This window comes from Triticum aestivum, chromosome 2D, assembly GCF_018294505.1.
Source record: "Triticum aestivum cultivar Chinese Spring chromosome 2D, IWGSC CS RefSeq v2.1, whole genome shotgun sequence".
Classification (NCBI taxonomy): Eukaryota; Viridiplantae; Streptophyta; class Magnoliopsida; order Poales; family Poaceae; genus Triticum; species Triticum aestivum.
This window is the reverse complement of record NC_057799.1, coordinates 71,042,489-71,114,577: the sequence shown is the minus strand read 5'-3', so window position 1 is coordinate 71,114,577 and position 72,089 is coordinate 71,042,489. Positions and strand designations below refer to the sequence as shown.

Below are 72,089 nucleotides of genomic sequence, written 5' to 3'. Positions count from 1 at the left end.
CACGTCGTGAATATTCAGCTCTTTTCAGTTCTTCTACATGTCCCTGTTTTGTTAGGATGCTATTGATTTGATGCGAGAGCTCAGATGAATCGACGAGGCACATAATCAAAGTGTTGTTCAAATCATTTATGATGTTTTGAGAGATATTGTTGTCCTTGAGATATTTATGTCTTTTTTTAGCAAAAGAGAGGCTTGCCCTCTCCAATTTCATTTAAAGAAACCCAGTTCTAGTAGTCGCATTATCCAAACATGACAAGAAAGCGAAACTAAGGTAGCTAGACAAAAATACAGACGGGAACTTGGTGCTCTCGGGTTCTGGCGCACCCTATCTGCACCAAAAAAATTAGAAATTCAAAAAAGTTCAAAGAATTATAAATCTTTTTTGGAATCAAACATGATTAGGTATTCTACTCGTATAAAAAGTTTGGACAAGAAATGATTCATTTTGACTTCAGGGCAAAAAAGAGAAGTTTATGATGACAATATAGCGTGTATAGTACTTATATATAGCGTTTTTTGCCGAATCTTCGACCCAGGATACAAGAAAAGTCTTTCTCTGACGAATCTTTTTATACGACTACAATATTTGATCATGTTTGATACCAAATAAGTTTCTGGATTTTTTGATCTTTTTTTGAATTACTATTTTTTTTTGCATATATGGTGCGCTGGTACCCAGGTTCTCCTTTGTATTTTCCGACTGAAATAAAGATTTTTATGTCTGGACAGTTTATTTAGATTAAGCTATCATGTTGTCTGGTGCATTTGGATCATTTTCTTTCGGAGACGTGTGCAAATTTTGCAAAAAGAATAATGTCCATTCACTGTCAAAGCTATGCCCTGTAAATTATCTTTGATCAAGAAATCTTATGAAGTGCTTGAACTTTCTCCATGTTCCTTGATGGGCAATATTAATGTCATGCTGCTTGGATATTCTTTTGCATGTAGCAGGGCGCAGCGGGATGCATGGTAGAAACTAGAAAGACAATATGCCTTTCGTTGCAGTTTGTATCCATGCAAATGGCCAAGGAGAGAAATCAAGACCAGTATGCCTTTCGTCGCCAGAACAATATCATTTTGAACTAAACAAAAACTAAGTTACGTCCTGAATTCTTTGCGGCTTATTCCAAACTGCCATCAAAATATTTCCGAAGATCTTTCAGGCTAACAATTATCTCCGCCGTCTTAGTTGGTCGCTTCTGTACTGCGTGTATTGTGATGCCCTTCGTACGCACGTCCACTAGCTAGCAAGATCGAAACAATCCGGCAAGAAAGAAGATTACTCAGTGGTAACGCACACGAACACGATTAATGGCAACAGCAAACAGCTGGTGCGATTTTCATTGATTTTGATCAATTGATGTGATGATTACAACAGGGAGCCATGCATGCATGTACTAATCTACATAGTACATCATGGCCGGCCGTGATTCACTCTAACATTCCGACGACTCTAGCCTAGCTCTCGGTGACGGTCGGCATGTGCTTGACGTCGTCCACGGCAACGCGCACAGTTCGAGGGAACTGTCCGTGGTAGATCACTTGAATGAAGCCAGCTTCATCCGCGTCGGAGAAGACGACGGCGCTGCGCCAGAGGACGAGCCTCCTGCCCGTCGGCCGCAGGGTCCCTACGCGCATGCGCACCCTCACGGTCATGCCCGGGATCGTCTTGATGCGCTCCTGTCCGGTTGTCGTCTTGGTGCTGGTGGTAGCTACTCTTGCTGCCGCGTGCGGATTCGTCGCAGATGCCTTTACGGTGGCCGCGCCAGCTGAACCCGGCGGGATGAACGCCAACGGGCATGGCGGTGACGGGGCGGTGGATCTCCTGGGAGTTCCGGCGCTCGCGACGGCGGGAACCTTCATGCTGCTGCTGGATGCCAGAAAGATGAGCGGATGAAGGCGCGGCTGGGCCGTGCACCTCTCCTGCACCTCCCGCATCGGCACGTAGGAGATCCCCTTGGTGGCAGCCTTGACTATTGAGAGCGGGATGGGCACGCGTCGGGCCTGCTTGCTCCAGTCGTCGGATCGGCGCAGCGGCGACAGCAACACGGAGGATGTCTTCTCAACTCTGCACTTCGTCGTGTTGACGGCCTTCCTGCGGCGCTGGAGCTCACGACGGATTTTGTTGAGGCCCGGCAATCGCTGCGCCATGAGAGCCGCCATCGTGATTGTGGAGAAGCGAAAGAAGGATTCTTGATGAGAAGTTGCGGAGGAGGAACTAACAGAGATCCAAGCGTTGGGTCACGTTATATCTAATCTACCTCGACGCGGAGTAGAGTTGTTTTCGGTGGGAAAATCGTAGGAAGTAAGCGCACCGTATGATCGGAACCGATGAGAGCGATTAGTTTGATGAGATGAGTTTGTGCAGTCCGACACCATGCGGACCGTGGTAGTCACGCAAGATCACCACGCGGCCCCAGAAGCCCTCTACACCGGCCACGCCCGCACTCCGCCTAGAGGCCGGCGACGATGCACGCCTGAAACCCGCGGGGACGCCAACGGGGCTAACCTGACTACCTCCCCGTTTCAGCAACGACGCCGGACGGCCGGAGTAGCCTGGAGCACGCACGGACGGCGCAGCCACTCGCGGCCGGCGCCCTCTGCTCCCTGTTCGCGCGACGTACAATGCGGCACCACCAGCCTCCCGTTCCCACCAGAACTACTTTCTGATGTGGCGTCGTCACACAGCGCCGAGACGCCAGCGAGGATGCGTGGCGGGAGCGCTCGCGCATGCCGTCACGCCGCGAGATCACGACGCGGCACCAGAAGTCCTTTACGCCGGCCACGCCAGAAATGTGCCAAGAAGCCGGTGACGATGCCTGCCGGAAACCCGGGTGGAGGGCCACTGTCAGCACCCCGATTCTAAGTCACACCGATTTAACATATAACACATCATGTCACTTTGCGACCTCACGCACGGTATTTTCACGAGTGTCACCTTACCTGACCCGGGACCTTTGCGCCTTTTGGCTCACGTATATGATAGTGTCGCTAGGATCCATATGACAGAGAATCCGGGCCGACATGACTAGTCATGAATCCAAAGTGGTACTAACTTACAGGGACATGCATACATGACCCAGCAACGAACGTGTCGGTCATCAACGTATGAACCCAAGTCGTAGCAAGCTACAAGGACTTAAAGGATCAACGCGTGATATTTCCCCGAAAGGACAGACATAGGAACGAAGGACACATGCCGGCCAGCCTAAGTGTTCCGGAGCAGTAGCAAGCTACGATGGCTTAGTGGAAGCACTAGGAGACATTTCCCGGTAAGAGAGGCTACCATGAATAAACAACTAGGTTGTCGGATCCCACACGTACTAAGCATTTCATTAACATACACACAATATGCTCGATATGTGCAAGTACAACATGGCATCACAACAAAACTCTACGACTCAAAATATTTATTCATTAGGCTCCGTAGAGCTAGATATTACAAACATGGGTCTGAGGACCCAGCATTCAAGTCATACAAGAAACAAGCACAAGCGGAAGCTTAACTTGTCTGAGTACACACGACTACAGATGAAAAAGGCTGAGAAGCCTGACTATTTACAAGACCCTGCCGAGGGCACAAGATCGTAGCTGAGATAACAAGCTAAACATCGAAGTCCACGCAGAACTACTAGCGAGACTGAAGTCTCTCTGCAAAAACATAAATTAAGCAAACGTGAGTACAAATGTACCCAACAAGACTTACATTAGAACTAGCTACATATGCATAAGAATCAACAAAGGGGGTGGTGGAGTTTAACTGCAGCAAGCCAGCTTTGACTCGGTGGCTATCCTAAACTACGACTGCAGGTAACTCTTTTGATGTGGCACACACGAGTCCACATATTCACCATATCAATACACCACTATGGATCCGCTCCCGTCTCCCTACGAGAACGTCATCCATAGCACTCACGCTTATCTTGCGCATTTTAGAGTATCCACTTTCACTTGTCTATGAACCGTATAGGCAACCCAGAGATCCTTTACCGCGGACGCGGCTATTCGAATAGATGATGTTAACTCTGCAGGGGTGTACTTCTTCACACACGCTCTCGCCACTTACCGCCATGTACACGTCATGTATCCCGGCAATCTTCAAGCGGAAGCCTGGCGAGGGTGTCGGCCACGACCTGACTAACCACACAAGTCCCTAGTCCAGGTTTATCGCCTATTCAGGTTCCATCCGCAGGGAGTCCGGCCGAGGTTTCCACATATGGCCCCGAACGATGTGTGTAGGGTTCCTGAGGCACCAAACGGGCGTCCCGGTACACCGTGCCACGTGCCTACCGCATCACAGCCCACCCCTCGGGTCAGCGCCGCGCACGGCCTCCAGCATACTACAAACACCAGAAACTACTTGCAACTCCCGGACAGAGGACAGGGGCGGTTAATAAGTCGAGAGGGTCCATTGGTTTCAGGCCCAACGCATGGTAGTAGCTCTTCATGGATCACAAACACAGAACTCAGTTCCTGAGGACGGTTTCAATGAGACAACCCACCACGTACTCCTACATGGCCTCTCACCGCTACCTTTACCAAATCGTGTTCACACACTTAGCTCACACACAGTAGGACATGTTCATCGCCATTCCAGTTCATCCCCGATGAATCAGACCTGACTCAACTCTAAGCGGTAGCAGGCATGACAAACAAGCATGAATGAGTAGGCACATCAGGGCTCAAACAACTCCTACTCATGCTAGTGGGTTTCATCTATTTACTGTGGCAAGGACATGTCATGCAGAGGAAAAGGGGTTCAACTACCGCAGCATGTAACAGATGAATCGTTGTTGTCCTAATGCAATAAAAGAGAGCAGGAGCAAGAGAGTGGGATTGTATCGAAATGAACAAGGGGGTTTTGCTTGTCTGACAGAGTGGTCGAGGGGTACTATCCTTCAGCTGGATACTCACGAATATCCTCGGGAGCAGAACCTACCGCGGAGAACATACCGGTAACACAATCAATACATGGCGATATGCAACAATATGATGCATGCATATGACATGGCAAAATGAGTGTGTTGGGCTAATGCACCAAAGAACAGAAGGGTTTGAGGCTTTGAGCTTATTTGAACCAAAGGCTCAACTTCAAACTCAAATTATGAGTTCAAATAGTGCATTATTATGTTTTGATCTAAACAAAAAAGTTAAGTTGCTTAAACATGCATGAAACCAGTACAGATGGATAGATTGGATTTTTTTGATCATTTTTCATATATAAAACTTTTCATTTTGAGCTATAGATTAATTTCTATGATTTATTGAAGTTTAAGCTTTTTCTGGAACTTTCTGAATAAGTTTAAATCCAGAAAATCCTTTACTGCGTCAGCACTACAGCAGCATGACGTCATTGAGTCAACGGGGCGGTCCTGGTCAAACTGACCAGTGGGTCCCGCGTGCTAGTGGTTAACTAAACTAACTAAATTTAGTTAGCACTAACCTGGGTTAATTAGCAGGGCGGGGCCCCACCTGTCATTGACCCCGGGGAGGTCAAACCCCTGGTCAAACGAGGTCAACTCGCCGGCGGCTCAACGCTGGCGACGACAGACGCGGCGGAGGGCTTCGGAATCGAGCCACAGGGCATCATTTCGAGCGCGGTTAGTTGCGTTCGAACGCACGAAGTGGCGCGCGTCGAACGGTGGTGGTGGGAGGTGTTGGAGTGGCCGGTAACGACGGCGGTGAGCACGTCCACGGCGGCTGGAGTTCGGGCGACCATGGGTTAGATGCTACAGTGAGCAAGCGGGCTAGTTTTTGCACTAGGCATGCTCTACGGGGCACTACGAACGCGTTGGGATCGCCGGGGTGACCAAATGGTCACCGGAGCTACGCCGACGGCGAGCTCAGGCGGCGGCTTGCTACAGCCATCTACGAAACGACAGCTACGGCAAGCAGCAAGCCACAGGGTTAGGGGGGAAACGTGCAGGAGCTCACGGTGGGTCGGATGAGGTAGACGTCAAGCTCGGGGAGGCGGAGACGGAAGCGAATCGACGGGCGCGGCCTTCGGCGACCGAGGAGGAAGAAGGTGGAGTAGCAGGTGATGCAGGCCGTCCCACCGCTCGGGGCCAGGGTGGGGCGAAGCAGCGGTCGTCGGCGGTTCTTTAAGTCACAGAGGGGCGGTGAGGGGAGCATGGTGGGCGCGGCTATGGCGGCAGCAAGCTCAAGCATGCGTCGGCCATGGCGTCAGGGGGGGTGAAGGAGAGAGCAGGGGAGGAATGAGAGGCCGGATCGATCGGGACGGCACCGAGGAAAAGATCCGCGGTGTTGCGCTGTCCCGGGGACGCACGCAGGCAGGTAGCGTGGCAGCACGGCCATGCTCGCGCGTCGGGCACGCGCTCGTCGTCCGACTGGCGTGGTGGAGACGACGACTGGCAGTTGGGCCAGTGGGCCGCACTGCTGGGTTGGGTAGGTGGCCAGGTATTCTCTCTCTCCGTCTCTCTCTCTCTAATTCTTTTCTGTTTTCTATTTTATTTTGTCTGTTTTGATTTAGTAAGAGTACTAAACCATTTTTATAAATCCTGGAATAAATTGTGGGCACATATTGGAATATTACCAACAGCCCTCAACTGCTTTCAGGATTAATTGGGCATTTAAAATATTTATAGTAGTTAAATGCCCAAATTCAAATACTCTATGGATTAATTCAAAAATCCAAGGTGGCCTAGAAAAATGTGCACCATTTTTGGCAGAGGTTCTAGACCAATTCAAAAATTGATGAACTTTTCCAAAGGCATTTTGGGTTCATTGAAAATGATTTTTATTTGAACCTAGTTGGATTCATTTGTGCTAGGGTCTGTATCAATCCCCATTTCAAAATTTCAAATAAATTTAGACATGATGCATGGATGCTTGTGCAACTATTTGCAAACAAATTCTAGGGCTGTGACAACTCACCCCCACTAAACAAGAATCTCGTCCCGAGATTCAAGACGTGAGGTAAGAAGACAGAGGGGACACAAGGCCAACACAATCTTCACGATTCAGGTTGCACTTCATAAGGGCGTTGATTTGTTGCATCACGTTGATCTTGACATCCTCGCTTTTGAGATCTTCATCCACACGATGGCGGCAGAAAGAAACTCTACTGGAATTGATCTTCTCGAAGATCGAGCTATTGAAGATCAACTCGTGGAATGAGATGTTGAAACATCTCTTGAGTTGAAACACAAAACACGCATCGATAGAGATGGAAGAAACAAATGACGAAGTTCAATTTGGTAGGCAACAATTCCATGCTGAAGAAGATGGTGGATGGGGTCTAAGTAATGAGGAGTTAGTTGCCATGATTCCATAATGGGACACCTTGGGGGAGATGACTCGTATAACTATTCCCTTAAGTGGCAAAAAGAACTACTTTTGATCTATAGATCATTGAGACTCTTTATACTAGCCTAAGGCCATTCGCAAACGATCATTTGAAGGAGTTCGAAGAAAGGGCATACTCAGTTCAGGAAGGAAACTACGGTTATATAACAACTCGGTAAACGGAAGATACATTCCAATTAATACCAAAGATATAACCTAGTGTCTGAGCATGCTTTCAAGAACTTGAGCATCTCCATATTCATCAAGGTTTACCAACATCTATGCCAAATATCTTGGTGGCACCTCGTACTACCATGATGGATAAAGATGGGGAATGCAGACGCAAAGGAAGACAAACACTTTCTCATATTTCACCTTAGCAAGACCAAGGAAACCAAATCTGGATGATCAACCGAGAGACATTTAGCACTCCGCTTCTAATGTTCTCCTTGACACTACTAGAAAAACGGCTATAGCTAATATGGACATTAATGGCGCACCATGTATGTGGTGCGCCACTACTATATAGCAGTGACGCACCAGATACAGGTACGCCATTATTGGCCACATTACTAATGGCGCACCTGGTGTGTGGTGTGCCATTACTAGTTTTGAAAAAAAAGATAAAAAAAATTGTTAGCAGTGGCGCACCAGTGGATAGTGCGCCATTACTAGTTCGCCACTACAAACATGTTTTTTTATATATATATTTTCAAAACTAGTAATGGCGCACCACACACCAAATGCGCCATTAGTAACCCTGGTTACTAATGGCGAATTCTTAGGTGGTGCGCCATTACTAACTTTCTGGGGTGACCAAAAAACTCACCAAATGCACCCCCCGGACCGCCTTTTTAGTTTCAAAAAAATAAAAGAAAATGATAGAAATGTCAAAAAAAATAAAATAAAATAAGATTCCCATGTGGTATGTGGTCTAGTTGTTAGCAAAATTTACAAACATGAATTTTTGACTTTTTTGCAAAATCTCTCCAGAATTTGTAAAATGGACATAACTTTTGCAGACGAACTCCGATGAAAAAGTTTTTTATATGAAAAATCATGTACTCGAAAAGTTATATCCGAATTCAACTGGGGGAACCCGTTGAAGATTTTTAGAATCCTCAAAAACCTAACAGAATAAAAGATATGGGGCTTTTAAGATCTAGAGAGGCAAAAAAATTCAAAAAAATCAAACTCAGTAATGGCGCACCTGCCCATGGTGCGCCATTACTATCTTCCCGCCTTCAAAATTCAAACTATATCAAAAAAATAAAAAAATAGCAATGGCGCACCTGCCCAAGGTGCGCCATTACTATCTTCCCGCCTTCAAAATTCAAACTATATCAAAAAAATAAAAAAATAGTAATGGCGCACCTGCCCAAGGTGCGCCATTACTATCTTCCCGCCTTCAAAATTCAAAAAAAAGTTACTAATGGCGCACCTGCCCACGGTGCGCCATTACTATGCCGTATATATGGCTGGGCGGGGTCCTCTCCTCCTTACCTCTTCATTTTTCTCTTCCACTCCACCTCTCCTCCACTCCATCTTCTCCTCTCCTCTACTCCATCTCCCCTCCTCTCCTCCACCATACTCCCCTCCTCCTCTCCGGCGACCTCCTCCTCCTCCTCCTCTCCGGCGACCTCCTCCTCCCTCCTCTCCTCCCCTCCCCTCACGGTTTCTCCTCCTCCCTCCTCTCCGGTGAGCTCCTCCTCCCTCCTCTCCGGTGATCTCCTCCTCCCTCCTCTCCGGTGAGCTCCTCCTCCCTCCTATCCTCCCCTCCCCTCACAGTTTCTCCTCCCTCCTCTCCAGTGAACTCCTCTACGGCGACCTCCTCCTCCTCTCCGGCGATGTAGGCGTGCTCCTCTCCGGTGACCTCCTCCTCCTCCTCTCCGACGATGTAGGCGAGCACCTCTCCGGTGACCTCCTCCTCCTCCCTCCTCTCCTCCTCACGGTCTCTCCTCGGCCCTCCTCTCTGGCGAACTCCTCTCCGGCAAAAGAACGTACAAGATCCAAAAACGAGAACAAAATTTGAAAAAACATCGTGCAAAAAACCGAGCAAAAAAAGGGCAAAAAAATTCACGATCCAGATCCAGATTCAAAATTCAAAATAGTAATGGCGCACCATGGGCGTTAGAATGTGCGCCATTACTATTTTCCCGCTTCCAAATTAAAAAAAATCGACAAAAATAATAATAATAAGTTACCAGTGGCGCACCTGAAAAGCTAGTAATGGCGCACTACCAGGTGCGCCACTATTATCTGGTATACTAATGGCGCACCAGAGATGCGCCATTAGTACTTGTTACTAGTGGCGTGGTGATAGTGGCGCACCTATAGTGCGCCATTAATGGAAAAAATAGGTGCACCACTAACAGGCCTTTTTCTAGTAGTGTGATGTGCTAGCGTAACCCATTTATAGATATGGTTTGGTATCTAGAACATCAAGTAAAAGGTCGGGCTTCGGGAGCACAAGAATCCATAAGGAACAACTACTGGAGTAAATCCTTATGGGAGGTGGCCAACTTCCTCAAGTAAGATACTGCAATAATAGGTCTTCCGGCTGGGTGTGTTGGCCACGACATCCAGTTTACCGGTTACATAGGGACCAATATTATAGTTCTTGGAATATGTTCCAACCATCATATCTGCCTGAGATTCAGATCTGGTTGGTGTCAGGATATTCCAGACTCATCAAGTCTAGAAAGAAAAATGAAAGTTTGCAACACAAGTCGACGAGATGGCATTGCGAGATTCTCGGGGAGTGAACTTCGATAGCAAGCTCCAAAACATGAGCTGGTTCTGCTACACACACATGTGAGCACGCTGTCCCAGACAAGCAGGACCACATAGTAGTCTTGCAACGAAACACTACCGCGTTCAGGTTGGGAACCATCATCGAGGATATCGGAATCTTGTACAAATCCGTCTGGTACCTTCAGGACTAGAACTTATAACTTATTATCCTTGAACAAATCAATCAGTGGCTTGGCGTGCTAGGAAATACATGTGGAATGGAGGTAGCTAATCTCACAAACCAATGTATACTTCGCACATGCATGACTGACTTGGGATGTATACTTATAACTTAGTATCCTTGAACATCATTGTTTGTGTTGTTTCTTTACCTTCTTTAATGTTTTCATGTTCTTACTTATATCTTGTTGCTTTAGAGAGAGATTGAAGAACAAACAAGTTGTTTATTTCTCTGAAAGCCCTTTGCCCCTTTCAACTATTGCACAACATTGATATGCCGAAATGATGTGCCTTTTCAGTCTTATACTCAGGTGGAAGGCAGGTCATGAAGATTCAGCTCTTTTCACTTCTTCTACATGTCCCTGTTTTGTTAGGATGCTATTGATTTGATGCGAGAGCTAATATGAATCGATGAGTCACAGAATCGAAGTGTTCAAATCATTTATTTAGTTTTGAGAGATATTGTTGTCCTTGAGATATTTATGTCTGGCCAGCTTATTTTGATTAAGCTATCATGTTATCTGGTGCATTTCGATCATTTTCTTCCGGAGACGTGAGCAATTTTGCAAAAAGAACAATGTCCATTTAATGTCCATTTTGCAAAAAGAACAATGCCCATTTACTTCCGCTTCGGTACATCCCCCCCTAAACACATCGAGGGCTCAGATTATTCCATACCCCTTCATAACAAAGGACAAGATGGTCTTTTCTTAACGTTTTTTAGTAGTTGGTCTTTTGCTAAAGACCGTCTACGTCTCGCGTCGTATACAAATCGCATAGGTGCTGGGCCGGCCCATTAAGCTACCACGTTCAATATAAGCGCAACCTAAAAATACAAGGAAAAGGCGTCGTATACAAATTGCATAGGTGCTGGGCCGGCCCATTAAGCTACCACGTTCAATATAAGCACAACCTAAAAATACAAGGAAAAGGGAGATATTGTTGTCCTTGAGATATTTATGTCTGGCCAGCTTATTTTGATTAAGCTATCATGTTATCTGGTGCATTTCGATCATTTTCTTTCGGAGACGTGAGCAATTTTGCAAAAAGAACAATGTCCATTTTGCAAAAAGAACAATGCCATTTACTTCCGCTTCGGTACATCCCCCCTAAACACATCGAGGGCTCAGATTATTCCATACCCCTTCATAACAAAGGGCAAGATGGTCTTTTCTTAACTCTTTTTAGTAGTTGGTCTTGTGCTAAAGACCGTCTACGTCTCGCGTCGTATACAAATTGCACAGGTGCTGGGCCGGCCCATTAAGCTACCACATTCAATATAAGCGCATCCTAAAAATACAAGGAGAAGGCGTCGTATACAAATGTCCATTTAATGTCCATTTTGCAAAAAGAACAATGCCCATTTACTTCCGCTTCGGTACATCCCCCCCCCCCCTAAACACATCGAGGGCTCAGATTATTCCATACCCCTTCATAACAAAGGACAAGATGGTCTTTTCTTAACGTTTTTTAGTAGTTGGTCTTTTGCTAAAGATCGTCTACGTCTCGCGTCGTATACAAATCGCATAGGTGCTGGGCTGGCCCATTAAGCTACCACGTTCAATATAAGCGCAACCTAAAAATACAAGGAAAAGGCGTCGTATACAAATTGCATAGGTGCTGGGCCGGCCCATTAAGCTACCACGTTCAATATAAGCACAACCTAAAAATACAAGGAAAAGGGAGATATTGTTGTCCTTGAGATATTTATGTCTGGCCAGCTTATTTTGATTAAGCTATCATGTTATCTGGTGCATTTCGATCATTTTCTTTCGGAGGCGTGAGCAATTTTGCAAAAAGAACAATGTCCATTTAATGTCCATTTTGCAAAAAGAACAATGCCCATTTACTTCCGCTTCGGTACATCCCCCCTAAACACATCGAGGGCTCAGATTCTTCCATACCCCTTCATAACAAAGGGCAAGATGGTCTTTTCTTAACTCTTTTTAGTAGTTGGTCTTGTGCTAAAGACCGTCTACGTCTCGCGTCGTATACAAATTGCACAGGTGCTGGGCCGGCCCATTAAGCTACCACGTTCAATATAAGCGCAACCTAAAAATACAAGGAAAAGGTGTCGTATACAAATTGCACAGGTGCTGGGCCGGCCCATTAAGCTACCACGTTCAATATAAGCGCAACCTAAAAATACAAGGAAAAGGGAGAGATTATGAGGATTTGAACTCAAGACCTCCCACACAACACATGCCGGTAGCCACTACAACCAACCACTGCTTGTGTTAAGTTCTAACGAGAAATATATAACAAAACACACTATCGTACATATATATATGAAATATTTTCTGAAAAATCTGAAACTTTTATTAAAAAATGCAAACAATTTTAAAATGCCGAATAGTTTTGGAATTTGTGAACCATATTTGAGCAATTTTATTTTGAAAGTGAACAAAGTTTCGAAACACAAACAATTTCCGAGCATCTTTCGAAACATGAACAATTTTTAAAATTTGTGGTTTTCTTTTTTGGGGGCTTTTGCTTGTCCCATTTTCCTTTTTCTTTTTCAATTTTATTTTGTTCTTAATTCTATTTAAAAAAATCATGAACTGTTTTTAAATCGTGAACCTTTTCTTAAATCCATGAACTTTTGAAATTCGAAAATATTATTTTTAATATTGTGAACTTTGTTTTCAAATCTGTGAACGTTTTTACACATCCAAGAACTAATTTCAACTTTATGAATTTTTTCCAATGCCTGGGAGTTCTTTTCAAATTCATGAACATCTGTATTTAAAATTCATGTTTTTTTTAATCTATTAATGCTTGGGCAGGGCCAACAGGCACCCGACAGGAAGATGCCATTGCCTAGTTGGAAAAAAATTGGAGCCATTCGACACATGTCGAAAACCAACGTGCTTTCAAAAGGACCCTTCTCACCCTACCCGAACCCCTTCGTTGCACATGGTCTATTTTTGGGCATCCTTAAAATTACCTCAACTTTGCAAACAGGTGGACATACCCACGATAGGCATCCATGCCTGGTTTGAACGACTTTTGACACCGTATGCAAGTTATGACACGTCCAGTTATTTGTCGACCTTTTTCTATCGAGAAAACTTCAAAAAATGCAAATTTTGTAGAAAATGAAACAACTTGACATGGTTCCTTGAATTGGTCATATAAGGCCATGCAAAAAATTGGGGCCATTTCAAGCTTGTCGAGAAATAATGTGCTCTCAAACAGAGCCTTCTGGGCTACCCTGACACCCTCCATTGAACATGGTCTAGTTTTAGACATCCTTGAAACGACCCTAAATTTTGTCGGAAGGTGGGCATGCCCATGCTAGGCGTCCATGTTAGATTTGAATTATTTTCGACACCGTATGCAAGTTGCGACAGGTCCTACCATTTATAGGCCTTTTTTGACCAAGAAAACTCCAGAAAAATAGAAATTTGTTGAAAACCAAAACAACGCTGCATGGTGACTTGAATTGGTCATACAAGGTCATGAAAAAAGTTGAGGCAATTTCAGGGATGTCGAGAAACATGGTGATCTCAGACGGAACCTTCATACCCGGACAGCCTCCGTTGAATATTGTATAGTTTTGGACATTCTTAAAATAATATCAACTTTTTCAAGCTGGTGGACATACGCATACCCATGGTAGTCATCAATACCAGGTTTGAACGATTTGCAACACCGTATGCAAGTTGTGACACGTCGATCATTGTGTCAGCCTTTTCTGACCGAGAATACTCCAGAAAATATAAAATTTGTCGAAATGTACGTGAAAGGAATATTGATTTATGAAGAATGATATTTCAAATTATGTATGCTAAGAATTAGGTACTATACACTTCGTGTGAAATTTCAAATTTTCAATAGGGTTAACCTATTATTTTTAGTGAAGATTATCCTATATATGATTACATGTGTTAGCCGAGACGTGCAACGCAAGCTTACTAGTGTGACAAAAGTTTATGAAATTGAAAAAAGTTCATCGGTTTGAAAAAAGGTTAAGAATTGGAAAAAGAGTTCACAAATTTGGAAAAAAAGTTTGCAAAATAAAAAGTTCATAATTTTGACAAAACAAAGTTCACGAATTTTATAAAAGTTTGTGAAATTCAAAAAAGTTCATTGACTTGAAAAAAGGTTAAGGAATTTTTATAAAAGTTAAATTTTTTTTGAATTTTATTTCATGAAATAGATAAAAGTTTGCGATATTGAAAAATATTCATTCATATGAAAAAACATCACAGATTTAAAAGATAAGTTCACGGATTTAAAAAATGTTCACGAATTTAATAAAATTAAAAGAGAAAAAAGAAAATAGGAAGAAATAAATAAAAATAAACCGAAGAAAAAAGGCAAAAAGAAAAACAATGCCATTTTGAACTAAACAAAAACTAAGTTACGTCCTGAACTATTTGCGGCTTATTCCAAGCTGCCATCAAAATATTTACAGAGATCTTGCAGGCTAACAATTATCTCTGTCGTCTTAGTTGGCCGCTTCTCCACTGCGTGTATTGTGAGGCCCTTCGTTTAAAACAATACGCACATACACTAGCTTAGCATGATCGAATCAATCTGGCAAGAAAGAAGATTACTGAGTGGCAACAGACACGAACACGATTAATGGCAACAGCAAACAGGTGATGTGATGATTACAACAGGGAGCCATGCATGCATGTACTAATCTAGTACTCCTACATAGTACTATACATGGCCGGCCGTGATTAACTCCAACATTCCGACGACTCTAGCCTAGTTCTCGGCGACGGTCGGCATGTTCTTGACGTCGTCCACGGCAACGCGCACAGTTCGAGGGAACTGTCCGTGGTAGATCACTTCAATGTAGCCAGCTTCATCTGCGTCGGAGAAGACGACGGCGCTGCGCCAGAGGACGAGCCTCCTGCCCGTCGGCCGCAGGGTCCCTACGCGCGTCCGCACCCTCACGGTCATGCCCGGGATCGTCTTGATGCGCTCTTGTCCGGCTGTCGTCTTGGTGTTGGTGGTAGCTGCTCTTGCTGCCGCGTGCAGATTCGTCGCAGATACCTTCACGGTGGCAGGGGCAGCGCCAGCTGAAGCCGGCGGGATGAACGCGATCGGGCATGGTGGTGACGGGGCGGTGAATTTCCTGGGAGTTCCGGCGCTCGCGACGGCGGGAACCTTCATGCTGCTGCTGGACGCCAGGAAGATGAGCGGATGAAGGCGCGGCGGGGCCGTGCACCTCTCCTTCACCTGCCCCATCGGCACGTACGAGATCCCCTTGGTGGCAGCCTTGACTATTGAGAGCGGGATGGGCACGCATCGGACCTGCTTGCTCCAGTCGTCGGATCGGCGCAGCGGCGAAGGCGGCAGCCCGGAGAATGTCTTCTCAACTCTGCCCTTGGTCATGTTGACGGCCTTCCTGTGTCGCTGGAGCTCACGGCGGATTTTGTTGAGGCCCGGCGATCGCTGCGCCATGAGAGCCGCCATCGTGATTGTGGATAGAGAAGCGGAAGAAGGATTCTTGATGAGAAGTTGTGGAGGAGCTAACAAAGATCCAAGCGTCGGGTCACCTTGTATCTACCTCGACGCAACAGAGTTGTTTTCGGAGGGAAAACCGTAGGAGGTAAGCAATGCGTATGATCGGAACCGATGAGAGCAATTAGCTTGATGAGATGAGTTTGTGCAGTCCGACACCATGCGGACCGTGACGGTCTTGCAAGGCAAGATCACCACGCGGCACCAGAAGCCTCTACACCGGACACGCCCGCATTCTGCCTAGAGGCCGGCGACGATGCACGCCTGGAAGGCTGAAACCCGCGGGGACGCCAATAGGTGGCGTGGGCTAACCTGACTACCTCCCGTTTCAGCAACGACGCCGGACGGCCGGAGTAGCCTGGAGCACGCACGGACGGCGCAGCCACTCGCGGCCGGCGCCCTCTGCCTCCCGCTCGCGCGACGTACAATGCGGCACCACCAGCCTCCCGTTCCCACCAGAACTACTTTCTGATGTGGCCCTCTCGACGACGGCATCGTCACACAGCGCCGAGACGCCGGTGTGGATGCGCGCCGGGAGCGCTCGCGCACGCCGTCACGCCGCGAGAACACCACGCAGCACCAGAAGTCCTCTACGCCGGCCACGCCAGAACTGCGCCAAGAAGCCGGCCACGATGCCTGCCGGAAGCCCGGGTGGAGGGTCACTCGGTGGCGTCCGCTACCTACCGTTTCAACAACGACGCCGGAGCAGCACCAGCTCTGCGACGCGACCGGGATGAGCGGCCTCGCCTGCCGGCTCTAACTCCATCCAGAGGGTATCCGCTGTCACCCCCGCTGTGTCCCAGCACCGGGAAGTTCTTCGGGCGCCCGTGCCACACGCGGTCACGACACTACAGAATAACCGGCAATGCCGACGGCCCCCGTCGGCATAGATGGATGTAAGCCGTCGGCATACATCCATCTATGCCGACGGGGGCCGTCGGCATAGGTGGGCCATCGGCATCGCAAGAAATGTGCCTACGGTGGCCGTCGGCATATCGTGTGGGCCGGCTACCCAGGCGGCGACGACGTCACGCCTACGCCGATGGGCTAATGGTGACCGTCGGCATAGGTATGCCCACGTCATCGATCTGCGTCGCGCGCCACGTCATCGATCCGAGCCGCTCGCCGGTCCGTGGGGTGGCATATCTATGCCGAAGGCCTTGCCGTCGGCATAGGCCTGGCCCATGGATCTTGCCACGTCATCGATCCGCGCCCTACGCCACGTCATCGATCCAAGGCACTACCGTTCCGTGGCCGTAGCTATGCCGACGGCATTGCCGTAGGCATAGATTTCTTATAATATCTCTTATCCACTCGCCGGCCCTCTCTCGCTGGCAGGTGGGACCAAGCCTATGCCGACGGCATGGCTGTCGGCATAGAGCCACCCTTATCCACTCAGGCCACGCCGTGGCCACTCGTTCATCCATCCCTCCTCAACCAATCCTCCTACTACTACTCCATGACCCCGACCCACGCCGCACCGCCGCTCGACCCCGACCCCCACCCGCGCCACCGCCGCCACCGGATCCCGAGCCGCCGCGCCGCCGCACCCTCGTTCTAGTCGCCACCGCAGCCCTATCCCAACCCACGCTGCCGCCCACCATCGCTGGCGCCATCCGCCCCCTCCACCCAAGCCCCGTCGCGCCGCCACCGCACCGCCGGCCCGCACTGCCGCCGTTGTCCGACGCATTGGTTCCCCTGAGCATCCCTCTGTTGTTGGACTACTTCCTCTACAGCCGAGGGTGAGCTACAAGTCCATCTCCTCCATTTTTTCATGTCACTAGATTTCATTCTCAAGTCAAGTCGCGTAACCTAGGCATCTCCCGTCTGAAAGGGTTGCATCGATAAATATGCATTCAATTGCATATTTATCACCGTAGCTCTTTCGGATTGTCCAGTGTTTTCCACGGACAGCCGAGGATGTGTAGATTGGGTATGTTCTCCATGTTCTACCCCGTTCCGAGACAGGATTTCGGCGGCGCCTCCCCATTGTTCTCCGGAGCACATTCTCTCGGCTATTTGCCGAGACGTGTATCTGGAGAACAGCGGGGAGGTGCTACCAAAATTTTGTCTCAGAACAGGGTAGAATGGAGAACGTACTCAATCTACACATCCTCGGGTGGGATTAGGACCCATCTTTACCTATTAGAGATGTAGGTGGATTCAACGCGATAGAAAATAAAAATTTGATGTGATTAATTTAAGTGAATCCTTAATTATGTTGTGTGGCTTGCAAAAAAGCAGAGGATGGCAGATAATCAGTGGATGTACAGTGGTTTTATCCGTCGGAATCGAGTAACATGAGAGTGGATCGTGAAAACTGATGTGTATTTGAAGGAGATATTTCATCATCCAATGAGAATTATCCGACCATGCCCCTATGCGAGATGTGCCAGACGTCACCGTAGAAATAAAAAGGACATGACTGAGCACCTTCGCATGCACGGATATATGCCAAACTTTGACATGCCGCTGATAAACATAGTCGAGCAGGATCGTGTGGTAGAGAGGAGGTGATGCGACAACGCATCGATGGATATGAGGGCGACGGGGTCAGGGACATGCTAGATGATGTCATTGTTGCAGAAACGGCAAATGCGACACCTTCAGAGAATGAACCGGAGGAGCCGGAGGCAACCGCAAAGGCCTTCTTGGAGGTCTTGGCCTCGTCGAAGAAACCTCTTTATGCGGGTGCGAAAATATCTCAGCTGGATGCCATCTCGCAATTGATTGCAGTCAAGGCTGAGTACGGTTGTAGCTAGAAATGCTTTGAAGTATTCCTGGGAGTATGGGCTAATAGCCTCCCTGAGGGTCATGAACTTCCGAAAAGCATGTACGCTACAAAGAAAATCATGAAGGCACTCTCTATGGATTATGAGAAAATAGATGTTTGCCCGAAGAATTGCCTTTTGTTTAGGCACGAGTATGCGGATGACAAGTACTGTAGGGAGTGCGGTTCGTCTCGGTACATTGAGGTTGTCGGTGGGGATGGTGAGAAAAAGCAGCTAGCCATCTGTTGGGGAACGTAGCAGAAATTCAAAATTTTCTACGCATCACCAAGATCAATCTATGGAGTAACTAGCAACGAGAGACAGGGGAGTGCATCTTCATACCCTTGAAGATCGCGATATGGAAGCGTTGCAAGAACGCGGTCGGTGGAGTCGTACACGAAGCGATTCATATCGCGGCCGAATCTGATCTAAGCACCGAACAACGGTGCCTCCGCGTTCAACACACATGCAGCCCGGTGACGTATCCCGTGCCTTGATCCAGCAAGAAGAGAGGGAGAGGATGGGGAAGACTCCGTCCAGCAGCAGCACAACGGCATGGTGGTGATGGAGGAGCGTGGCACTCCAGCAGGGCTTCGCCAAGCACTGCGAGAGACGAGGAGGGAGAGGGGTAGGGCTGCGCCAAGAGAGAGGGAGACTCGTGTCTCCGGCAGCCCCAAAACCCCCACTATATATAGGGGAAGGGGAGGGGGGCGCCGCCCCCCTAGATCCATCTAGAGGGGGGGCGATGGCCCCCGGGGCGGCCCCCCCTCGGGGGGCAGCGGCCCCCTTAGGGTTTCCAACTAGGGGGGGAAGCGCCCGCCCCAGGGGGGCAACTGCCCCCTAGGGTTTCCAACCCTAGGTGCCTTGGGCCCTTGGGGGCGCACCAGCCCACTAAGGGGCTGGTTCCCACCCAACTACAGCCCATTAGGTCCTTCGAGGCAGGTGGACCCCCGAAACCCCTTTGGTGGTCCCGGTACAATACCGATAAACCCCGAAACCTTTCCGGTGACTGAAACTGGACTTCCCATATATAAATCTTCACCTCCGGACCATTTCGGAACTCCTCGTAACATCCGGGATCTCATCCGGGACTCCGAACAACATTCGGTAACCACGTACATCTATTCCCTATAACCCTAGCGTCATCAAACCTTAAGTGTGTAGACCCTGCGGGTTCGGGAACTATGCAGACATGACCGAGACATCTCTCCGGCCAATAACCAACAGCGGGATCTGGATACCCATGTTGGCTCCCACATGTTCCACGATGATCTCATCGGATGAACCACGATGTCGGGGATTCAATCAATCCCGTATACAATTCCCTTTGTCAATCGGTATGTTACTTGCCCGAGATTCGATCGTCGGTATCCCAATACCTCGTTCAATCTCGTTACTGGCAAGTCACTTTACTCGTTCCGTAATGCATGATCCCATGCCTAACTACTTAGTCACATTGAGCTCATTATGAAGATGCATTACCGAGTGGGCCCAGAGATACCTCTCCGTTATACGGAGTGACAAATCCCAGTCTCGATTCGTGGCAACCCAACAGACACTTTCGGAGATACCTGTAGTGCACCCTCATAGCCAACCAGTTACGTTGTGACGTTTGATACACCCAAAGCACTCCTACGGTATCCGGGAGTTGCACAATCTCATGGTCTAAGGAAATGATACTTGACATTAGAAAAACTCTTAGCAAACGAACTACACGATCTTGTGCTATGCTTAGGATTGGGTCTTGTCCATCACATCATTCTCCTAATGATGTGATCCCATTATCAATGACATCCAATGTCCATGGTCAGGAAACCATAACGATCTATTGATCAACGAGCGAGTCAACTAGAGGCTCACCAGGGACATGTTGTGGTCTATGTATTCACACATGTATTACGGTTTCCAGTTAATACAATTATAGCATGAACAAGGAAATATAATAATAACCATTTTATTATTGCCTCTAGGGCATATTTCCAACAGTCTCCCACTTGCACTAGAGTCAATAAGCTAGTTCACATCACTATGTGACTGTAATGAATCCAACACCCATTGGGTTTGATCATATCTCGCTTGTGAGAGAGGATATTAGTCAACGGGTCTGAATCTTTCAGATCCGTGTGTGCTTTACAAATCTCTATGTCATCTCCTAGATGCAGCTACCACGCACTATTTGGAACTATTCCAAATAACTGCTCTACTATACGAATCCGGTCTACTACTTAGAGTCATCCAGATTAGTGTCAAAGTTTGCATCGGCGTAACCCTTTACAACGAACTCTTTTACCACCTCCATAATCGAGAAAATTCCTTAGTCCACTAGTTACTAAGGATAACCTTGACTGCTGTCCTGTGATCCATTCCTGGATCACACTTGTACCCCTTGACTAACTCATGGCAAGGCACACTTCAGGTGCGGTACACAGCATAGCATATGATGTCTACTACACAACCTTCTTCTTGTAGACGTTGTTGGGCCTGCAAGTGCACAGGTTTGTAGGACAGTAGCAAATTTCCCTCAAGTGGATGACCTAAGGTTTATCAATCCGTGGGAGGCGTAGGATGAAGATGGTGTCTCTCAAACAACCCTGCAACCAAATAACAAAGAGTCTCTTGTGTCCCCAACACACCCAATACAATGGTAAATTGTATAGGTCCACTAGTTCGGCGAAGAGATGGTGATACAAGTGCAATATGGATGGTAGATATAGGTTTTTGTAATCTGAAAATATAAAAACAGCAAGGTAACTAATAATAAAAGTGAGCGTAAACGGTATTGCAATGCTAGGAAACAAGGCCTAGGGTTCATACTTTCACTAGTGCAAGTTCTCTCAACAATAATAACATAGATAGATCATATAACAATCCCTCAACATGCAACAAAGAGTCACTCCAAAGCCACTAATAGCGGAGAACAAACGAAGAGATTATGGTAGGGTACGAAACCACCTCAAAGTTATCCTTTCTGCTCGATCTATTCAAGAGTCCGTAGTAAAATAACATGAAGCTATTCTTTCCGTTCAATCTATCATAGAGTTCATAATAGAATAACACCTTAAGACACAAATCAACCAAAACCCTAATATCACCTAGATACTCTATTGTCACCTCAAGTATCCGTGGGCATGATTATATGATATGCATCACACAATCTCGGATTCATCTATTCAACCAACACAAAGTACTTCAAAGAGTGCCCCAAAGTTTCTACCGGAGAGTCAAGACGAAAACGTGTGCCAACCCCTATGCATAGGTTCATGGCGGAACCCGCAAGTTGATCACCAAAACATACATCAAGTGGCACGTGATATCCCATTGTCACCACAGATACGCACGGCAAGACATACATCAATTGTTCTCAAATCATTAAAGACTCAACCCGACAACATAACTTCAAGAGGAAAACTCAATTCATCACAAGAGAGTAGAGGGGGAGAAACATCATAAGATCCAACTATAATAGCAAAGCTCGTGATACATCAAGATCGTGTGAAGTCGAGAACACGAGAGAGAGAGATATCAAACACATAGCTACTGGTACATACCCTCAGCCCCGAGGGTGAACTACTCCCTCCTCATCATGGAGAGCGCCGGGATGATGAAGATGGCCACCGGTGATGAGTTCCCCCTCCGGCAGGGTGCCGGAACAGGCTCCCGAGAGGTTTGTGGTGGCTACAGAGGCTTGCAGCGGCGGAACTCCCGATCTATCTTCTGTTCTGATGTTTTTAGGGTACGTAGGCTTATATAGGCGAAAGAAGTCGTTCGGGGGAGCCTCGAGGGGCCCACGAAAGGGTAGGGCGCGCCCCCTATCTCGTGGATCCCTCGATGCTCCCCTGGCTTGTACTCCAAGTCTCCTGGATCATAATCTTTCCAAAAATCACGTTGCCGAAGGTTTCATTCCGTTTGGACTCCGTTTGATATTCCTTTTCTTCGAAATACTGAAACAGGCAATAAAACAGCAATATGGGCGGGGCCTCCGGTTAATAGGTTAGTCCCAAAAGTAATATAAAAGTGTATAGTAAAGCCTGTAATCATTCAAAATAGATAATAAAATAGCATGAATGCTTCATAAATTATAGATACGTTGGAGACGTATCAGCATCCCCTAGCTTAATTCCTGCTCGTCCTCGAGTAGGTAAATGATAAAAGAAAGAATTTATGAAGTGTGAATGCTAGAAGGTGCACAAGTTTGATCAATGATAATTTCAATCACCTTTTCTAGCATGATTATATATCATAACAGTAGTTCATCTCATAAAACTTCTCACGATAAAGTAACAAGCAATTCACATGTCAAAGCATAGACCATAAACTTTCTTGAAAACTAGCAAACTTCATTCTCGGTCATTAAACAATTGCAATTCATCTTATTTTCAGGAATAGCAAACTCCACATACTCAACTATCATATAGTCTTCTACAATTGCTAACACTCACGCGATACTAATGGTTATGGAGTTTCAATCGGACACTGAGAAAGATAGGGGCTTATAGTGTTGCCTCCCAACGTATTCACCTTTGGGTGATGTCAACAATAATAGTTAATGCTAACTTACATCCAATTGGATATATATATATCAGGATCTTTCCAACACGAGGTGCTTGCCAAAGGATAAAATAAAAAAAGGGAAAGGTGAAGATCACCTTGACTCTTGCATAAAGTAAAAGACATAAAGTAAAAGATAGGCCCTTCGCAAAGGGAAGCAGGGATTTGTAGAGGTGCCAGAGCTCGATTTCGAAATAGAGATGAAAATAATTTTGAGAGGTATGATCTCGTTGTCAAAATAACAACCAAGAGTTCCCAATATCTTCCATACTACATACATTATAGGCGGTTCCCAAACAGAATGGTAAAGTTTTTACTCCCCCTCCACCAACAATCATCAATCCATGGCTTGCCCGAAACAATGGGTGCCTCCAACTAACATCAAACCTGGGGGAGTTTTGTTTGCAATTATTTTTGATTTGGTTTTGATCCTTTTGGATCATGGGACTGGGCATCCCGGTTACCGGCCCTTTCTCGTGAATGATGAGCAGAGTCCACTCATCTTGAGAATAACCCACATAGCATGGAAGATACTGACAGCCCCTAGTCGCTACATGAGCGATTCGGGCATACAAAACAGATTATTATTTGAAGGTTTAGAGTTTGGCACATGCAAATTTACTTGGAACGGCACGTAAATACCGCATATATGTAGGTATGGTGGACACTCATGGCAAAAACTGGGTTTAAGGATATTTGGAAGCACAAGTAGTATCTCTACTTGGTGCAAGGAATTTGGCTAGCATGAGGGGGAAAGGCAAGCTCAACATGTTTGAATGATCCATGAGAATATAATTTAACTGAGATGTGAGAAAACATAACCCATTACGTTGTCTTCCTTGTCCAACATCAACTCTTTAGCATGTCATACTTAATGAGTGCTCACAATTATAGAAGATGTCTAAGATAGTATATTTATATGTGAAATCCCTCTTCCTTCAATATTCTTTCATGAATTGTTCGAATGACCAATACAATGCTTGCTAACCTTCAATAAATTTACAACCTCTACTTCTTAGATGTGAAGTCATTACTCCCCACGGGGTAAGCATATGAAACATATATAATTTCAGATTTATAACATTCAACTCATTCAACCATTTACTCATAGGATATAAGTGAAGCACACAAGTAAATGACAAACTACTCCAAAAAGATATAAGTGAAGATCAATGAGTAGCTAGATAATTATGTAGCTATGTGAAGACTCTCTCTCAATAAAGAATTTCAGATCTTGGTATTGTATTCAAACAGCAAGCAAAACAAAATAAAATGACATTGCAAGGATAGCACAACTCATGTGAAGAAGCAAAAACTTAGGCTCAACCGATACTAACCGATAATTGTTGAAGAAGAAAGGTGGGATGCCAACCGGGGCATCGCCAAGCTTAGATGCTTGAGACTTCATGAAATATTATATTGGGGTGCCTTGGGCATCCCCAAGCTTGAGCTTTTGTGTCTCCTTAATTCCTTTTATATGTCGGTTTCCTAAATCTCGAAAGCTTCATACACACCAAACTCAACAAGAACTCGTGAGATAAGTTAGTATAAACCAATGCAAAAACCTTATCATTTTCTACTGTAACAAAACACTAAAATTATTATTCAACATTGCATACTAAATGTCTCTGCATATTTAATACTACTATCCTCAAATAGAATCATTAAACAAGCAAACATATGCCAACAATGCAACCATAACAGCAATCTGCCAAAACAGTATAGTCTGTAAAGAATGCAAGATTCATCATACTTCCCTAACTCCAAAAATTATGAAAGAAAATTCCCACTGTAGTAAATTTATCAGAGCTTATTATGCAAAAGGTTTCAACATTTTATCACATTCTGACTTTTCTAAGGAACTTTTGCAACAGCGGTAAACTTTCTGTTTTGAAACAGCAACATGCATACTTGCAAAATAAGCATGGTAAAGGCTATCCTTGACATTTTTATTGAAAATATAGATGCAAAACATTATTATAAATAACAGCAAGCAAATACTAATAAAATAAAATGATGCTCCAAGCAAAACACATATCATGTGGTGAATAAAAATATAGCTCCAAGTAAAGTTACCGATGAACGAAGACGAAAGAGGGGATGCCATCCGGGGCATCCCCAAGCTTAGGCTCTTGGTTGTCCTTGAATGTTACCTTGGGGTGCCTTGGGCATCCCCAAGCTTAGTCTCTTTCCACTCCTTATTCCATAGTCCATCTAATCTTTACTCAAAACTTGAAAACTTCACAACACAAAACTTAACAGAAAACTCGTAAGCTCCGTTAGCGAAAGAAAACAAAACACCACTTCAAGGTACTGTAATGAACTCATTCTTTATTTATATTGGTGTTAAACCTACTGTATTCCAACTTATCTATGGTTTATAAACTATTTTACTAGCCGTAGATGCATCAAAATAAGCAAACAACACACGAAAAACAGAATCTGTCAAAAACAGAACAGTCTGTAGTAATCTGTAACTAACGCAAACTTCTGGAACTAAAAAAATTCTACCAAAATAGGAAGACCTAGATAATTTGATTATTGATCTGCTGCAATTGGAATCAGTATTTTATCAGGTTCTGGTGATTTTTAACAATTGTTTTTGTGAACAGAAAGTTTCTGGAATTTTCAGCAAGATCAAATAACTATCATCCAAGAAGATCCTATAGGTCTTACTTGGCACAAACACTAATTAAAACATAAAACCACATCTAACCAGAGGCTAGATGAATTATTTATTACTAAACAGAAACAAAAAGGAAGGAACAAAAATAAAGTTGGGTTGCCTCCCAACAAGCGCTATCGTTTAACGCTCCTAGCTAGGCATGATGATTTCAATGATGCTCGCATAAAAGATAAGAATTGAAACATAAAGAGAGCATCATGAAGAATAGGACTAGCACATTTAAGCCTAACCCACTTCCTATGCATAGGGATTTTGTGAGCAAACAACTTATGGGAACAATAATCAACTAGCATAGGAAGGCAAAACAAGCATAACTTCAACAAATTTAACACATAGAGAGGAAACTTGATATTATTGCAACTCCTACAAGCATATGTTCCTCCCTCATAATAATTTTCAGTAGCATCATGAATGAATTCAACAATATAAACAGCACCTAAAGCATTATTTTCATGATCTACTTGCATAGAAAATTTACTACTCTCCACATAAGCGAAATTCTTCTCATTCGGAATAGTGGGAGCATCATAAAAGACTCGAATACTAAAAATTGTTTCCACATTAAAAGAGTAATGTTCAGAAAAAGGGTAATCACTATCATGACAAGTTTTATAAACATAATCATCACTACTTTTTATAGCATAAGTTTCATCACAATAATTATCATAAGTAGCAACTCTGTTCTCATCATAATCGATTGAGACCTCTTCCAAGATAGTGGAATCATCACTAAATAAAGTTGACACTCTTCCAAATCCAATTTCATATTTATCACAATAAGATTCAACATCCTCCAAAATAGTGGGATCACTACTTCCTAAAGTCGACACTCTTCCAAACCCACTTTCATCAATATAATCATCATAGGTAAGAGGCATGCTATCATCATAACAACTTTGCATATCAAAACTTGGGAGGCAAAAAATATCATCTTCATTAAACATAGCATCCCCAAGCTTGGGACAAACATTAATTTCAGCAAATATATTCTCAAATATTTCATCCTCATCAAACATAGCTTCCCCAAGCTTGGGCCCTTTCATATCATAAGCATAATCACTCTCATCATTAAAAATATGGATAGCACCAATAGTATAGCAATTATCATCATCACAATAAGTAGTAGGAGCAACATCATTTGGGAGGGATACCTTTTTACCTTTGTTGCTCCTTATTTTGTTTTTATTCTTCACATTATGTGTGGGTCCAACCTTCTTCTTTGTGCTCCTTATTGATGAGAATGTTTGAATAGAAAGCTCCTCCTCGTTACCTGATTCATCATAAGAAATAATAGGAGGATATTGGGAAGTCTCTTCCCTTTCGTTAGTATTCTCTTCATCTTCTATTTGCCTCCTTTTCTTTAGGTAATTGGCAATATAAGGATTTTCAATGCAATTCACCGCACCAAACATATAAATATCCTCTAGATCAAAATCAAGAAATCTATCAAGATTAAATTTTGGAATACCCTCAGTTATACGTTTCATTTCTTCATACCCCAAAAGAAGACTAAGCTCTTTATGATGCTCAAGGGTAATCAAATTATCACAATTTTTGGATACGATTTGGTCATGAAACAATTTGCATTGGAGATTTAAATGACCACGTTCATTGCAAAGTTCACAAGGAGCGCGAAAAATATTGAATTTTTTAGCACAAACATCAAGACTTCCTTGCAACCTTTTAGTTTCTAAATACTTATGCCTCTTGCAATATCTATTTTCCCTATTTGGTGTATACTTGCAAACCCAATCTACTCCACAAAAATCAACATGCTTATAAGAGACATTTTCATCATAACTAGTGCAATCATCATTAGTACTATGGATATTCAAAGAGTTCATACTAACAACATTGCAATCATGCTCATCATTCAAATATTTAGTATCAAACATTCTATAGATTTTTCTTCTAGCACTTGAGCACAATTTTCCTTTTCATCAAACTCACGAAAGATATTAAAAAGACGAAGCGTATGAGACAAACTTAATTCCATTTTTTTGGTAGTTTTCTTTTATAAACTAAACTAGTGATAAAACAAGAAACAAAAAGATTCGATTGCAAGATCTAAAGATATACCTTCAAGCACTCACATCCCCGGCAACGGCGCCAGAAAAGAGCTTGATGTCTACTACACAACCTTCTTCTTGTAGACGTTGTTGGGCCTGCAAGTGCACAGGTTTGTAGGACAGTAGCAAATTTCCCTCAAGTGGATGACCTAAGGTTTATCAATGCGTGGGAGGCGTAGGATGAAGATGGTCTCTCTCAAACAACCCTGCAACCAAATAACAAAGAGTCTCTTGTGTCCCCAACACACCCAATACAATGGTAAATTGTATAGGTGCACTAGTTCGGCGAAGGGATGGTGATACAAGTGCAATATGGATGGTAGATATAGGTTTTTGTAATCTGAAAATATAAAAACAGCAAGGTAACTAATAATAAAAGTGAGCGTAAACAGTATTGCAATGCTAGGAAACAAGGCCTAGGGTTCATACTTTCACTAGTGCAAGTTCTCTCAACAATAATAACATAGATAGATCATATAACAATCCCTCAACATGCAACAAAGAGTCACTCCAAAGCCACTAATAGCGGAGAACAAACGAAGAGATTATGGTAGGGTACGAAACCACCTCAAAGTTATCCTTTCTGCTCGATCTATTCAAGAGTTCGTAGTAAAATAACATGAAGCTATTCTTTCCGTTCAATCTATCATAGAGTTCATACTAGAATAACACCTTAAGACACAAATCAACCAAAACCCTAATGTCACCTAGATACTCCATTGTCACCTCAAGTATCCGTGGGCATGATTATACGATATGCATCACACAATCTCGGATTCATCTATTCAACCAACACAAAGTACTTCAAAGAGTGCCCCAAAGTTTCTACCAGAGAGTCAAGACGAAAACGTGTGCCAACCCCTATGCATAGGTTCATGGCGGAACCCTCAAGTTGATCACCAAAACATACATCAAGTGGCATGTGATATCCCATTGTCACCACAGATACGCACGACAAGACATACATCAAGTGTTCTCAAATCATTAAAGACTCAATCCGATAAGACAACTTCAAGAGGAAAACTCAATTCATCACAAGAGAGTAGAGGGGGAGAAACATCATAAGATCCAACTATAATAGCAAAGCTCGCGATACATCAAGATCGTGTGAAGTCGAGAACACGAGAGACAGAGAGATCAAACACATAGCTACTGGTACATACCCTCAGCCCCGAGGGTGAACTACTCCCTCCTCGTCATGGAGAGCGCCGGGATGATGAAGATGGCCACCGGTGATGGGTTCCCCCTCCGGCAGGGTGCCGGAACGGGCTCCCGAGAGGTTTGTGGTGGCTACAGAGGTTTGCGGCGGCGGAACTCCGGATCTATCTTCTGTTCTGATGTTTTTAGGGTACGTAGGCTTATAGAGGCGAAAGAAGTCAGTCGGCGGAGCCTCGAGGGGCCCACGAGAGGGTAGGGCGCGCCCAGGGGGGTGGGCGCGCCCCCCTGTCTCGTGGCTCCCTCCATGCTCCCCTGGCTTGTACTCCAAGTCTCCTGGATCATAATCTTTTCAAAAATCACGCTACCGAAGGTTTCATTCCGTTTGGACTCCTTTTGATGTTCCTTTTCTTTGAAATACTGAAACAGGCAATAAAACAGCAATATGAGCTGGGCCTCCGGTTAATAGGTTAGTCCCAAAAGTAATATAAAAGTGTATAATAAAGCCCGTAATCATTCAAAATAGATAATAAAATAGCATGAATGCTTCATAAATTATAGATACGTTGGAGACGTATCAGCATACTGTGGAGCCTACGTCTAAAGCATAGGGGACGACCTTCGTCCTTTCACTCTCTTATGCCATGGTCTGGTCTTGAGTCTTACTCAATACTCACACCTTATAACACAGCCAAGATCCTTCTTTGCCGATCTATTTTGAACTCCTTCAAAATCTTGTCACGATATGTATTCATTTGAAAGTACTATTAAGCGCTTTGATCTATCCTTTTAGATCTTGATGCTCAATGTTCAACCAGCTTAATACATGTTTTCCATTGAAAAACACTTTTCAAACAACCCTATATGCTTTCCAGAAATTCTACATCATTTCCGATCAACAATATGTCAACAACATATACTCATCAGAAATACTATAGTGCTCCCATTCACTTCTTTGGAAATACAAGTTTCTCATAAACTTTGTATAAACCCGAAATCTTTGATCATCTCATCAAAGCGCATATTCCAACTCCGAGATGCTTACTCCAGTCCTTAGAAGGATCGCTAGAGCTTTGCATACTTGTTAGTATCTTTCAGGATTGACAAAACCTTCTGGTTGTATCACATACAACCTTCCCTCAAGAAAATCGTCGAGGAAACAATGTTTTGACATCCTATCTGCAAGATTTCATAAATGATGCAGTAACTGCTAATATAATTCCAACAGACTCTTAGCATCACTACGAGTGAGAAAGTCTCATCGTAGTCAACTCCTTGAACTTGTCAGAAAACATCTTAGTGACAAGTCGAGCTTTCTTAATGGTGATACATACCATCATTGTCTGTCTTCCCTTTTAGAATCCATCTGTACCCAACAGCCTTACGACCATCAAGTAGTTCTTCCAAAGTCTATACTTTGTTTTTATACATGGATCCTCTCTCGGATTTTATGGCCTCGAGCCATTCGTCGGAATCCGGGCCCACCATCGCTTCTCCATAGCTCGTAGGTTCATTGTTGTCTAGCAACATGACTTCCAAGACAGAATTACCGTACCACCATGAAGTAGTACGCATCCTTGTCGACCTACAAGGTTTGGTAGTGACTTGATCTGAAGTTTCATGATCACTATCATTAGCTTCCACTTCAATTGGTGTAGGCGCCACAGGAACAACTTCCTGTGCCCTGCTACACACTAGTTGAAGTGACGGTTCAATAACCTCATCAAGTCTCCACCATCCTCCCACTCAATTCTTTTGAGAGAAACTTTTCCTCGAGAAAGGACCCGTTTCTAGAAACAATCACTTTTGCTTCCGGATCTGAAATAGGAGGTATAGCCAACTGTATTGGGTGTCCTATGAAGATGCATTTATCCGCTTTGGGTTCGAGCTTATCAGGCAAAACTTTTCAGATAAGTGTCACAGCCCCAAACTTTTAAGAAACGACAACTTAGGTTTCTCTAAACCATAGTTCATACGGTGTCATCTCAACGGAATTACGTGGTGCCCTATTTAAAGTGAATGCGGTTGTCTCTAATGCCTAACCCGTAAACGATAGTGGTAAGAGACATCATGGTATGCACCATATCCAATAGGGTGCATTTATGATGCTCGACACACCATCACACTATGGTGTTCCAGGCGGTATTAGTCGTGAAACAATTTCCACAATGTCTTAATTGTGTACCAAACTCGTAACTCAGATATTTATCTCTATGATCATATCATAGACACTTTATCCTCTTGTCACGATGATCTTCAACTTCACTCTGAAATTATTTGAACCTTTCATTATTTCAGACTTGTGTTTTATCAAGTAAATATACTCAACATCTACTCAAATCATCTGTGAAGTAAGAATATAACGATATCCACTGCGTGCCTCAGCACTCATTGGACTGCACACATCAAAATGTATTACTTCCAACAAGTTGCTTTCTTGTTCCATCTCACTGAAAACGAGGCCTTTCAGTCATCTTGCCTATGTGGTATGACTTGCATGTCTCAAGTGATTCAAAATCAAGTGAGTCCAAATGATCCATCTGCATGGAGTTTCTTCATGCGTATATACCAATAGACATGGTTCACATGTCTCAAACTTTTCAAAAACGAGTGAGTCCAAAGATCCATCAACATGGAGCTTCTTCATGCGTTTTTATACCAATATGACTCAAATGGCAGTGCCACAAGTTGGTGGTACTATCATTACTATCTTATATCTTTTGGCATGAACATGTGTATCACTACGATCGAGATTCAATAAACCATTCATTTTAGGTGCAAGACCATTGAAGGTATTATTCAAATAAACAGAGTAACCATTATTCTCCTTAAATGAATAACCATATTGCAATAAACATAATCCAATCATGTCTATGCTCAACGCAAACACCAAATAACAATTATTTAGGTTTAACACCAATCTCGATGGTAGAGGGAGCATGCGATTCTTGATCACATCAACCTTGGAAACACTTCCAACACATATCGTCATCTCACCTTTAGCTAGTCTCCGTTTATTTCGCAGCTTTTATTTCGATTTACTAACACTTAGAAACCGAACCGGTATCTAACACCCTGGTGCTACTAGGAGTACTAGCAAAGTACACATTAATATAATGTATATACAATATACTTCTGTCAACCTTGCCAGCCTTCTCATCTACCAAGTATCTAGGGTAATTCTGCTTCAGTGACCGTTCCCCTCATTTCAGAAGCACTTAGTCTCGGGTTTCGGTTCAACCTTGGGTTTCTTCACTAGAGCAGCAACTGATTTGCCGTTTCATGAAGTATCCCTTCTTGCCCTTTCCCTTCTTGAAACTAGTGGTTTTACTAATCATCAACAATTGATGCTCCTACTTGATTTCTACTTTCGCGGTGTCAAACATCGCGAATAGCTCAAGGATCATCATATCTATCCCTGATATGTTATAGTTCATCACGAAGCTCTAGTAGCTTGGTGGCAGTGACTTTAGAGAACCATCACTATCTCATCTGGAAGACAACTCCCACTCGATCAAGCGATTGTAGTACTCAGACAATCTGAGCACATGCTCAATGATTGAGATTTTCTCCCTTAGTTTGTAGGCTAACAAACTCGTCGGAGGTCTCATACCTCTTGACGTGGGCACGAGCCTGAAATCCCAATTTCAGCCCTTGAAACATCTCATATGTTCCGCGACGTTTCAAAAACGTCTTTGGTGCCTCAATTCTATACCGTTTTAATATTACGCACTAAACTATCACGTAGTCATCAAAACATGCCTCAATTCTATAAGCCTTCTGTGCAGCAATGAGGACAATCCTCAGTTTACGGACACAGTCCGCATAATTGCTACTATCAACTTTCAACTAAATTTTCTCTAGGAACAAATCTTAAACAGTAGAACTAAATCATAAGCTACGACATAATTTGCAAAGACCTTTTGACTATGTTCATGATAATTAAGTTCATCTAATCAAATTATTTAATGAACTCCCACTCAGATAGACATCCCATTAGTCATCTAAGTGATACATGATCCGAGTCAACTAGGCCGTGTCCGATCATCACGTGAGACGGACTAGTCATCATCGGTGAACATCTCCATGTTGATCATATCTGCTATACGACTCATGTTCGACCCTTTGGTCTCTTGTGTTCCGAGGCCATGTCTGTACATGCTAGGCTCGTCAAGTCAACCTAAGTGTTTTGCATGTGTAAATCTGGCTTACACCCGTTGTATGTGAATGTTAGAATCTATCACACCCAATCATCACGTGGTGCTTCGAAACAACGAACTTTTTCAACGGTGCATAGTTAGGGGGAACACTTTCTTGAAATTTTAGCGAGGGATCATCTTATTTATGCTACCGTCGTTCTAAGCAAATAAGATGTAAAAACATGATAAACATCACATGCAATCAAATAGTGACATGATATGGCCAATATCATTTTGCTCCTCTTGATCTCCATCTTCGGGGCGCCATGATCATCATCGTCACCGGCATGACACCATGATCTCCATCATCATGATCTCCATCATCGTGTCTTCATGAAGTTGTCTCGCCAACTATTACTTCTACTACTACGGCTAACGGTTTAGCAATAAAGTAAAGTAATTACATGGCGTTATTCAATGACTCGCAGGTCATACAATAAATTAAGACAACTCCTATGGCTCCTGCCGGTTGTCATACTCATCGACATGCAAGTCGTGATTCCTATTACAAGAACATGATCAATCTCATACATCACATATATCATTCATCACATCCTTTTGGCCATGTCACATCACACGACACATGCTGCAAGAACAAGTTAGACGTCCTCTAATTGTTTTTGCAAATTTTTACGTGGCTGCTATAGGTTTCTAGCAAGAACGTTTCTTACCTACGCCAAAACCACAATGTGATATGCTAATTTCTATTTACCCTTCATAATGACCATTTCCATCGAATCCGATCCGACTAAAGTGGGAGAGACAGACACCCGCTAGCCACCTTATGCAACTAGTGCATGTCAGTCGGTGGAATCTGTCTCACGTAAGCGTACGTGTAAGGTCAGTCCGGGCCGCTTCATCCCACGATGCCGCCGAATCAAGATAAGACTAGTAACGACAAGTAAATTGACAAAATCGACGCCCACAACAACTTGTGTTCTACTCGTGCATAGAAACTACGCATAGACCTAGCTCATGATGCCACTGTTGGGGAACATAGCAGAAATTCAAAATTTTCTACGCATCACCAAGATCAATCTATGGAGTAACTAGCAACGAGAGAGAGGGGAGTGCATCTTCATACCCTTGAAGATCGTGATATGGAAGCGTTGCAAGAACACGGTCAGTGGAGTCCTACACGAAGCGATTCAGATCGCGGCCGAATCCGATCTAAGCACCGAAAAACGGTGCCTCCGCGTTCAACACACATGCAGCCCGGTGACGTCTCCCGTGCCTTGATCCAGCAAGAAGAGAGGGAGAGGTTGGGGAAGACTTCGTCCAGCAGCAGCACAACAGCATGGTGGTGATGGAGGAGCGTGGCACTCCAGCAGGGCTTTGCCAAGCACTGCGAGAGACGAGGAGGGAGAGGGGTAGGGCTGCGCCAAGAGAGAGGGAGACTCGTGTCTCTGGCAGCCCCCAAAACCCCCACTATATATAGGGGAAAGGGAGGGGGGTGCCGGCCCCCTAGATCCATCTAGAGGGGGGCGGCGGCCCCTCGGGGGGGGGGGGGCAGCGGCCCCCTTAGGGTTTCCAACTAGGGGGGCGCCCGCCCTCCCCCCCCGGGGGGGTAACGGCCCCCCTAGGGTTTCCAACCCTAGGTGCCTTGGGCCCTTGGGGGGCGCACCAGCCCACTAAGGGGCTGGTTCCCCAACTACAGCCCATTAGGTCCTTCGGGGCAGGTGGACCCCTGAAACCCCTTCGGTGGTCCCGATATAATACCGATAAACCCCGAAACCTTTTCGGTGACTGAAACTGGACTTCCCATGTATAAATCTTCACCTCCGGACCATTCCGGAACTCCTCGTGATGTCCGGGATCTCATCCAGGACTCCGAACAACATTCGGTAACCACGTACATCTATTCCCTATGACCCTAGCGTCATCGAACCTTAAGTGTGTAGACCCTACGGGTTCGGGAACTATGCAGACAGGACCGAGACATCTCTCCGGCCAATAACCAACAGCGGGATCTGGATACCCATGTTGGCTCCCACATGTTCCACGATGATCTCATCGGATGAACCACGATGTCGGGGATTCAATCAATCCCGTATACAATTCCCTTTGTCAATCGGTATGTTACTTGCCCGAGATTTGATCGTCGGTATCCCAATACCTCGTTCAATCTCATTACCGGCAAGTCACTTTACTCGTTCCGTAATGCATGATCCCGTGACTAACTACTTAGTCACATTAAGATCATTATGATGATGCATTACCGAGTGGGCCCAGAGATACCTCTCCGTCATACGGAGTGACAAATCCTACTCTCGATTCGTGCTAACCCAACAGACACTTTCGGAGATACCTGTAGTGCACCTTTATAGCCACCCAGTTACGTTGTGACGTTTGATACACCCAAAACACTCCTACGGTATCCGGGAGTTGCACAATCTCATGGTCTAAGAAAATGATACTTGACATTAGAAAAACTCTTAGCAAACGAACTACACGATCTTGTGCTATGCTTAGGATTGGGTCTTGTCCATCACATCATTCTCGTAATGATGTGATCCCGTTATCAATGACATCCAATGTCCATGGTCAGGAAACCATAACCATCTATTGATCTACGAGCTAGTCAACTAGAGGCTAACTAGGGACATGTTGTGGTCTATGTATTCACACATGTATTACTGTTTCCAGTTAATACAATTATAGCATGAACAATAGACAATTATCATGAACAAGGAAATATAATAATAACCATTTTATTATTGCCTCTAGGGCATATTTCCAACACCATCCCCGTTAAGGTTGTCGTGGTATTCTCACGGGGGGTGCAAGACGACATATGCCACAAGGTGACTTCGTGTGAGGGCAAGACTGCTGCTGATAGGCCCGGGAGCGGGTATGCGAGTAGCACGCGGTAGTTTACCTAGGTTCTGGGCTCTCCGGAGAGATAATACCCCTACTCCTGCATGTCTGAGTATATCTGGTACAGAGTTGCTCCTGGAGCTGTATCTGGGCTCAGTGTCATAGCCATCTGGCTTTGTATATTCCTCGGATGTGGCATGCTAGTGGCCGGCCGTGCTCATGGCCGTGAGCATGTGTGTGCTCATGCGTGAGTGCATGAGAGAGTGGGGGAGTGGATGGATGGATGGCTAGCTTATATAGTGTGGGGTAGCTTAGGAAGTAAGCTATGTAGCTAGGTATGGTAGCTAGCTAGCTAGTGGCATGGTGGGATGTCATGCTTGTCCCCTGGGTCACTTCATAAATAGTGCCAGGGGACAAGTGACACTGTACATGATGGGTGGGGTGACACGTGAATAGTGCTGGGTACGGTCGTCACGTCGGGGTCGCGTCAAGCTGCAGTTGACTTCGGGCAGCCAGCTGGTTGGAGCAGTCGGCAGCCAGCAGCCGGCCTGGTGGAGCAGTCGGCAGCCAGCAGTCGGCAGGGACGGCCGGGAAGTCGGCAGCCAGCAGCCGGCCTGGTGGAGTAGTCGGCAGCCAGCAGTCGGCAGGGGCGGCCGGGAAGTCGGCAGCCAGCAGCTGGCCTGGTGGAGCAGTCGGCAGCCAGCAGTCGGCAGGGGCGGCCGGGAAGTCGGCAGCCAGCAGTCGGCCTGGTGGAGCAGTCAGCAGCCAGCAGTCGGCCTGGTGGAGCAGTCGGCAGCCAGCAGTCGGCCTGGTGGAACAGTCAGCAGCCAGCAGTCGGCCGGGTAGTTGGACTGAGGGGCTTTGCTAGCCCCGATGTCTTGAAATATCGTCTTGCCGTCTTCGGGATACCCGTCGCCAATAACTCCGACAGTAGCCCCCGAGCCTCCGGGCAACTTGGCAAAGTTGGGTGGAGGTTCCTTGGCAGGTGTTAATGTAGTCTCCGAGCCTCCGAGCGAGGAGGGGGTTTTCCCACGGAAATGATCATGCAAAAAGATGAAGTTAGTCCACGCAGATATATCAAATGTTTGCTTTTAGCATTGCAAGTTTTATGCAGAGGGTGCCGACTCGGTTTCGTCCGAGCCCCCTTAATCTTTTTCGTGTTCCCTCCATTCTTTGGCTTGTGCTCTCGCTTGCCGGGCAGCCGCTCTGCGGTCTGTGGCTGAGAGTGGGCCGCGAAGTGGAGTGTACAGTACTCAGAGTCTGGGAGCAGATTCGACCGAGCAGATACTTGTAAAGGAAACGCCCGGGTCGCCCGAACCGTTTTTCTTCCCAGACGTTTTTCGCGTGGGTGGCCTCCAGCGTTCACTCTTGCTAGCTGGACAGCCGCTCTGCGGTCTGTGACTAAGAGTGGGCCTTTGGTACCGCGCACGCTACTAAGCCGTCTGCGGGAACTAACGTCTCAGGCCAAGCGGCCAGCCCCCGGGTCAACTCTGGCTGGCGCCGGGGCGAACAGTGATGCAACTGTAATGAAATGCGGAGATAGTCCCCCGAGCATCGCTTCGGGGTTATCCGTGCTTGCGTTGTGCAAAAAGTATGCGGGTGAGGAGCTCACATTGATTTTCGTGTAGTCGCGGTCGTTGTCGAAGACAGCCGGCACGGCTCGGCGCTCGCGGAGCGCGCCGGCGCACCCGCTGGGTGCAGCCTTCGAGCCTCTGGGTGCTCAAGGGGGGGTCCCGGCCGGTCAAGCTCGACCGGCCAGGCGGCAAAGCGGAACGCGGCCGAGCCGGCTTGGCACAGCCGGCCAGGCGGCGAGGCATATGGCAGCGCCCTTTTTCTTCTTCTTCTCTTCTGCCGGCTACTGGTAGCCGGACAAAACTTCTTCTTTTGTCTCTTGTTTTGTTTCTTGCGATCTTCCGTGGGGGCGCGCCAGCGCACCCACTGGCTGTAGCCCCCGAGATTCGAGCCGACTACTGAGCAGTCGGGCCGGATCTCCTAGAACCTACTTTGTCTTCTTCCTCGTGGGGGCGCGTCAGCGCACCCACTGGGTGTAGCCTCCGAGATTCGGGCGCTCGAGGAGAGTCCAGCCGGTCAGGCTTGACTGGCCAGGTTGCGAAGCGGGGCCAGCCGGACGGGCCCCTCAGCCAGCGCTGGCGGCGAAGCGGACAGGCGAGCTAGTCGGCCGAGCAGCGACGTGGGCAGGCGACCGGAGCAGCTGACGGAGTCCGTGCAGCCGGCCATGCACGCAGCTGTGCTGCCGGCCACGCACACGGGCGTGCATGTGGCCCTGCAACCGGCCATGCATGCATGCATATATATATAGATCTTGTTTTCTCTCTCTTTTTTGCAAGGCCAGTCGTCGTTTGACTTTTCTTTTTCTTCACAGCCGGATGGGCACCCGGCCCCTTTTTCTCTTTTCCATCCGTTCTCTCAGCCGGCATCTCACCTTTTTTTTCTCAGCACCCGGCCACTTTTTTTTCTTTCTTTCTCCGCCTCGGCAGCCGGCAATAGAGCGCACAGACGCAAACGGCGGGAGCTGGGCATGGCGCGCACCGGAGCGGCGCCCGGTGGAGGGAGGCGGAGGCGGCCAGGCAAGGCAGCGAGCGGGGCCGGCACGCGGGAGCCGGCGCAGGCGGGCGCGGCGGGCAGAAGCCGGCGCGGAGCCGGCAGGCGGCCGGGTCGGTAGCCGGCATGCCGGGTTCGGAGCGCGGAGCCAGCAGGCGGCCGAGCCGCGTCGCCGGTAGGCCGGGTTCGGAGCGCGGAGCCAGCAGGCGGCCGGGCCGCGCAGCCGGCAGGCCGGGTTCGGAGTCGGCGCGGGGCGCGCCCGCGAGGCGGAGCGAAGCTGGCACGGGGGAGGAGCCGGAGCCTGGTGCGTCGAGGAGGTGGATCGGGGGCCGGAGCCGGAAGGGGCTTTCACAGAAGCCGGCCAGGGCGCGCGGAGGCCGGCTAGCGCGGGGCTGCCGCGAAGCCGGCAAGAGGAGCGGGCGCGGAGCCGGCTGCTGTGCGCGGAGGACCGGCCGCGGGCCGAGTCACGGGCAGCCGGCACGGGGCGCAGCGGCGAGGCGGAGCCGATGGCGGACGCGGAAGCCGGCGAGGAGCACCCAGCCGCGGGCCGGCGCACGGAGGAGCGAGGCCGGCACGGGAGCCCGCAGGCAAGGACGGAGACGACCCCACGAGGGGAGTGCTCTCCGCGGCCGCTGCTGCGAGGGCGGATGACGGCGATGACGAGACGGCCACGGCAACGCGAGCCACCGAGACGGCGAGTCGGCCGCGGGGGCGACGGGCCGGATGGCGGAGGACTCGGCGCGCGCGGACCGGGCCAGATGGCGGAGCCGGACGCGGCAGCGGGCTGCTGGCGCGCAGGGACGGTGCAGGCGAGGCGCGGCTGCGCCGGTGGTGGTGAGGAGCCGTTCGCGGAGGCGCGCGAGGACATGGCACAGCCGACGCGGAGGAGACCGGAGGAGGGCTGAGTGCTGGGACAGCTCGAAGGCGGGCCGGACAGCCGCACGCGGCTCGGCGCGGTGGTGAAGCAGAGCACGGCCGCTTGGCGAAGGTTGTGCGCGAGGCACTGGAGAGGGAGCAGCAACGGCGAGGCCGTCACTGTCTGGTTGACGTATGGCCATTATCTGGGTGCTGTACGGGGATATCTGACCTGTATACATGTGATATACGGCCATGGTTTGACTAATGTCTGGGAAGTGCATGACCTTGGTCCGGCCATCACACGGGGAGTGTACAGGCAATAACTGGCCATTGTATAGGAAACCCGCGAGGCATGTATGAGGATTATGTGGCCATGTACGGGGTAGTATGTGTGTAGTGGTATGGCTAATTGTTTGACCATTGTTGACTAGCATCCAGCTAGCTTGCAAAGATGGTATGTGGAGGAGCGAACGCGCGTGTGTCGGCCAAAGCAAGGCGTAACACGGAGGGAAGCAAACGCAAGCGGCGCGTGGATGGCCACGGTCGACCGAAACAAGGCCCCGCGCGCGGCGCGTGCGCGGACGGACAACCGGCGTCGTAACGGTGGTGATGATGAAGGCGGCGAGGCCGACGATGAGGACGCGCCGCCCCTCGCGGCCGCTCCGGGGGCGTGTCGATGTCGGGCCCCCGAGCGCTACCGGAGAGACGACGGCGACGTCGCGGCGGATATGACAAGGATGGTCCCGCCCGGACTGCTAAACCAGCAGCAGCGCGGTAGCATAGTACCGCCCCACGGTGGGCGTCAAATGTCGTGGTATTCTCACGGGGGGTGCAAGACGACATATGCCACAAGGTGTACCGGAGAGACGACGGCGACGTCGCGGCGGATATGACAAGGATGGTCCCGCCCGGACTGCTAAACCAGCAGCAGCGCGGTAGCATAGTACCGCCCCACGGTGGGCGTCAAATGTCGTGGTATTCTCACGGGGGGTGCAAGACGACATATGCCACAAGGTGGCTTCATGTAAGGGCAAGACTGCTGCTAATAGGCCCGGGAGCGGGTATGCGAGTAGCACGCGGTAGTTTACCCAGGTTCAGGGCTCTCCGGAGAGATAATACCCCTACTCCTGCATGTCTGAGTATATCTGGTACAGAGTTGCTCTTGGAGCTGTATCTGGGCTCAGTGCCATAGTCATCTGGCTTTGTATATGCCTCGTATGTGGCATGCTAGTGGCCGGCCGTGCTCATGGCCGTGAGCATGTGTGTGCTCATGCGTGAGTGCATGAGAGAGTGGGGGAGTGGATGGATGGATGGCTAGCTTATATAGTGTGGGGGTAGCTTAGGAAGTAAGCTATGTAGCTAGGTATGGTAGCTAGCTAGCTAGTGGCATGGTGGGATGTCATGCTTGTCCCCTGGGTCACTTCATAAATAGTGCCAGGGGACAAGTGACACTGTACATGATGGGTGGGGTGACACGTGAATAGTGCCGGGTACGGTCGTCACGTCGGGGTCGCGTCAGGCTGCAGTTGACTTCGGGCAGCCAGCTGGTTGGAGCAGTCGGCAGCCAGCAGCCGGCCTGGTGGAGCAGTCGGCAGCCAGCAGTCGGCAGGGGCGGCCGGGAAGTCGGCAGCCAGCAGCCGGCCTGGTGGAGTAGTCGGCAGCCAGCAGTCGGCAGGGGTCGCCGGGAAGTCGGCAGCCAGCAGCCGGCCTGGTGGAGCAGTCGGCAGCTAGCAGTCGGCAGGGGCGGCCGGGAAGTCGGCAGCCAGCAGTCAGCCTGGTGGAGCAGTCAGCAGCCAGCAGTCGGCCTGGTGGAGCAGTCGGCTTGGTGGAACAGTCAGCAGCCAGCAGCCAGCCGGGTAGTTGGACTGAGGGGCTTTGCTAGCCCCGATGTCTTGAAATATCGTCTTGCCGTCTTCGGGATACCCGTCGCCAATAACTCCGACGTGATGCACACCGAAAAGAATGTGGCAGAGTCCCTTTTCCGCACGATCCTCAACATTCCTGGTAAGACGAAGGATAACGTTAAAGCTAGAGCCGATCAACAGAGAATTTGTGATAGATCACGTCTAAACATGAAGCCTCCCACAGGCGGTCAAAAAAACTGGTTCAAGCCAGATGCTTACTTTGTCCTAAATCGCTAGAAAAAAGGAAGTACTTATCTGACTGAAACACATTTTGAAGTTCACCGCTGGTTATGCATCGAATATAATTAAGGGAGTCAATCATTCAACGGGCAAAGTGACCGGCCTAAAGAGTCATGAATACCATGTATGGATTGAGCGGATAATGCCAGTGATGGTTCGAGGCTATGTCCCCGAGCATGTCTGGCGAGTGCTTGCCAAGCTAAGCCATTTCTTCCGCACGCTCTGTGCTAAAGAAGTAAGTAAAGACGTGATTGAAAAATTGCATAAGAAGGCACCGGAGTTGATAGTCAAGCTAGAGAAGATCTTTCCGCCAGACTTCTTTACTCCGATGACACATCTCATTCTGCACCTGGCGAACGAGGTATTGTTGGGGGGTGCCTGTGCAGAATCGCTGGCAGTACGGCCCTAAGAGACAAAACAAGCATCTCCGATAGAAATGTGAAAACAAAGCTAAGATTGAAACTTCCATAGCTGAGGCAGTTATCCTAGAGGAGGTGTCAGACCTCAGGACATCATACTATCCAGACCATGCTCCCCATCTGCATAACAAGGTGCCTCGATACAATATAGAAGAGCCCAAGTATCAACCCAGGCTCCATCTACTCAACATGCAAGGTGGGAGGGCTGGGGCCTCGAAATCTTATAACATGCCACGACAAGAGTGGGAGGACCTCATGTTCTATATCTTGCACAACATCAAGGAACTTGAGGAAGTGTGGATGAGATAATACCACTACACCATTCCTTTATGTCTTCCACATCATCATGTTCTATGTTCACTTAGTCCCGGTCTAACACCGCTTTTCTTCTTTTAGTGATTTTGTTCAAGAGGAATGGACCGGAATGAATCCTCCTACTGAGGCGGAGGCACTTACTCTTCTCCGTCATGGAAACCCTGGACGTAAAAAATTTGTTGCTTGGTTCATGGAGAAAGTAATTTTCCACATTCCCCTATTAAATACTGATACGTCTCCAACGTATCTATAATTTTTTATTATTCCATGTTGTTTTATTATCAATCTTGGATGTTTTATAATCATTTTATAGTTATTTTATATCATTTTTTGGTACTAACCTATTGACATTGTGCCAAGTGCCAGTTGCTATTTTTTCCATGTTTTTTACATCGTAGAAAATCCTTATCAGACGGAGTACAAATGCCACGAAACTTTACGAAGATTTTTTATGGACCAGAAGGAAGATATTGGGCCCTGGTTGCACCTGGAGAGAGTCCCTAGCAGGGGACAACCCACCATGGCGCGCCAGGAGGCCCAGGCGCGCCCTGGTGGGTTGTGCCCACCTCGGGTGCCCCCTGGACTGCCTCTTTGCTCTATAAATACCCCTAAAATATCAGAACCATAGAAGCGTCGACGAAATATTCATCCAGCCGCCGCAGAGTCCAGAACCACCAGATCCAATCTAGACACCATCTCAGATGGGGTTCACCACCTCCATTGATGCCTCTCCGATGATACCCAATTATTAACAAATTGACAACACTGTATTTTGTAAACTATTCAACATGTATTAAAAAGTATTGTGTTGATCTTTTCAATATAATTATTCAAATTTTTACAGAATAATTTTTTAATACACGTTCAACTTTTCTTAAAATACACATTGACAATTTTTAATGGAAGACGGAGATTTTTCAAAAACACGTTATAATTTATTAATACATGTGAACCATTTTCCAAAAACATGCTGAACATTTTTCAAATGCACTAACACCTTCTTTAAGTTTATGGAAGTTGTAATTTTTTTTCTTACATTTATCTTTTGAGCGGTAAAAATAATATGTAAATTTAATATAAAGAACTTGAAATAATAAAAAGAAAAATTGTGCAGGCCCAGAGAAGTGCCATATATAGTAAAAACGCTTGAAGAGGTACATACAAACCAAAGCGGATTTTTCGAGCACGGTCGCCACAGAGCACGTTTTTTGGAAGGCTAAAAACGAGCACTTTAAAGTTTAAAAAATAGTTGATTATTTTCACAGAAAAACATATGCATGTGCTCTAAGTGACTTTCAGTTTTTTTTTCAAAATTATGTTATATTATACCCTGCACAAAAAGACAAAAATATGGCCAGAAAAAAACAAGCTGAACTTTCCATGTATTTGTTTCTTTATCTCTCACATACAAACACATATTTTGATGAAAATCCCCACGGATATATTACACTTCTGAGTGTGCATTTACAAAAAGAAAAAACAGATTTTTTTGCTGTAAAATCTGTTTCTTTGAACTTAAAAAAAGGACACAATGTGACTGTGCTACGAAGTTACTTTTTGCACAACGATGCAATATATAAAGTTCGACCTCTTCAATATGTACTCAGCAAAGTATGGCCCGGTTGACAACCTTTTGCATGCAATGCAATCCACGATCACGAGGTCTCAGGATCGATCCTGCATCATGCAATTTCCTTTTTCTAATTTGTGGGGCTTTCCTACGTGAGTAAATGAAATATGAGGATGGTTTCCACAAGAAATTCCGCACCCGTGGGCCACCAAGCGCCTTTCCAGCTCTCAGCACTGGCAGGTGGGCCACTGCCACGCTTGCACACCACACGGGCTGGACGTACGTCCTGACACGGTCATGGACAAGTTAAGGCACTTAGATTAAGCTACTGATATAAACATCATTGTTTGTGTTGTTTCTTTACCTTCTTTCATGTTTTCATGTTCTTACTTATATCATGTTGCTTTAGAAAGAGATTGAAGAACAAACAAGTTGTTTATTTCTCTGAAAGCCCTTTGCCCCTTTCAACTACTGCACAACATTGATATTCGGAAATGCGGTACCTTTTCAGCTCTTATACTCAAGTGGAAGGCACGTCGTGAAGATTCAGCTCTTTTCAGTTCTTCTACATGTCCCTGTTTTGTTAGGATGCTATTGATTTGATGCGAGAGCTCAGATGAATCGACGAGGCACATAATCAAAGTGTTGTTCAAATCATTTATGATGTTTTGAGAGATATTGTTGTCCTTGAGATATTTATGTCTTTTTTTAGCAAAAGAGAGGCTTGCCCTCTCCGATTTCATTTAAAGAAACCCAGTTCTAGTAGTCACATTATCCAAACATGACAAGAAATCGAAACTAAGGTAGCTAGACTGAAATACAGACGGGAACTTGGTGCTCTCGGGTTCTGGCGCACCCTATCTGTGCCAAAAAAATTAGAAATTCAAAAAAAGTTCAAAGAATTATAAATCTTTTTTGGAATCAAACATGATTAGGTATTCTACTCGTATAAAAAGTTTGGACAAGAAATGATTCATTTTGACTTGAGGGCAAAAAAGAGAAGTTTATGATGACAATATAGCGTGTATAGTACTTGTATATGGCGTTTTTTGCCGAATCTTCGACCCAGGATACAAGAAAAGTCTTTCTCTGACGAATCTTTTTATACGACTACAATATTTGATCATGTTTGATACCAAAGAAGTTTCTGGATTTTTTGATTTTTGTTTGAATTACTAATTTTTTTGCATATAGGGTGCGCTGGTACCCAGATTCTCCTTTGTATTTTCCGACTGAAATAAAGATATTTATGTCTGGACAGTTTATTTAGATTAAGCTATCATGTTGTCTGGTGCATTTGGATCATTTTCTTTCGGAGACGTGTGCAAATTTTGCAAAAAGAATAATGTCCATTCACTGTCAAAGCTATGCCCTGTAAATTATCTTTGATCAAGAAATCTTATGAAGTGCTTGAACTTTCTCCATGTTCCTTGATGGGCAATATTAATGTCATGCTGCTTGGATATTGTTTTGCATGTAGCAGGGCGCAGCGGGACGCATGGTAGAAACTAGAAAGACAATATGCCTTTCGTTGCAGTTTGTATCCATGCAAATGGCCAAGGAGAGAAATCAAGACTAGTATGCCTTTCGTCGCCAGAACAATATCATTTTGAACTAAACAAAAACTAAGTTACGTCCTGAATTCTTTGCGGCTTATTTCAAGCTGCCATCAAAATATTTCCAAAGATCTTTCAGGCTAACAATTATCTCCGCCGTCTTAGTTGGTCGCTTCTCTACAGCGTGTATTGTGATGCCCTTCGTACGCACGTACACTAGCTAGCAAGATCGAAACAATCTGGCAAGAAAGAAGATTACTCAGTGGTAACGCACACCAACACGATTAATGGCAACAGCAAACAGCTGGTGCGATTTTCATTGATTTTGATCAATTGATGTGATGATTACAACAGGGAGCCATGCATGCATGTACTAATCTACATAGTACATCATGGCCGGCCGTGATTCACTCCAACATTCCGACGACTCTAGCCTAGCTCTCGGCGACGGTCGGCATGTGCTTGACGTCGTCCACGGCAACGCGCACAGTTCGAGGGAACTGTCCGTGGTAGATCACTTGAATGAAGCCAGCTTCATCCGCGTCGGAGAAGACGACGGCGCTGCGCCAGAGGACGAGCCTCCTGCCCGTCGGCCGCAGGGTCCCTACGCGCATGCGCACCCTCACGGTCATGCCCGGGATCGTCTTGATGCGCTCCTGTCCGGTTGTCGTCTTGGTGCTGGTGGTAGCTACTCTTGCTGCCGCGTGCGGATTCGTCGCAGATGCCTTCACGGTGGCCGCGCCAGCTGAACCCGGCGGGATGAACGCCAACGGACATGGCGGTGACGGGGCGGTGGATCTCCTGGGAGTTCCGGCGCTCGCGACGGCGGGAACCTTCATGCTGCTGCTAGACGCCAGAAAGATGAGCGGATGAAGGCGCGGCGGGGCCGTGCACCTCTCCTGCACCTCCCGCATCGGCACGTAGGAGATCCCCTTGGTGGCAGCCTTGACTATTGAGAGCGGGATGGGCACGTGTCGGGCCTGCTTGCTCCAGTCGTCGGATCGGCGCAGCGGCGACGGCAGCACGGAGGATGTCTTCTCAACTCTGCACTTCGTCGTGTTGACGGCCTTCCTGCGGCGCTGGAGCTCACGCCCGATTTTGTTGAGGCCCGGCGATCGCTGCGCCATGAGAGCCGCCATCGTGATTGTGGAGAAGCGAAAGAAGGATTCTTGATGTGAAGTTGCGGAGGAGGAACTAACAAAGATCAAGTGTTGGGTCACCTTATATCTACCTCGACGCAGCAGAGTTGTTTTCGGAGGGAAAATCTTAGGAAGTAAGCACGGCCTATGATCAGAACCGGAGAGAAAAATTAGCTTGATGAGATGAGTTCGTGCAGTCCGACACCATGCGGACCGTGACGGTGACGCAAGATCACCACGCGGCCCCAGAAGCCCTCTACACCGGCCACGCCCGCGCTCCGCCTAGAGGCCGGCGACGATGCACGCCTGAAACCCGCGGGGACGCCAACGGGACAATAGGTGGCGTGGGCTAGGGACTGACTACCTACATCTTTCTAATGCGGAGGCCGGGATGCCCCTCCCTTTTAAAACAAAAAGGACTGACTACCAGTCAGTCGACTTAATTTGTGAATTGGGTCAGTCATTTTTTTTCCTGCATGCAGCATGTGGTGTGGTGTGGCGTGGCAAGTGCGAGCGCGTGTGAGCTAGCTTAGAGCATCTTTAGCAGACCCCGCATCCCGCCGACCCACAAAACGCGTTTGCAGTTCACGGAAAACGCGTTTTAAGGGTCGGTTTTTACTGCGGCAGAACAGACCCCTCAAACTTAAACTGTAAAACGGAATATTCACTTATATTCTTTTCCCACCTCTTTTATTCCTCTCGTCCGTGTCCATGGTCAGCTAGCTTGCTTCCGCAAAACCGATGAATAACACACGAAGCGGTAAAAAATGAAGCCGCAGGATCAATCCATTAGCTAACTAGCTATGCTTGAATCGATCGAGAGCTAGCTAGCTCTGCTGCAATCCATCCAGGAGTGAGCTAGCTGGCTAGCCTAGCTCGAATCCATCTAGGAGCAAGCTAGCTAGCTAGCTCCTCCGTCGCCGCGCGCTGCGGCCGGAGCGGCCGGCGCGGACGGACGGGCGCAGCGGTCGGGCGGCCGGGCGAGCTTCATGGTCGGGCGGACTGGAGGTTGGGCAAGCTTTATGGCTGGGCGGCCGGGCGAGCTTCATGACGTTGGCGGGAGCAAAGATTTCTCAACCGCCAACGTTGAACGGTATTCAGGATCCTGGAAATGTTGCCTTCAAAACTGTAGATACGAGGGTTTTGGCTTCACGTTCACGGGGCCCCTTAAAGATTTTAAGGGTCGGACGATTTTAAGGGGTCTGTTCAGGCCCGTTTTTTTGACTGAAACTGAAAAAACGGTTATTTTGCGGGTTTGACCACTTATGCGGGGTCCGCTAGAGATGCTCTTAGCTCTGGCTGGTCATGGCACGATGAGCTAGCTAGCTCCGGCTGGCCATGTCCGTGCGTGAGATTGCTAGCTCCTGATGCGTCTGTGCGTGAGCTTGTCGACCCCGGCTATGTCTGCGCGTGAGAGTATCTCCACTAGGGCCCCCAAGACACCCCCCCAAGCCACTTTTTAGGCGCCGGCAGAAAAAAAAAGCGCCCAGCCACGCCCCCAAGGCCTTGATTTGCGCCGGTTTTGCCCAAAAATACGACCTGCGATCTCAGGCGAACCCCAACAACCTGGGGGCAGCTGGGGGCACCGACACTAACTTTTGCATGCAAATGGTCCACTGGTCTGTGTCCCCAACTCCTTTTCTCTTCTCCTGGCCCACTCACGTGCGAGAGCAGACTCCCTTTCTCCTCTCCAGGCCCACACTCCCTCTCTCCCCGGCGTCTTCTATGCTCTCCATGTACTCCGGGTGGGCGAGGCCGGAGCTGTTGAGGCCGAGGCGGGCGCTGGCCGGAGCAGGCGGGGCGGGCGTGGCCGAAGCTAGCGAGGCGGGGGCGCTGGCCGGAGCTGGCGAGGCCGGTACGGGCGCTGGCCGGAGCAGGCGAGGCGGGCGTGCGTGACGGGAAGCGCAGGGCGGGGAGAACACGATGACCAGCTGGGCTAGCAACACAACGACGGCAACAAGGCCAGATGGGCTAGCTACACAACGACGGCAACATGACCAGCTGTCCTAGGCCCGCACGCGATGGCTGTGGGAGCTCGCCAGCACGCCCGCCCGTGGCTGCAGTGGTAGGCCGTCAGCACCGGCGGAGGAGGCCCCGGGCGCGCCGGCCACGGGCGGCCCCGGCCACGACGAGCCACGCACCGGCGAGCGCAGCCCTCGCACGGGCACAACTGGCGGCGGCCAGGGCGCGCCGGCCAGCGGCGGACAGGGCGGGAGGCCGGGCGGTGCGTGGGGCGTGGCGTGCCGGGCGCCCCCCTTCCTCCTCCTCCTCCTCCTCTCCGTCCTCGTCGGCGGCGGCCAGGAGCGGGCGCACGCAGGCGCGGCCAGGCGCGGGTGCGGCCACGGGCGCGAGCAGTGGTGGCCATAGCGGGCGGGGACAGCAGCGGCCAGCGGAGGCGAGGACGCTTGGGGGGTGGAAACGATTGGAGATTTTTTCGTCCCCATGATTAAATTCTCGCCGGCAGCCCCCCAAGCGGCGAAAAAAATGCCTCCTGGGGGACTCAACGGCTGGAGATGCTCTGAGTTAGCGAGCTCCGGCTGGCCGTGCCATGATATTGCGCTGCACAAAGAAGAAAGAAAATAAAAACGCATAAAACAAATAATGATAGAAAATTGCACATGATTGACAGAAAATGCATTGTTTCATAATATGATGCAAAAATAAGCATACAGTAGTGCAACTTTTACACAACGGTATGAATCACAGACATATTGCTTAAAAATTGAGTGAGTGTATATCCATGTTACGGGGGCTAATATTTAATAGGCGCCTATTCTTTTGGGCGTTCAGTCAAAATACACACAATTTACATGAAAATTACATCATTTTATATTAGGCAAGAATAAGCTTGCAATAGTGTAATTTTCACCAAAAAAAGTTCTCTAATATTAAATGAATTAATGTCATTGGTATTACCCTTAAAGGATAATTAAAAAATAAATCATGACAAAATTTGCACACAATTAAGAAAAAAAATTGCGCTCTTTTACAATATGCAAGAATAAGCATATAAAAGTGATTTCACAAAACAAAAGTTTTCTAGAACGGATAAATTAGTGGCATTAGTATTGCCCTAAAAGAAGAATCAAAATGAAATAAGTACTAAAATAAAATCAGAATAATGAAGTTTTCTACGGAAGAATGAATTGGTGATGTTGGTATTACCCTTAAGGAAGAAAAAAATGAAATAAATACTAAAAATCAAAATAATGAAGTTTGTAAGAAAGAATTAATTAATGGTGTTGACATTATCCATGAAGAAACAAAAAGTAAAACAAAATCAAAATAATGAAGTTTTCGAAGAAAGAAAGAATGAGTGACATCGGTATTACCCTTAAAAAGGAAGAAAAATGAAATAATAACTAAAACAAAATCAAAATAATCAAGTTTTCTAAGAAAGAATGAATGAGTGACATTGGTATTACCCTTAAAAAAGAAGGAAAATGAAATAATAACTAAAACAAAATCAAAATAATCAAGTTTTCTAAAAAAAATGAATTATTGGCTATTGTATTGCCTTTTAAGAAGAAAGAAAATGAAAGAACACAAATAATGACAAATTTTGCACACAATTTACATATAAATTACTCTTTATAATATGCAAGAATAAGCATTTAATACTAGAATTTTCACAAAAAAAGGTTTCAAGATGAAAGGAATTACTGACATTGGTATTACCATTAAACAAAGAAAGAAATTGAAACAAAAAATGAAGTTTCCTAGGAATTAATTAATTAGTTAGTGGCATTGGTACTCGCCTAACATCGGGAAAAATGTGCACACTAATTATAAATAATTTGCATGTATACATTCATGTTATACTCCATGTTTAAATAAGAAAACACCAATGATGAAGATTAATCGTTTCTCAAGATATTAAAAATAAATTGCATCTTATGTCGATGGTGGCATCTTCATCAACACCCACGTGCACGCGCGCGCGCACACACACACGGAGAGAAAGAAAGAAAAACTGAAAAAAAAAACAATAATGAAGACACAAAAAAAGACATAGAAAACACATTCGGATTCCTACATATACATGATAGAGAAAATTCATAAAAGTATATTTAAATTCAATTCAAAACGAGCTTGTTGAATTGATCTAAATTAGTCTGCACTAACACGGCCCATTAATACTATCGGCCGCTGCGTCACCTCTCCTGCGCGCACTAGCCGCAAGTTTTTTTTTTCGAGAGTATGCCAATGGCATACCGTACTTTTATAGAAGGCAGAATAATATGTACAAGATCGCTAACGAGATGCGAATAACTCGTAGGGGGAACCCACTCAACGCCTATGCCTTAGCTACTATGGCTACTCTCTCGCGAAACGGTCTAAAGCACCAACTCCGCCTAGAGCGGCCTTCCTCCAATCATCTATCTCATCTAGGATCTCTGTCTTAAGTTGCGCAGCCGATCTTTGCCTCGAAACATTGTTGAAAACTCGCGCATTGCGCTGCTTTCAAAGGGCCCATGCAATTAAGATCGTGATGGAGTCGAATCCTCTTCTAAGCTTGCCATTGAAGTGTCTCCTTTGGTTGAGCCACCATTGCAGGAAGGTGACATCAGTAGATGGGATTTGAATGTTGAGTTTCCACTCGTTGAAGCATGAGTGCCACACCTCTCTCGCATAGCCACAATGAGCAAGGATGTGATCGGGGTTGTCCTCATCTTGCAGGCACGTGTAACAGGCCGACGTCATGTCTTGGAGACCGTGCCGAGCGCGACGATCAGAGGTCCAGAGTCGGTGTTGGCTGGCGAGCCACATGAAGATTTTTCACTTAAGCGGCGCCCAACTTCACCAAATGCAGCCTGCGGTGGGGGTTTTGACTTGCCCCATGCAAAGCCACTTGTACGTGGAGCTTGCATTGTAATTACCAGACGCGTGACAAGGCCAAGTGAATTGGTCATGCTCCTCCAGGTTCCTCTCCACTGTGTTGATGGCTTGGCATAGAGAGTAGACTTGCATGTGGCTCAAGAAAGATAGCTCCCCTTGCACATCAAGCGTCCATGCATTGTCATTAAGCGCGTCTCTCACAGTTCTCCTGTTTTTGTTCTTCATGCTGACCATCTCGTGGAGTAACGGGGCAATGTCCGCAACCGTAGTGCCGTGAATCCAACGATCTTTCCAAAAGAGGACTTTTGATCCCTCCCCCACCTTGATTTTGACGAAGCTGTTGAAGACCTCTCGCGCTTGGTCATCCACTATCATGTTTAACCCTTGCCAGGGCCTGCTCGGATCAGATCTTCTCAGCCATTCCCATCGCACATGAAGTGCCAGCGCTTGCAGTGCTAGGTTCTTCACACCTAGGCCTTCGAATGATGTAGGTTTGCAAACTGCGTCCCAAGCGACAAGGCATTGTCCACCATGGCTCTTCTCTTTGCCAGCCCCAAAAGAAGCATCCACCAGCTGCAAGTTACATGCGTGCATGCATGCATGTGGTAGTGTAGGTGTGCAGAGTTTGGAGAAAAGAAATCGACTGACCTTATTTCATTTTGTCAGTCGACTGATAGCTGAAGTAACGTGGTTCACACCACATTCGCACGTGTCCAATCACACCAACCACGAGAAGGGTCACAACTATCGTCTGTGCCATTGCCATGCAGGATTGCAGCTACCACCACACACCCCGCACTGTTAGCACATAATAATATATTTTCTCAAAGAGAAAAATTCACTATAGGGCCTATTACTTGCGGTGGCGCCCACTTCAGTCCCTGTGGTTACAAATACCCGAAATACAGTCACCAAACTTGCACTTGAAGGTCATCTATGGTCCATTATACGGCTTGTTATACGCACATGCTGATTTGGCCCGAGTCAAATGCCGCCAAGAGTGCATTGACTGCCACATCTGCCAGCTCGCTCGAATACGCATGCACGCAGGGTTTTTTTTGTTGCAAAATTGCCAGAACAAAAGATCTCCTCCCCCACTGCCTTGGGGGCGGCCTGCGGGCTCCTCTTCTGGCTCTGGGCGTTGAGGCGGCCGGCCGACGACCCGATGCGTGGCATCCCGGGGAACATGGGGTGGCCGGTGGTGGGCGATACCTTCGCCTTCATCGCCGCCTTCTCGAACCCGGCCGGCATCCTGAGCTTCTTGCGCGAGAGGCAGGCGAGGTACGACAAGGTGTTCAAGACATACGTGCTGGGGCGGACGACAGTGTTCATGACGGGGCGGGAGGTGGCCAAGATCCTGCTGTCCGGCAAGGACGGCGTGGTGAGCCTCAACCTCTTCTACACCGGCAAGCAGGTGCTGGGCCCCACCAGTCTTCTCACCACCAACGGCGACGAGCACCGGCAGCTGCGCCGGCTCATCGCGTAGCCCCTCTTCGTGGACGCTTTACGGAAGCACTTCGCCTTCATCGACGGCCTCGCTGTGCAGATCCTCGGCTCCAGGGCCAGCCGCGTGCTCGTCCTGGACGAGGCCTCGCAGTTCATGCTCAAGGTCATCGCCAACATGTTCGTCAGCCTGGATCCGGAGGGCCCCGAGCAGGAGGAGTTCCGGGCAAACTTCAAGGCCATGATCTCCTCCTCCTTCACATCGCTGCCGCTCAAGCTCCCCGGCACAGCTTTCCATCGCGGCCTCGGCGGCCGGAACCGGATGTACGCCATGCTGGACGCGGTGATCGTGTGCCGCAGGCCCGGCGAGGTCCGCGAGTACTTCCTCCAGACGCTCCTCATGAAGTACACCCGCGGCCAGCAAGCCGGCGCCGCGTCTGACCCAGCGGAGGAGGAGAAGCTGACCGACGCGCAGCTCAAGGACAACATCCTGACGCTGCTGGTGGCTGGCCACGACACCACCACGGCGGGCCAGACCTGGCTCGTCAAGTTCCTCGGCGAGAACCCCGAGGTGCTCGCCAAGCTCAGGGAGGAGCACATGGCGATCCGGGCGGCGCACGACGGCGATGACACGCAGCACCTGTGGTGGTCGGACCTGAGCAGCATGCCATACGCGACCAAGGTGATGAACGAGACGCTGCGGCGGGCCACCATCCTGCCGTGGTACTCGCGCAAGGTCTCGCAGGACTTTAGCATCGATGGGTTCCAGGTGGCCAAGGGCGCGTCGGTGAACCTGGACGTGGTGTCCATCCACCACGACGCCGCCGTCTTCGCCGACCCCGAGCGCTTCCACCCAGACAGATTCGACGTGCGTGCGCCGTGACCCTGGCTTCCTTTCTTCCTCGTCTTCGGAGAGCAGCCCAGCTAGCTGACGGCTCGACTGACTTTGTGCAATGCATGTATGCAGGGGTCGCTGAAGCCGTACAGCTTCCTGGGGTTCGGCAGCGGGCCGCGGATGTGCCCAGGGATGAGCCTCGCCAAGCTCGAGATCTGCGTCTTTGCCCATCACCTAGTCTGCACATACGAGTGAGTCGCTGTCCCGCGCCGGCGAACTCTGCCGCCGGCCACCGTGTCCAATGTCTAGCTCTGACGTTTGTTTTCTGTGCAGCTGGAAGGCACTGGAGGATGACGCCTTGGTGCAGCCGACGCTGGTGCGCATGCCCAATAACAAGTACCCCATCCTCGCCACCGCCCTCCCCTGACTCCGACCCCAACTCCGACGATGGCGAGGCGGCGACATCTGCTTTCAGCCTGTGTAGTTACTCTACTGATGCTGTCATCGGCATGTGTACACAGGGAGCGATATTTTCAGGCTATAATGGACCAACTATATGTAAACTTTACTTATACTGTAATTAGCAATGTCAAACGTGCAAGAACCTTTACTTGGTACAAAAAAAATCATCCTAAAAAAAGGTACAAAAAAATCCACACGACCACGCACATATGGATGAACAGCTCATGAAGTTATTAAACAAGGAACAACAACTGAGCAAAAAATCTACAACGCTCTCAACCCAGGGGGTGCGCTCTCCACACTGGCTCGGTCGGACCAGGGGTGCGCTCGGTCCGACCAGGTGGGAGGATCTTTTAATAACTGGCAATTTTGCAAAAAAAAACCTGCGTGCATGTGTATTCGAGCGAGCTGGCACATGTGGCAGTCAGCGTACAGTTGGCAGCCGTTGACTCAGGCCAGATCAGCGAATACGTATAGCAAACCGTACATTGGACCGTAGATGACCCTCAAGTGCAAGTTTGGTGACTGTATTTCGGGTGTTTGTAACCACTGGGAGTAAAGTGGGCACCAGCGCAAGTTAAAGGCCTTGTAGTGAATTTTTGTCTTTCTCAAAAGATATGTCACACGTGTGGTACGAAGCACTTCGGCTCTGACTTTTTTACAACTGAAGTCGTCATCAGAAAAAAAACAAGACAAAAATAAAAGAGATAAATACACCCACGGTCACTGTAATTGCGTCGAAAGCATGATACGGTCACCCAACTTTGAAATACGCTCGTTACGGTCACTGAATATGACGGGACGTGAAAATACGGTCACTGTAGTGCGTACGCGATGCGTACACGCAGTTTGACCACGTGTTGACCGCTCGTTGAGGACAGGTGCCGAACCGTGGAGGCGCGGCTGTGGAAATAAGCAAAAAAGCCCTCAGGCATCACTGTATCCCCCATTCATCCCTCCTCCACTCAACTCGCATGTTTGTCTTTGTTGTTAGAGAAAGGGGGCGCTGCATAGGCGACTCCGCCCCACCGATCATTGGAGGGTTGAGGAGGCGACGACCAGATTTCGTGCGTGGTTGAGGAGGCGCCGCCGCCGCACGCCTTCGCCACTCGTGGGAGGCAGCAGCGATGTCCCCTGTTCGTCGTGCAGAAGGGGCGGCGGCCCCCATGTATAGTAAGTCCCCTAAACTGAAGAATCCCGTTTTTTCGGCATTTTGATGTTGAAAAACCCTCCTTTCCGGCCCGCATTGCCTTACTAGATGTGTTGTAGTTGGTAGATAGGCCGGATTCTGCTAGGGTTTTGGCATGGGATTTGGGGGTACGAGAATTGGGGCTTAGGGTTTTAGATGTTCAAATAAATTGATGCTCATGTGGAGAAGTCATGTCGATCCTAATGTATGTTGTATATGTGTTGCTGTCTCAGGCCGTCGAAGCAGCAATTTCTCTGCGGAAATCAATCATGGTGGGTTTTTTGTTGGGCATGGAAGGAACCGTGCTTATGTTAATGGCCGTGCCATTTGGTATGATCATGTGGAGAAGGTTACTTGGTCACCAATTTTAATTGAAAGCCTAGTTGAGGAAATTGGCTATGAGATGGCAGGCAGGCTCAAGGTTTTCTACTATGTCCCCATTCTTACACCCAGTACTAATGGTCTGAGGGAACTGAGTGATGATGAGCAGACAGATAGAATGATGGTGTTTGTTAATATTGGGCACCACTTCTTTATCATCTACCTGGATCATGATGAAAGCTTTCAGGCTAATCAAGATGAAGATGATGTTGTCCACAATCCAAGAGCACATTTGCCTCCAGTCTTCATCCCTGCAAAGAGAGTTCCCAGCAGTAGTGCACACACTGAAAAGGTTCAGGCAGAAACAGAGCATGCAGAGGCAGGGGCAGATGCAGAGCATGAAGAGGCAGGGGCAGATGCAGAGCCAGAGACAGGGGCACCTATTCCTCTCCAGGTTATATTCCCTAATGGTGATGCAGATGAGGACGTGAATCAGTTTGAGTTTGTGAGGAGGCCATCAACACAGCAAGGTTTGGGTAATCAGATGGAGGAAGCAAAGCCATTTGTAGTGCAACAACCAAGTCATCACAAAGATAATGAAATGCAAGCAGAGCCAGTTGTAGGAAGCACATCAATGAGGAGGAGTACTAGGCAGACCAAAATCAATTATGCAATGTAAGAAGATTATGCAGCTAGTGACACAGATGATGAGGATTATGACCCTGGATTAATTATAGACAGTGACAGTGAGATTGGCAATGATGATGATGACTTGTATGCAGATAATGTAGATGAGGATGAACCAGAACAGAAACAGGAGAACAAATCAAATGAGAGAGGAAAGCAGAAAGGAAATCAAGTCCAAACTAAAGCTCAAGACAAAGGAAAACAGAAGTATAATTTAGATGAAGACTTGTCTGAAGGTGAAGATTTGTGGGCACCTGATTCAGATGATGAAGAGTTGCACTTGGAGTTCAAAACTTTCAGACCAGAGGATCTACACAGGCCAAAATTCCTTGTAGGCCATGTCTTTGAGAGTGTAGAACTACTGAGGACAGCAATTATAGAGTACTCCTGCCAGAACAGAGTTGATATCAAGCTGCCTGTCAATGATAGGAAAAGACTTAAAGCAAAGTGCGATGATGAATGCACATGATATTTGTTGGCATCATATGACAACAGGACCAAGGCATTCATGGTGAAGAGATATGTGCATGAGCACACATGCAACAAGAAGTGGAAGATTAGGGCTTTCACATCTAAATTCTTAGCACTGAAGTACGTAGAGAGCTTTAGATCTGATCAAGATATGAACTTGATGAATTTCTCTAGGGTTGTCCAGAAGGAATGGCACATGACACCTGGTAGGATGAAACTCCATAGGGCAAGGAGAATGGCTATGAAAATAATTTATGGTGATGAAGAAGGGCAGTATAAGCTTCTCTGGAATTATGCACATGAGGTTAGGAAAGCAACCCTAGCTCATCTTTCTATGTCTCCCTTGGTAATGGAACGTTCAGTAAGTTGTACATGTGCCTAGATGCATGCAAGAGAGGATTTCTAGAAGGTTGCAGACATGTCATCTTTCTTGATGGTTGTCACATTAAGACTAAATACAGAGGTCAATTGTTTGCAGCTGTTGGGGTAGATCCAAATAACTGCATTTTTTCAATTGCAATAGCTGTGGTTGAAGTTGAGGACATCCCTAACTGGGCATGGTTTCTTGACACACTTAAAAGAGATCTAGGCATCATAAACACTAAACCTTGGACAATCATGTCAGACAAACAAAAGGGGGTCATCAATGTAGTTGAAGAATTGTTCCCTGAGTCAGAACACAGATTTTGTGTTAGGCACATGTGGCAGAACTTTCAACAGTCTTTCAAGGGTGATATCTTGAAGAATCAACTATGGAAGATAGCTAGGAGCAACACAGTGCAGCTATATGAGCAGAGCATGCATGAAATGAAGATTCTTAATGAAGATGCCCACAACTGGCTGCATGAGTTAGAGCCTGAAACTTGGGTCAAAGCTTTCCAGAGTGACTTGCCAAAATGTGATATCTTGCTTAAGAACAACTGTGAGGTATTCAGCGGGTAACCCCATCTTCTATGATCAACATTTGTGAAGTATTCAATAGGTAACACCATCTTCTACAATGTAGAAGAGAAGAGGAATTGGGGAGAGCTGAAGAGGCAGCAAGAAGGTAACATGAGGTAGCAAAGAAGAAAGATGGACTTGCAGAGAGAAGAAGATTGGTTGCATTGCAAACAGCTGCCAAAAAGAAAGAAGAAGCAGAGATAAACAAGAAAGTTCAAGCTGAGACCAGACAGATTATTCAAGAGACAATGAAAACAATAACTGCTGAGAAAAAGGCAAGGCAAGAAGCGGAGAGGAGAGCTACTACTGAGAAGAAGGAGGAAGAGAAGAGAGTACAGAGGGAAGCAGCTGCTGCTAAAAGAGAAGAAGAGAAGAGAATTGTTGCTGCAAAAAGAGAAGAAGAGAAGAAGTTAGCTGCTGCAAAAAGAGAAGAGGAGAAGAAGCTCGCTCCTACCAAAAGAGAAGAAGAGAAGATTTTAGCTGCTGCAAAAAGAGAAGAGGAGAAGAAGCTTGCTGCTGCCAAAAGAGAAGCTAACAAGAGGCTTGCTGCTGCTCAGGAGAGGATGAAGGCTGTTGCACAAAAGGCAAGGGAGCAAACCATGGCTGCTGCAAAAATAAAGTCAAGCTGCTTGGACAACCAATCTGATCTTCCAAAGAAGGCTCCAAGATCTTCTATGTTTGATATCTTTAGGTAGTTTGTAGTAGATGCAGTGTTTGGTACCTAGATGATCATTTTACCTGTGTTGTTGAAATGATCATCTATGGTAACAACTTGCTCATTTTGGTTATGTTGATGCATAGTGACTTCAACTATCTCCTGTAAGAAATAGGGCTACTTTGTTTTGTATGTGGATTATGGGCAAGACTTATTTGGTTATCATGTCAGTTTGGTTATCTAGTGTCATCTCTTTTGATGCAACTGTACTGATGGATGCAAATTTTCATGTCAGTTCGACATTATATTTGTCAAGTTTTGATGCAATTATACTGATGAATGCATATTTGGTCAGTTTGGCATGTCTGTCAAGTTTGGCATGATATTTGTCAAGTTTTGATGCACTTCTAATGATGGATGCAAATTTGGTCATGTTTGCCACTTGTGCTGAATACAATTTTGGCCAGCACTGCCTTACATTCTAATAAACCAAACTAGGACAGCACTGCCTTTCAATATGACAAAACCAAAACAAGTGATCCATTTTGATCAATTTTGGCCAGTACTGCCTTTTAATAAGACAAAACAATGATCACACACTCAGAATGATATAAGAATAGCATATTCATCAAAGATAACACAGGGTTGACCATAGCATTGTCACTTGAACTTTGACACCATCACATCAGACTAAACCAAAATAAACATGGTTCAACATAGCATTTTCCAGTTCAACATTGACACCATTACATGACACATAACCAAAATAACTAGGAGTGCCCCCGCATGAACTAGGATTGCCACCACTACTAACATCACTTTAGACTCCCAAAATGAACCTGGAATCACCAATGCAGCTCATCTTCAACATCTTCACTTCTTCACCATGAATACCACCAATGCAGCAACACCTAACATCAGCACAACAGCAAGCAGCAACTTCATGAGCATCACCAGCTCTGTCCCAAGCTTCGGCAGTGCAGCAGCTTGCTGCCTGGTCATGAAATTGCCACTCTCTCTCTCTCTTCACAAACTTCTTGGTCCAGCTGGTTGATCCATTCATGTAGGTAAGCTCTTGTGCTTTCAGAAGTTCCTCCCTGCGTTCCTCAGCCGCACCAATAGCATCCACAACGGCATCGCCGACCAGATACTGATTCTCAACGAGGTACTCGATGTACTCCAATTCCCAACGCCAGAACTCACAACTCACCTATCCCAAAAAGACATGCCAAGGTCAAAAACTTCAATCTTTGGATCCAAAACATAACAAATCCATGCAAAGCAGATGAATCAAATCACTAACCCAAGGATTTTGGCACTTTGTAGAAGACCCACCCGTCGTGCTTCTCAGTGGTGGAAACATACATGCGCACCTTCTCCTTGTAGCCTCCGCAGCGGATCAGCGGCACCGCCAACGCCCGCCGGCGGACACCAGAGGAGGACGAGCTTGCGGCAGACATGACCGCCAGAGCTTGCAGGGGAAAGCGGCAGAGGAGAACTAGCTGCCGGCTAGATTGGATATGCCGGGCTCTGCCCGATTTGACGACGGCGACAGTGGTGGCGGAGCAGAGCGACAGAAGCGGAGGGGGCGAGGGGGTTAGGGATTTGAGAGGGGCACCGTGAGTTAGGGAATTGGGGGATTGGGGATTTTGGTTCTTTTACAAAAAACACTGATAACCCACAAGTATAGGAGATCGCAATAGTTTTTGAGGGTAGAGTATTCAACCCAAATTTATAGATTCGACACAAGGGGAGCCAAAGAATATTTGAAGGTATTAGCAGCTGAGTTGTCAATTCAACCACACCTGGAGATTAATTATCTGCAGCAAAGCAGTATGATAGTTTTGATAATAGTAGCAGTAGGCGCACTATAGGTGTGCCACTATTAACACGCCACTAATAACAAATAGTAATGGCGCACTCTGTGGTCAAACTTCCCGGAAGGTCACCCATCCTCACACTACTCCAGCCCGAGCACGCTTAACTTCAGAGTTCTATCCAACCCCAGCACCAGCTCACTTAATAGGCACTTGTTGATATATCTATCATATCAATCCTATTAAACCTTGTTGATGTCAAGGACTTTGTTCATGTTCATGAGTGTGATGAAATTTTGAAAAAATATTTCAAACTTCCCGGTCATATTACGTATCATATTTTGAACTTTTTTAAAAAAAATCGAAACCAATTTTTTTCTGTTACTAGTGGCGCACCTAGCAAATGGTGCGCCATTACTAAGTTTGAATTTTTTTCCATTTTCCCCCCTCTAGATCTTAAAAGCCCCATATGTGGCACCCCGGCTCAGAGAAACCGGAACGCCCCGTATTCCAGCCCAGAGATCGAGGAGAAGTCTTCTGGAATCCGGCACTGCTTAGCATAGAACAAACCAGCTTTCTATTATTACACGAGTATGAATACAAGGTCTCCGATATTACAATGAATAACATCGGTACGACGACACTATGCCTCAGTTGCTCTATGCAAGCAGCAGAACAACTCGAAGCAGCGGAATAACTCTAGCAGCGGAACAACGAAGACGGTGGTGAACTCCACTCCGCAGGGACTCTGGCTGGAACGCTTATCCTAGCTCGCACGAACGGAAACCACGACAAGCACGCAATCAAATCCGGCATGACCTGCAAACTGGCATGACACGCCAGGTCAGTACATTGAATGTACTTGCAAGCTCACAATAATCCAGAAGCATTCAAGACAAACAACAGCATGGCAATTACAGGTTAAGCAGGGATTATCATGATATCATCAGAACAATATAGCATGAACAACATGATACAGCTAACACAACATGAACATATTAATCTCACAATACTAGCATGCAACATGATGACACTATATGCACCACTTATTCTGCTCGGGTTTCTTGGTAACCGTCACATGCATCACTTACCATCCTCGGACATCACATGATCATCTCAGGATCAAGTCAAGCTTGGTATAAACAATACCATAGCGATCAGTAAATGACCACAAGGAGCTTGATCTTTACCCATGACTCTCGCACAACATCACGAATATCCAACAACTCGGTATCCTCGATACCACGGTGATCCTTACGACGATCACAACCACGACCAACACTTGGTCTCAAACCGTGATCCTTACGGCGATCACAACCACGGGTTGTCATTAATCAAGTTATTCTTATTACTGTTGACTCATGGTGTGACCTACTTTCGACCTGGGCCCTTATCCGTGGGCGCGGCTATCGATAGATTTAATATACACTCTGCAGAGGTTAGTACACTGTACCCACACTACGGAACCCATGGCCTCGTACTCCCATTCGGGTGGACCAACGGCGTTCCGACAAAACCGTCCTACTGCCATGACACTCTCCCGGCCACTCCGACTCACTCCCCTCTGGGCTAAGTCATGGGTGGCCCCGTGTCTACCAAAGACACCAACGACCACCGTCGTGGCCCGTCCCACACGGGGACACAGATCCAAAAAAACTCAACAACAGGCACACAAGGTTATGTCCGCCTACCTGATCAGGGTAGCGCGCACACATAACCTTCCGTCGTTGGAGGCACCGGCGAGAGGCACAACAATAGACCCAGTTAGGACCGTCCCATACCGATAAGCGTGGTTGCACTGGTCAGCATCGATTTAGCGGCACCATGACTCAGCCGACAGTTGTTCAAGTTCAATTTATTCCGGTTAACTTGAATGCAAATATGCTGAGCCATGATAAAATGCATGAACATGATATCAACATAATTATGAGGGTACCACATAACTATCCACCATATCAACTATGAATCATATCCAACTGAACATGGCATAATGAAGAGCATGAACATCATAAGTACATACTTCTCCGAAACATAGCATGACCACTAGCATCAACCATAAATATCATGCAAGAACATATCAACAATGCCATCATGCAAGCATTTAACCAACTGGATGTAAAGGGACATGCATAACGACGGTACTCGGGACAGACGACAGTCATGCACCGAAGACCATCACCATCATCAGCATGTACTACTATCAAGCATGGCAATATGAAAGGAATACTAGCAACTAGCATGGGCATGACAACCAGGTGCATAACAACATAGCAAGAAAGTAAGCACTAGTCCAGAAGCATTACCGAAACAACGGTAACCATATTTTAAACAAGCAAACATTTAATAAAGATTCAAGTTGAAAACCATGGCTAATACATGACTATCATGCAAGTGGGTATTGTGGCTTGCCTGGGGGTGAAGAAGGCACCGGGGAGAAGTGCGGTGAAGCCGCGAAAAGATTTGTCGGAAACAGTTCTCTCTCGGAGGGGCTGTTTACGTGCAAGGGAAAAATAGTCATTTTCAGAATGTCAAAACTTAATGAAAGTGACACCAACAGAAAGGTCTCGACGAAACGAAGAAGTGAGCGTTGGTTTCACCTTAAACGGAGTTACGGTTGAGAAGTTACAAGGTGAAGAAGATCAGGGACCAATCTGTGAATATTTTCATCACCAACGGGTCCCTGAGTGGATAAGGCAAAACGGATTTCAGAAAATACTCCTTCTGACTTAGAAAACATACTTCAGGCCGAAGTAGAAATAGAATACACTTTATGAACAAGAAACATACTTTGAGCAGAACCGAACTGTAAATACGCTTTCAGGATCTGAAAGCGCACTCCCCGAAATACGTCTCCACTTAACGTACCTGGGCCCGGGTGTGTGGCTGGCACGTGGGGCCAGCGGCCAGGGGGGCCGAGTCAGGTCGTCGTCTTCCTCCTCCTGCCTCCCCGATCGGAGACAGTGGAGCGAAGCAGGGGAGGTGGGCGCGGCGAGGGGCCCAGGCGGCTCCGGCCAAGTCCGGCCAAGCGGAGGCCACCGGCGGTCGCGGATCGGCCGGCCGCAGCGGAGAGAGGCAGCAGGGACGGCGGGGATGCCTTGGGGAAGTGGCGACGGGAGGAGAACAGAGAGGAGCAGGGCGGGCGCCGGCGATGGAACGGGCTGCTCCGGCCACCTCAAACCAAGGCGCGGGCACCGGCGGCTTCGGGGCGGAGCACCGCACCCATTCAGAGGCAAAGGAGGCGCCGGAGAGTGGTGGAGAGGCGGTGGGACGCGGCGACCGAGGAGGCTACAGAGAGCTCGGGCGGTGGAGGTATTCGGCGAAACAGGGGCTCCGGCGAGGGGGCAAGTGGGTAGGGAGGTTCGCCGGGACGTGAGGAAGGCGGTGGAAAACACCAGAGGAGGAGAGGATGCTCGAGCTCGCCGGAACCAAGGAGGAACCGCGGCGGCCGAGGCGAACAGAGGCGAACTTCGGCGAGATGCCGTTGCTCCGGTGGGCTAGGAGGGACGAGGAGGGGCTTGGGAGCTGCGGGAGAGTCTAGGGGTCCTTATATAGGCTGAGGGGAGGCTTCTGGATCTCACGGGCGAGCTCCCGACCAAGCATTAATGGAGGGCAGTGGCTGGGCATGGCACGGGCATGGATCTAGCGGCTCATTCATGGCGAAAGGAGACGAACCATCGACGCAGGGTGATGCAGCGGCTCACGGGGCAGCTACTAGACATGGATGGAAGTCGAGACGACGAGGGAGGAGACGAGAACAGTGGCAAGAACAAGCCAGAGCTCGCCTGCAGCCATGACGCAAGCATGATCACCACGCGCACTGTTGCAAATTTATCGCTTTGGCCGGACCAACCATGTCTAGTGGATTGACCCTAGTGACCTTAGTATAACTGAGTAAATAAATCGTTCCAGGGGCAAGGAAGTGATTTGTAGAAGATCCCAAAGCAAACCAGCAGCCAAGTGTTTGTGCTGTGCAGTGGGGACACCAGCTTGGTAAGTCAATAAATACTTTGTCTGGTGATGATCATACACTAAGGTTACTACGATTACAAGAAATCAGCTTAAGAGAAGGAGTTTAGAGGGTGGTTGCTGTATAAAGTGCCATAATGGCCAGAAATGGGAATTTGGATGATGCACTCACATAGTTGCATCAATGGAGATGAAATTGGTTATGGACCAATTATTTGAAGATATTAAGATGCCCAAGGATTTTCATGCCATTTGGATGAACCAAAACAACACTTGCTTTAGAAAGATTTATTCTGACCAGAAACTTGGAAAAATTCCACAGGGCAAATGGTCAAAGGGATTGAGCCACAACTTGGTTGAGGGAATTTATATGGATGATAGAAGGCCTAGAAACATTTACAGCCGTAATGGAGCAAGATAAAATATACTTGCTTCACAAACTGAAAGTTTGACCAGAAAATAAGAATTTAAGCTGAGATCACATGGAGGCATTACATGAGCTCTACTTTGGTGGAGGGCTATGATATGATGATATGAAGGATCCTGCAAAATGGAAACTCATTTGGATATGCCTAGCTTGTACCTCCTTCACAAAGCTTCTTTCTGGACAGAAACTTTGGAAAATCATAATTAAATAATTACTAGGCAAATGGGGTTGCATTTTGTCATGTGGCAATTATATGGACACGAAAATATTTCCAAGGAGTTTGAGGTCAATTGGGAAAAGGAAAATGGCACTTGCTTCACAATGTGCCATTTGGGGCAGAATAGGAAATGAATTATTGGAGGATTATTTTTGAACATGGAAATGTAAAGTTTTGCTGTATTTGAGCAAGATATGACCCAAACAATTTATGAGAATTATTTGGATATTTAGGAGTGATGGAAATATAGGTTGCTTCACAACCTAGGGCAATTTGAGTTATTCCTTTAATAGAAAAGGAATATTCCCAATAAAAATAATATTGGGATTTGGGCTAGGATGAAAATGACAGGGTCCAGGGAAAGATTTGGGAATGACAAGCCACTCTGGAAGCAAAGAAGAGGGCATCTTCTTCAGTTTCCAGACCACAAAGCCACGAAAAAGAAAAACTCAGGCAAAAACCTCGGAAAAACAAAAGAAAAAGAAAGGGCCAAAAATCAGGCTGTCACAAACCTTACCCCCTTAAAGAAATCTCGTCCTCGAGATTTGGTTGCTTAGGGAACAAGTATGAATATTCTGACTTAAGAAAACCGTTTCCAACTCGGGTATCCTTTTTCCTTTATTGTTGTTCCCACTAAATTTTTATCTGACTGGCCCTGGGTGGTTTGCTTTACTGTATCCACATTCTGACAGATCTTACTTGGCTTGCTCGTGCTTATATGGGCTCCAATTTCTTTTTTAGATCTGTTGACTAGTTGAGTGTGATTTAATTATCACGACTGAAATATATGTCCGTCTCACAAATCCAAAAGTGATTTCCGCTGGGTGTGCCACCCGGCACTGACAACCTTTCATGTAATGATGATCATAATTTTCTGATGCAAACTCAAGCTCTGACTCATTGCATTGGGTTTCTCCACTAAATGCGGGTCCTTTGGGTTCCAAACAGTGAGTTAAAACATAACCGTTTCCTGACAGATTCTGACTCATCGCAGAAGTTTCTGAATCATCTTAACTGGTTCCACTGTCGTGAGTATCGGATCCGTACCAAATATTTGATTGTCTCCTGTCGCGGCCAGCATAAAGGGTTTGGCCTGTATGATAATATCTGCAGACTTGACTGACGGTGTTTCTGACAGAAAATTTTGTTCACGACAGGCTATCCATGATGATTCATATAAGTGAGGACTCAGGCTTCCACACTGTTATTCCTCATGCCGATTACTCATGTTGTAGGCATATCCATGTGGATCAATACTGACTTAGACTGTCCGGGGGATCTGCACCATGGGGGTTATGCAAAAAAATTCATACCTGCATCACTGGTCTTGCTCCTTCATTATTGTTTTCTTGGTCTGGATCCTGGGCTGAAAGAGCTGGGCCATATTGCTTCTTCATAGGTACTGTCGGTGCAATTTTTCGGCAATCGCAGCTTATCCTCATTTTTCTGACAGGGTACCTCATTAAATGGCAGGTTCAACACCTCTCAAGTTCTGATCGTTGGGAAATGATCATCCGAACCCTTTCAAGAAATCAACAAATAAATCAGTAGCCACCAGAATGGTCTTTACAACTCAGATCTGGGACATTACTGAAATAACTCAACCACGGCTCAAAAAGCAGCTCAGAGCATGAGACCGGGTCGATAAGAAGAAGGTGGCAGCTCCCTAAAATAGCCAAAAACAGCTATAGGGCTACTGTCACAAAAAGAAACTCAACAGTTGTACCAGACGGCCGAAAAGCATCTCAGAACTCGTGACAGTCGTTGAAGAGAGAAACAAAAATCGGCATCCACCCCGGATAGCTGGAAACAGCTCAGATCACAGGCGTGGTGCCGTCATTGGAGAAAAAGGGGACAAGGGCTCATCAGGATCATTTTCCAGGTTCGCAGGTACTTGTACTGAGCTCATTGATGTCGTCAATCCTCATAATCCTTTGTCACACTATGGTGTATACTAGGTTTGTTCTCTTAATCATCCTCACGTGGTTGTCAGATCCTCATCCGAGTGACTTGTAAGATCTTGGTGGTATGCTCACCGCATATATATGAGAATCTGATTTCCGAGACGTGTATTCTGACTGATTCTTGCTTCTGACCAAAATGTTGCGGATCTGATTCTTGGGATTCACTACCATATGCTATCAATTTGCAGCGTACTACCTTGTACCAATGTCTTACTGAGGAAGATTGGTTGGCTTGTGCTCGAAAATTTCATTGGACAGCTTGCTGAAGAAGACCGGGTATCGTGCTTCAGAAGCTTACCCCCTTAAAGACTTTGTTGGGGAAAGACTCAGTACCTTATGCCGGAAGATTTTGCGGTTGCTTACTGAAGAAGGCAGAGTACCTTGCACGGGAAATCATCCTTGTATCGTACTGAGGAAGATAGATGAATCTTGCCTTGGAAGCTTCTCTGGTATGTTGCGAGGGAAGATTGTGTTGCTTACACCAGAAGCTTCTCATTGTGATATGCGGACCGATTTCCACATTTATAACCATCTTAATTTTTTTGTTATTGATATCTTGTATGAAACGGGGTTTTGCAATGCTATCCTCCTTTCTGAGTATATGCCATATTTTTGCTTGCTTCCAGGTACATCGGGTTCCAAAAATCATCCTCAACGAAAAATTAAACTTGCATCTGAGCCATTCCTTTGATACTCTTCTGCCAACCTTGCACACAATTTATCTTCTTGCTGATTTAATCATTTTGTTGTGATGAGTGGACGCTAACGCAAACTTGATACTGATGGTCCATCCAGGATTTCTTTTGCATCCAGACAAGATATTCCCAATTTCACTGCAGTCAGCTGATAATTCCATTCTGTTTAGCTGAGTTTCCAAATGTATGCATTTCTTGCTGACTCTTCGGGTCCGGTGTCGGCTGACGAGCAACTTTAATAGGGGAAAATTTTGTATCACCGAAGGCCCAAAGAAAGGAACAACAGAAACGACTAAAACAAAAGCACACAAGCATTCTACTAATATAATTAATCAAGCAATCACCACATATTACTGCTACTCACACAATATGCATGCCTACTTAAGCACACAAATTTCGCGGAATCTCCGGTACTACGATCTAGCATGCTGTGCCGATGAGCACGAGGACGAATAAATGTGTGGAAGAATTGGTGTAAGCAGCGCTACACCAAGTGGCAACCTGAACTAGCTCAGAGGTAAGGACGTACTCGGTAATCATGCAGTAGGACACGAAGGTCGCAACCACATCATTATCAAGCGGACGTAAAAAGATCCGTACTCGTCCAAGAAATAGGATTGCGGGGAAAACTGAGGCTGCTGACATTGCCCTTCCTTGATAACTAAGATCATTAAGGGTTGCCAACACGACAAAATAAAAGAACGATCCGGGATAAAAGCATGTCCATCACCGAAACGATAGGCGGGACTGAAGGAAAGACATCGGTGCGATACCTGAGCACCATTTTTGCAAATAGTGTCGGGATCACTTGGCATCACTCTGCTGGGACAGAAATGACACCAAACACCGAAAGAAAAAGGAACTAGAGAAATGCAAAGGTTGAGCTGTAGTGGATCCGAACCGATGCCAGCTACACTCACCAGATAAACCGTTAGCGAATAAATAATGATCTATATGCATGCTATGCGACAGACAAATGCAGCAACCAAGTGCAACAAACAAACTAGGGTCTATACTACCGCTTCCTAACGTTCGCGCGGTCTAGGGCGTCCTATAGCTAGACCTGCTCTGATACCAAGCGCTGTGGCACCCCGGCTCAGAGAAACCGGAACGCCCCGTATTCCAGCCCAGAGATCGAGGAGAAGTCTTCTAGAATCCGGCACTGCTTAGCATAGAACAAACCAGCTTTCTATTATTACACGAGTATGAATACAAGGTCTCCGATATTACAATGAATAACATCGGTACGGCGAAACTACGCCATCCTCAGTTGCTCTATGCAAGCAGCAGAACAACTCGAAGCAGCGGAATAACTCTAGCAGCGGAACAACGAAGACGGTGGTGAACTCCACTCCGCAGGGACTCTGGCTGGAACGCTTATCCTAGCTCGCACGAACGGAAACCACGACAAGCACGCAATCAAATCCGGCATGACCTGCAAACTGGCATGACACGCCAGGTCAGTACATTGAATGTACTTGCAAGCTCACAATAATCCAGAAGCATTCAAGACAAACAACAGCATGGCAATTACAGGTTAAGCAGGGATTATCATGATATCATCAGAACAATATAGCATGAACAACATGATACAGCTAACACAACATGAACATATTAATCTCACAATACTAGCATGCAACATGATGACACTATATGCACCACTTATTCTGCTCGGGTTTCTTGGTAACCGTCACATGCATCACTTACCATCCTCGGACATCACATGATCATCTCAGGATCAAGTCAAGCTTGGTATAAACAATACCATAGCGATCAGTAAATGACCACAAGGAGCTTGATCTTTACCCATGACTCTCGCACAACATCACGAATATCCAACAACTCGGTATCCTCGATACCACGGTGATCCTTACGACGATCACAACCACGACCAACACTTGGTCTCAAACCGTGATCCTTACGGCGATCACAACCACGGGTTGTCATTAATCAAGTTATTCTTATTACTGTTGACTCATGGTGTGACCTACTTTCGACCTGGGCCCTTATCCGTGGGCGCGGCTATCGATAGATTTAATATACACTCTGCAGAGGTTAGTACACTGTACCCACACTACGGAACCCATGGCCTCGTACTCCCATTCGGGTGGACCAACGGCGTTCCGACAAAACCGTCCTACTGCCATGACACTCTCCCGGCCACTCCAACTCACTCCCCTCTGGGCTAAGTCATGGGTGGCCCCGTGTCTACCAAAGACACCAACGACCACCGTCGTGGCCCGTCCCACACGGGGACATGGATCCAAAAAAAACTCAACAACGGGCACACAAGGTTATGTCCGCCTACCTGATCAGGGTAGCGCGCGCCCATAACCTTCCCTCGTTGGAGGCACCGACGAGAGGCACAACAATAGACCCAGTTAGGACCGTCCCATACCGGTAAGCGTGGTTGCACTGGTCAGCATCGATTCAGCGGCACCATGACTCAGCCAACAGTTGTTAAAGTTCAATTTAATCCGGTTAACTTGAATGCAAATATGATGAGCCATGATAAAATGCATGAACAGGATATCAACATAATCATGAGGGTACCACATAACTATCCACCATATCAACTATGAATCATATCCAACTGAACATGGCATAATGAAGAGCATGAACATCATAAGTACATACTTCTCCGAAACATAGCATGACCACTAGCATCAACCATAAATATCATGCAAGAACATATCAACAATGCCATCATGCAAGCATTTAACCAACTGGATGTAAAGGGACATGCATAACGACGGTACTCGGGACAGACGACAGTCGTGCACCGAAGACCATCACCATCATCAGCATGTACTACTATCAAGCATGGCAATATGAAAGGAATACTAGCAACTAGCATGGGCATGACAACCAGGTGCATAACAACATAGCAAGAAAGTAAGCACTAGTCCAGAAGCATTACCGAAACAACGGTAACCATATTTTAAACAAGCAAACATTTAATAAAGATTCAAGTTGAAAACCATGGCTACTACATGACTATCATGCAAGTGGGTATTGTGGCTTGCCTGGGGGTGAAGAAGGCACCGGGGAGAAGTGCGGTGAAGCCGCGAAAAGATTTGCCGGAAACAGTTCTCTCTCGGAGGGGTTGTTTACGTGCAAGGGCAAAATAGTCATTTTAAGAATGTCAAAACTTAATGAAAGTGACATCAACAGAAAGGTCTCGACGAAACGAAGAAGTGAGCGTTGGTTTCACCTTAAACGGAGTTACGGTTGAGAAGTTACAAGGTGAAGAAGATCAGGGACCAATCTGTGAATATTTTCATCACCAACGGGTCCCTGAGTGGATAAGGCAAAACGGATTTCAGAAAATACGCTTTCTGACGAAGAAAACGTACTTCAGGCCGAAGTGGAAATAGAATACGCTTTATGAACAAGAAAACATACTTAGAGCAGAACTGAAACTAAAATACGCGCTCAGGATCTGAAAGTGTATTGCCGGAAATTCGTCTCCACTTAACGTATCTGGGCCCGGGGTGTGTGGCTGGCACGTGGGGTCCAGCGACCAGGGGGGCCGAGTCAGGTCGTCGTCTTCCTCCTCTTGCCTCCCCGATCGGAGACAGAGGAGCGAAGCAGGGGAGGTGGGCGCGGCGAGGGGCCCAGGCGGCTCCGGCCAAGTCCGGCCAGGCAGAGGCCACCGGCGGGCGCGGCTCGGCCGGCCGCAGCGGAGAGAGGCAGCAGGGACGGCGGGGATGCCTTGGGGAAGTGGCGACGGGAGGAGAACAGAGAGGAGCAGGGCGGGCGCCGGCGATGGAACGGGCTGCTCCGGCCACCTCAAACCAAGGCGCGAGCACCGGCGGCTTCGGGGCGGATCACTGCACCCATTCAGAGGCAAAGGAGGCGCCGGAGAGTGGTGGAGAGGCGGTGGGACGCGGCGACCGAGGAGGCTACAGAGAGCTCGGGCGGTGGAGGTATTCGGCGAAACAGGGGCTCCGGCGAGGGGGCAAGTGGGTAGGGAGGTTCGCCGGGACGTGAGGAAGGCGGTGGAAAACACCAGAGGAGGAGAGGATGCTCGAGCTCGCCGGAACCAAGGAGGAACCGCGGCGGCTGAGGCGAACAAAGGCGAACTTCGGCGAGATGCCGTTGCTCCGGTGGGCTAGGAGGGACGAGGAGGTGCTTGGGAGTTGCGGGAGAGTCTAGGGGTCCTTATATAGGCCGAGGGGAGGCTTCTGGAGCTCACGGGCGAGCTCCCAACCAAGCATTAATGGAGGGCAGTGGCTGGGCATGGCACGGGCATGGCTCTAGCGGCTCATTCATGGCGAACGGCGACGAACCATCGACGCAGGGTGATGCAGAGGCTCACGGGGCAGCTACTAGACATGGATGGAAGTCGATACGACGAGGGAGGAGACGAGAACAGTGGCAAGAACAAGCCAGAGCACGCCTGCAGCCACGACGAAAGTGTGATCACCACGCGCACTGGTGCCAATAGCTCGCTTTGGCCGGACCAACCATGTCTAGTGGATTGACCTAGTGACCTTAGTATAACTGAGGAAATAAATCGTTCCAGGGGAAAAGAAGTGATTTGCAGAAGATCCCAAAGCAAACCAGCAGCCAAGTGTTTGTGCTGTGCA

At 47.2% G+C, this 72,089-nt stretch overlaps 1 pseudogene; it reads left to right on the top strand.

Annotated features, from left to right (window-relative positions):
* Window positions 1-51,208: 51,208 nt before the first annotated feature.
* LOC123048757 (abscisic acid 8'-hydroxylase 3-like) lies at window positions 51,209-54,111 on the top strand (annotated as a pseudogene).
* Window positions 54,112-72,089: the final 17,978 nt, after the last annotated feature.